Source organism: Dermacentor silvarum, chromosome 4 (genome assembly GCF_013339745.2).
Source record: "Dermacentor silvarum isolate Dsil-2018 chromosome 4, BIME_Dsil_1.4, whole genome shotgun sequence".
In the NCBI taxonomy this organism is placed as follows: domain Eukaryota; kingdom Metazoa; phylum Arthropoda; class Arachnida; order Ixodida; family Ixodidae; genus Dermacentor; species Dermacentor silvarum.
The window spans coordinates 56,107,862-56,179,950 of NC_051157.2; the positions used below are offsets into that span (position 1 = coordinate 56,107,862).

The window sequence follows — 72,089 nt, forward strand, 5'->3', positions numbered from 1 at the left end:
TATCCTAACGTGTATACCTGTATCATGGGTGGCCGTCTTCGGCGATCGATTTCCGCGACAAACATAAGACGTAACGTAAAAGGTTAGTAACAGCAGGCGCAAGTGTTAATGGTTATGGTAGACAGTGTACCACTAAGTAATAAACGGAAATGAGTATAAGCCGTTCTTACTATAGTGTTTCTTTAAAAAAACTGCTGTGTTCGCGTGCGTAAGTTGTCTTACTTTGTTGTTAATTGTTTATACAGTTTTCGCGTTCTTTATCTCTCGTCGAAATAAGTAAGCTTCTTTAGACACTACGAAGCACGTACTGAGTTTCGGATAACGTTTTCATGGCGCCTCGTCGAAATTCATTCGGAACTTGTCCAGCGCTGAAAATGGCGTAGGACAAAAACCAGAAAACAAAAAGAGAGTAATGAATTTTACCAAAGAGCGAACTCAAATGGAGGTTTTTTGCCTTGACAGATTCATTTCTCTAAACGATTTCGCTACATTTTCAAAGCATTTTATGTCGTAGTGTCTCCATGTAACTACATCAATCATCGCCGATCCCATTTAGAAAACTAGTGCTACTTTGCATCGGACCAACCGAAACTAAGTGACCAAATCCCAGAAGAGTGCCCGTGCTATGAAAAAGGAAGCCTAAAACAAGAATAATTAGATCACTATTTTTATGACAACTACTTTCAGAAATTCCGCTTGCCAAACTAGGGTTAATCTTACCATCCGAAATAATACTAACTCTTGGTTCGTCAGTTCTGGGTTTTAGCCACAGGGACGTATTTTATGCCGTTTGTGGATTCATACAATCAACTAAACAAATAAGCTTTAGGATTTTTTTCTGTTCTTTCCCTTTTTTGTTTTAATCGAATAGGTAATACTTCAAGACATTAAGTACAAGTTCAGGCACACAATTCTTGGCCAATCCCTCACTGTGGGTACGAGCCATAGTATCAGGCCACCACCACCACCATCATCATCATCAAAATAAGAAAGAAGAAAGAAGAACGCAGCCATGGCGGTTAGGCAGGCTAGCTGTAGGGCCTCGGTTATCTGCTGCAGTGGTGATTCAGCGTCTGCCACGGCATTTGTTTTCCTGGCGATCCTGGCACCCCATTTGGTGTGCTCCCACTCGCAGCTGCAACGCAAGAAAGCGCATTTTCGGCTAGCCGCGACTACGGCACAAGACGGAGCAGTGCCCGGCGTGGTGATGCCCCAAGGTGATCCAGCGGCTCTCCCAAACACCCAGAAAAGACACGCAGAGGACGAAGGAAGCTGCTCACCCTCCAAAAAAGCGCTGGGCGATTGTTACATGGAAAAGGCTGCAATTCGCGCACAGGTAAGGTGTGCTGTAATCCTCCACCGCGTGAGAGAAACCAGTTTAGAACCTTCCATTCTTAAAAAAAAATGGCGGAGCTTTCTTTTGCAGAGTATTGGTGACGGTAATGCCATTAGCCATCTTTCTTATCATGGGGGTCTAATTGGTGATTGATATGTTTTATGCGTTATGATTATTATTATCATCTCTTTTCTTAGCGGCTTTGGTTGTTAGGCCCCCGCTATTGCCCCAAGCGATTGGCGTGGGTCGGGATGTGGCGCTATCACTTTAATATATTTAGGGCTACATACAGTTTGTGTGACCTTGACATTTCTATTCTGGGGGATTGACCAAGAATGGGCGTATACCAACATGACATGCCCAGTGACCCAAGTTGCCGGCTCGGCAAGATGGTGGCCCAAGATTAGTGGCCACAGCCATAGTAGCCGCTCTGTAGCCGGTTTTATGGAGTAGTCCAAAGTGTTTGCTTTCGAGTCTGAACGAGGCAACGCTTCCGAATGCAGGCGAACCTAAAAACCGAACAAAGCACTGGAGATGTTATTGCCTTGTTCGCGTTTAAACGTATGCTGAGAGTAGATATACAATGTTTCCCATGCAGCCAACGTTAGCCAAGCTCTTAAAAATAAAATATAAAATATTCGACGACGCAACCAATTGTATTCATTCAGCAGTGACGTGCCGCACCAGGAAGACTTCTTTTTCATAATTGACCTACGAATAATTAGATGAAATAAATAACAAACTTATTAATTATTGAACTTAGTGTGCGAATTTTGATAGAAAAGTAACAAATGTGTTTTAAAACACCCGATTCAGTTGTTTTCAGTGTGATTTGTCTCGCGTAATTATTTTTTCCTCCTTAAGATACACTAGTGAGCAAAAGTATACGGACCAGGGATTGCGCGATAAAGGCCATTTTTTCAGCTACCTGGGAATGCAACTTGAAATTGAGGAATGCAATTCAAACTTGGCATCGTGAACTTTTCAAAAAGCTCATGCGTGTCAATTGCAAAGAAAGTCAGTTTTTTCGGTGACCCTGTGCTCCGTATACTTTTTCTCACGGGTGGGCATCCGCAATAGCGATAAAAACGCGCGCTAAACGCCGCGCACGGCGAGCGGAGCTGTCGATGCATTGGTTCCGCGTGAAGCGCGAAGCCAATGATCGCAATTCAGCTCGCACTTCGCGGTAACCAACGCCCATACCGATACCTCGCCACTTTCACGTGGCCGTCGAGCCAGGCACTGAGCAGTGTTCATTCTTCCGAGTAACGCCTGGGACCGCTGGTGTCGCGGCGCGCGGACGCGTAACCACGCGGCCTTTTTTTATATTTTGCGCGTTTTCTTTTTAATGCGGAAAAATTATTACGTGAGACATAGCACACTGAAAAGAACTGAATCCGGTGTTCTGAAACACATTTACTTTTCAATCAAAATTCGCGCCTCAATCCAATAATTGAAAAGTTCGTTAAATAATATAAATAATTATCGAAAGTTCAATTATGAAAATAGAACCTATGGGTGAGGTACGTCACTGCTGACAGAATACCATTGGTTGAGTCATCGTGTATAATATATATTATTTTTCAGAGCTTGGCTAACGTTAGGTGGGCCACCCTGTATAGGGAAAAGAGGTTGAATTACTGAAACGCATTCTGAAATGTTTAATACGGATAGCTAGAGCGGCTTGGCATGGCGGCAATGCGGTTCACAATAGTAAATACGCAGCTCGTTCCTGGCACTTCTGTTACGCTGTCTTTTTTTCCAACTGCCGCACCTGGAGTCCTTGCCTCCGCTGCAGGAAGCCAATCTCCCCACAACCGTCCGGGTGCAGCCACCGGTTGCTCCCGGCCCATCGGATACCGGGACGCTGAGCGTGGTCCACTCGGGAGAGCTGCTGAGCCACTTCCTAGAAGTCGATAAGGACGACGAAGATTGCTCGAGTTCTAAAAAGACATTGGGAGACTGCTTCGGAGGGGCCGCCCGAATCAGTTACCAGGTTATCTTCCACACCCTCGCTTATCGAGCACCGTTAACACCGCAAAGCTGAGCAAACTGATTCCGTTAAAATCTTCGCACACTTGCAATATGCGTGAGAATTTGGCACGCATAGCAAACATGCTTCTCAAATGTGAAATATGCATTGCGGAACATGCCCTAGGCTTGATTGCACGTGACTTTTTACACGTGTAGTTATACGCGTGCGTACTGACCTAGCACGCCTGCAAAGCGTCATCACAGTTGCGATGTCCCCGTTGATTTCTACGCTGCGCTTGTAGACAGCCGAGTTGTTCGCTCATCAGCCAAAGAGAGCATCGGCGGAAAGCCCGCTTTTCTGCAAAATTGCCATTCGTCTGTAGGTGTCATAGCTTCGAATTTTAAGTCGTGCTCGTAAACCACCGACCGAAGGTATCTCTTATCTATTATACAAATACAACAGTTTTCAGTTGTAAAGCCACTTTTAGAACCTAATAACAAGGCGGGGATGGAGACTTATGCCTCCATGGCCTTCCTTGGCCAGTGAATGGCCAGGGCTGAAGATATTAAGTATGAATTTAAGATGGCAGCTAGTCGGTGCCCGTACAACTGAAGCTTAAAATGGCAATTGTAAGAGAGATATATATGTGCTGCCTGAAAGATATATTATATAGGATTTGCGTTTTTGTGAGCTCTTCCACTTCACATATCTTTAATTGTTTTTCGTGTTTCCACGCTATATCACGCACACGGGGATCGCATGTGAATATACTTACCTAGTATAACAGGCTAGGCATATTGTCTTCGGCTTTATTTGTAGTAAAGTGGGAAAAAATTATAAATCTAATTCCTTGTCATTTCCTTCTTTCATTCGCGGTGTATCTTGACAAGGCTTATTTCAGTGTGCACAGACAACCAACTCTCGTCCATTTTTGCAACACGTGAAGCTCTTTCTTGAAGGTGTTTGCCGGCTTCACGCAACTTGATTGCGAGATCGCAACACCTATTTTATTAGCCAAGGCGTACGCGAAAAGTTAGCTGCATTTCCATGTTTGTGCTATAGGTGACTGAATGTTTGACCAGAAATCCCAAAATATGTAAAATATCGCGTGCATGAGCTATGACAGTTTTCATATTTCATAGAATTTTTTTCGCCAGAATGATAATTTACACTTGTGGGTACCTCGCTAGAAACGGCTGATATTCAAATATTTTATGGTTCTTTGCCACTCCGTAACTGCACGTCTTGACACTTGCGCCCCACAGATGACGTCAAATGCGAAAGTGCCCAACTCAATCTTCTGGGGACTAGTAATGCCAGTTGTAAGCAACATATACGAGTCAAGAAGTGTATTAGCAATCATAGTGATAATTTTAGAGCGCGGCTTTTAGGCGAGCGTCAACGTTTTCCCTCGTAACCGAGCGAATGATCACAGCGAAGGATGAAAGCGAACATGAATCGCAGCGGGAGATGAAAGACGGCGATGGCGAAGAGAGCGCGAGGTGGACAGCGGAGGAGGCGGGTATGGAGAAAGCCTGAGAAGAAAAGCGTAGTGCTGCGCACGACGGGCTTTGTGGCGACGATGGCTACCAGATGGCGCAAGAGTAGCGCGTGTCGTCTGTATGGAAACCAATGGCTGCATGAGCGGAGGTTGGTCTGCAGCAGCTGCTGTGAATCGCGCCCACGCGTCACCCACGCGCTGCCTCTCGCGATATCCCGATTAACAAGGCAGTCGCGCCACACTTCGCTCCGTTTGCAACGCATCGCAAAGAGACAGATTGTCCGCGCCAGCAAATATATCGTGAAATAAAAACACGTATGCAGCTGCGCTTAAATTTCGCATTAGGGTGTATCGCAATCCTTGGTGAACTTCTTATGGGGGGCATCATCATATTGAGGCGACATCGGAAAGCGCCATATTCACCAGCGCCACGTATAGTTCAGGTTCATTGTGAATATCGGGGTAACTTAATTAGGTTTTGTACATTTTCTGATATTGAGCAGCACTACAATAGAATCATGATGTTATTCTTCGGTAACAACGAAATGTCTATTTCTAACGGCCTGCATTGTTGAAATACACAAAGTACCCATGCTCCACCTAACCCATGCGCTTCGGCGAGCGGTAGGTGTCGGTTCTTTTATTTTTAACAAGCTCCCGATATGTAATTACACAGCGAATAGTTGGCAATGTCACAATTGCGTGTGCGTGTGTGTGTGTGTGCATGGGCAAACGTTTCACACTTGTAGCGATCAAGGCCCGACTACCAGTAATCCACCTGTATTTTCTACTAACGTTCGTTGTGTTCCTGAACGTGTGCCCGGGGAGATGGCGCCACCATTGGCGAAGTGCGGAATCCTCCTGTCATTCATATTGAACTTCCGTTCGAACATAATTGCATGTCTACACTTGCAGCTATATACATATGAAGTAAGTACTTTGAGAGACGAACACAGTGGTGTGAATTACAGAGCAAACTGAGGTATACACCATATTATTGTTGACATTAAGAGTAAGAAATGGAACTGGGCAGGCCATGTAATGCACAGGGCAGATAAACGGTGCTCTTTTATAGTTACATAATGGGTGTCAAGGGAAGAAAAGCGCATTCGAGTATGGCAGAGAACTAAGTGCTCTGATAAGGTTAGGAGATTCACAGGCATAAGACAGGATGAGCTCGCACAAGACAGGTGTAATTGGAGATTGTTAGGAGTGGCTTTCGTCCTGTAGAGGACATAAAAATGGGCTGATGATGATGAGAACAGTCTAGCTTAATGTTACCTCCTTATTTACAGATCTTAGTCAACAAACCAGGGATATCGCTTTTCACTGGCAACATTTACGGTGGCCACGTCTGGTTCCGAATAGCGGGGATAGAGATGGTTGTCGACATGCTCAATGCGATGGCCTTCGATGTGCTGGTGAGTACTCACAGCTGGTGTAATGAAACACTTTTGAGTGCTATTGTCGACGGCACGCCCAACAGAGGAAGGAAAAATTGGATCAGTGTGGATTCTTGGAGCACGGCCGCTACCTAAGAAAAAAGGTGCGGCCTGCTGCGTGGCGCCGAAACAGCGTCTCGGGCCTAATTCTCCTCGGGCCCGCTTTGGCGCCACTACTCTGGTACAGCTAGGGAGCCTACATGCAAGCGCTGTTTTAAAACAACGCTTGCGTGTAGGTGCGCTCCTTAGGTACAGCCGTTCACAGAGAAGCGCTTCCACAGACGCGTTGGTACGCGCGACAGTGACTCTGATGAGGCCGTAAATATAGCGTTTTATATTTGCACATTACCGGTAGAATATTGAAGTCGTTATTAGAAGTTCTGATTACCCTACATATGTGAAAAGTCTGCCCTAGGAGTGCCAATCTTTTGTAGAGTAGGTCTGAATGCTCCCCATGAAGGCTGCCCACTCGACTCACCTGAAATGCAAAGAAGTGCTCTATGACGAATAATCGGGTGTGGATTTACGTGTTTCTTCAAGACGAAGCAGTGAGTCATGCAGGCACTGAGGAGGGTGGCCAAAGGGCCCTGACGCCTTTTATCCTGAAATATAACTTTTCCTCTATCTCTCTGTTCTCTGCAATCTGACGAGTGCGGCAGGTTGGGCAGGTTAGTAAAGATGCATGACTTGAAATCAGTAGCGCGTAAAGAAACGGCGGCAAAATAAAATGCGCAGAAATGACAAATGCTTGTTCTGTGTAGGTTTCTTCCTTCTGCCTCTGTTTTTTTTTTATTTTACGCGCTGCTCATTTTACATCTTGCCCGTGTTTCTGATATTCTTTTTTTGCATGTACTGCAAATAACCGAGAAACACAGTCGGGACCGAAGTCGGAAGCAAAAGCCTAATCTTCGTGTTCTTTTTATATTAATTTTCAGTAAAATGTAATGAACATATCAGCGACCGGTCGCTTCGCTCCCACTTGCTTCCGTTCCCTGACGGCCCTTGGCGAGAAATATTCTTCTGCCACGCTTCCCGACGCTGTAGATCGCAGGGGAATTCGTGGTACTTCACAGTAGCGTCTCTGTCCAGCTCAATGCCCGCACTGCGGTGACCGCCCCACCCTACTGCATATGGTCTGGCTTTGCAAAGACATTCCCGACGTCCTTCCCGTTCCAAACCCCACCCTCACCTCCTGGCAGGAGCGGATGATCGACTCGACGGCGACTGGCCAGTAATGGCTGGTCGACCGTGCCGAGGCGGTGGCTGCTACCTATGGGGCCCCGGACTAAGGGCTCCACCTTCGAGGCACAACTGGTCTCCTCGATATTCTAATAAAGTTTATTCTCTCTCTCTCTCGTCTCAGGTTCGAGTTGCACAGCGGCACACAAGAGCTTCGCGGCATCACACCGCTAGAAAAAAAAAAACCGTCTGCCACACACGCGCACACCAGAGAACCGTACTCAAGCACAGTAGACATAAGGCAAGCTGCTCACACACACGATCACACACAAAAAAAGCACACGAGAATGCGCACGAAAAAGCACACCAACACGCATAAATGCTGAGGCAACCACATTGTAGCACGAACCGGCGTCTGCCTTGCGTACCGCAGCAGTGGCGTCCTCACCAAAAACAGCGGCCGCAACTGTCAACTTAGCCGAGACGCGCTCGCCAATTGACGGCGATGCGACGCAGCAGGCCGCACCTTTTTTGTACTGTAGCGGCCGTGGTTGGAGAATATTTACAATATTTTATGTAGCTTTTCCTGTCTCTCAGATAAAAAAATAAGATGAAAAGTTGGCCAGTTCCTTCTGCGGGATTTAACGACTTGTCCCTCATTCGGCTACAGTTTAGTCAGTCCTTGCAATATCAAATCAATCAGGTTTATTTAGCCTGCGTCAAGTCAGAATAGACGTTTTCTATTCTTGTGCTTGATGATACTGCTATAAAGATTTATGGAACTAGCAGTTGCTCCAGCAAAATGACCTAAGGGAGCTTTCGTTATTTAGAGTGGAGTGGAGAAAATGCATAGAGCAGATATTTCTCGCCGAATTTTCACCATATACCTCCGCCCCGATGACGTCCTGCGATGCTGTTGCATTTCATAGTTTATTTCTATCGCAATAAATATTGAGCGTTAATTACCTCCGAACAGATAGCGGCAAAATTTATGACATCAAAGGGTGCGTGAGGTTTATATTGACTTGCTTTTATGCTTATAATTATATGGCATATCGGTAAAAAAATTCCATGTGAAGCTAGGAAACTCCTTTCCAAATATAGGGCGAAAATGTGCAATTTACGCCCATTGTGTCTGCGGTTGATAGCTGTCAGCCAGAGGACAGTGACAAACGACCAATAAATGCGTCATCTCACGCAGTAGTTACAGTTATGAGCCGCACAGGTGACTATGCTATTCTCATCCAATTTTTAAGTTTGGCAAACACCAATCAGAAAAATGCACACTCTAAGGTGTGTCACCAGCTATGTCATGAGGAAGAACGCTATTTATGAGGCTTGTTGATAGAACAATGGTGATGGCAGGTGTATGCAGTGCCTACCTGTTTGTGTTACAGCGGCTCGTACCGATTGTGAAGGATGGAACAAGAATGTTCTTAGTGAAGCGTAGTAAGTTTGCCTGCGAAACAAATATAAACGAAGCGGACGAACTTGATAACGGAGCCAGGGCATACCGTGTGGCCGGTATGACCGTTGTGCTCCTGCCCACTAGCGTTCCTGAATAGAGATTGTGTGACACACAATCAGAACATAACGTGCGGTAAAACGACCGCTAAATATGCCTAATTAGAGCAGTCGCAAAAATCTAATGCATCCTTGCGTTAATTCATCATATGTGCGACTGCTTAGGAGGTAGAGACATGGTGTAAGATACTATTAGTGTCTTATGCCATACAGGTGTTAGTATCTAACGTCATTAGGATACTCCTTATAGCTTACACCATGGGGAGATTAAAGTTCATCGCATGCCATGGCGAGTCAGACACCATCACGCAGAATGCAAAACACGAAGAGGACATGAGAGGAGATACCTTTATTTCTGAGCCTACAGTCGAAGACGATGAACTTGGTTTGATTACTACAGTTACGCGGAGAAACATTGTTTTCTGAATTCTTATTTTGGCGGCTTTAACAGCTTAAATACTTTCCCCCACACGCACCTCTGTCGCAGACTTTGGGAATTTCGGAATTTGCCATTGGTCCCCGTGGCCTGGTACCCATGTTCCGCCAGCTCGATACGAAGACGAAAATAGTTATCTGCAACGTTGACTTCAGCCGGGACCCGACACTGTCCAAGCTACCGAACAAGCCGACCCGCTCTGTCATACTCACCGTGGACAACCTCAAAGTTGGCATCACAGGCTACGTATCCTCAGCACTGCGCAATCGAGGCCAAGCCCGTGAGTACAGTCGACACGTTGGCCATACGGCAAGCCATTATTCAGCGTGTAGAGGGTCAAGCGAGGCAACGTGGGAGCGGGAGACGAACCAAGAACTGCATGGTGTCGAATAATTTGTTGATACAGTATAGCGGGTAATCTGGGAAGTGCTTACTTCATCGACGTTCGCTGAAACAGGTCCTGCGGGAAACATTAAGGAAGGAGAACCGTGGAAGAAACTATCATTCATTTCGTAAGCTACAGAGCCGGCGTGCTGCATGCTGCTCAAACGCTTGAAATAAGAGACTGAGAATCGAGGTAGCAGCTCATAAAAACAAATAATTGGGCATGCTTGAATTCCACAGCGATTATTACAGTCTTGAATGCGGCAGTTGACCTTTTTGTCGTGGACGATGCATTCTGCTTAGGTTTTCGCCACTCGGAACCCTTAAAAAGCAATTAGCGAAAAAAAAAGAAAAAGAAATGAAAAACACCTCCATTCCACCGTGTGAAAGTGGATGTACAACGAAGGTGTTTCCTACGTTAGATGACGCTAAAGAAGCACGACCACCACAAGCGCCGTATGTCGCGTGCGCACGCTCGTGTGCGGATGTGCAGCATACGACGGTCTCATTCTCCTAGGCCCTCCGCCAAGCGCAAGTGCCTTATTGAACTAATTGACTTGCTCAAAGTGAATTGCGTCAGAAAGTTTGTAAAGCATGACTTATACATAAGCTGCAGACATGATAGCTCCGGATTGTAATTATAATGCACGATAAAACACAATTCTGTTACGCGGAAACTCGACGGCAAAGGCATTTGACAGCTGGTGTTTGAGGTATGGCTGAGTGGCCGCGGCCGCTGCGGCGGTACTGTTTTAAAGCGAAGCTTTCTATGTCTCACGGTTTCGCCCGGGAGTGCCGGAAATGCACTGCAGGAAAGCCAACTTACACAATGGAACTACCTGCGCACACAATAGAACAACGCCTCCTAACTTCAGACGCAGCAGTGACCTGTAAAGTAGCAGTTTTAGGGATGATGGTGGCTTGAAAAGACTGTGAAGTAAGTAACATAGCATGCTATTAGCGTTGTTGATTGTGCACTCACTGTCAAATGTCCAGGTTAGATTTTCAGTTATACATATGAACACATAAGCATGTGTATGAGTTAACCACCCAGGTGGCACGCGCGCTTGCCCCGTAATTGCGGCGCATGCGCAGACAGCCTCATAATTTCCCGCACACTGCGCAAACTATAGGGTTACTGTGTATGCTCCCGTAACGTATATAAAATACTACAGCATACCGTCTCTATCTTATACGCTTATGGCTCCATAAGGGAGCTCCTGGCAAGGTGTATGTCCATCGTAGACACGGTGTCGCTCTGACAAGAGCAGGTTACGTCTAACAGAGCATTGACAATGGGCTTGCGGAAAATTATCGGCTTCACTTGAATACAGCGATCAGCACGATCACGATTCACATTACTTACCATCAGGCTTAGTGTAAACCAACTAGCTCAATTTATCGTTTTATTAAGATTCACATGGCGACGACATGTAACATGTGTATGGCTAGCAGATGGATTATGCAACTGATCACTATACTGACGCGCTCCAAATCAGCTGCGATCGCAGGTGTGTACTTAGCCCTCGGCTAGACGTCATTTGACACTAGTTGCTATAGAAAACGGTGGGAGCAGTCATAATAATAAAATATTCATCATTGCTTGTTCATCGTGTTGAAGCGTTCGTGGGTTCCCGCCGCAACTATTTATCAAAACAGAAAAATTGGAACACAAACATTATCAATGATAACGTGAATTCATGACCAAACTATCACAAATAATAGCCTTTCTGTAATTGAAACATAACCAATGAGATGCATAGCACAGGAGTCGGCTGAAATGGAAATTTCATACCGCGGTAGCTGCGCGTATATGGCTTTCTGCTGCTAAGTGCCAGACTGCGCGTTCTGCACTGGCTTGGTCGGCTGCATGTTGATAAGGTCTGAAAATAAAAAAAAATAAAATCAAAAGAACACAACAAAAAAGAAGAGCAGAGCGCTTGCTTGGGAAAGAGAAACATTCCTTAGTCAATTCTCGAATCACACATTCATATATAGTGCCACACGCACACAACATATTCACACGTATACTTGTTTATCTTTCTCGGGCGACCTCTTTTCACCAGCTAACAAATGTTAAACGTTATCGCTCAGTGCAGAACGCACCTGCATGTATCGGAAGTTTCTTGAAACGTTATCGATGGTTCTATTGGTTGTCTGGGGCGCGATCTTGTACGCGTTCCAAAATGGAACGGAGGCGGTCCGTTCCATCGAGCCGCACACGATTGGTCAATTTGAACCGGGACGATCAAATTAACCAATCGTGTGCTGCTCGATGGAACGGACCGCCACCGTTCCATTTTGGAACGCGTACAAGATCGCACCCCTGATGTCACCGAACCTTGTGTAATATGATTGTATGCGTGACGCGAATTGTGTTGTACTTTCTGGAAGACACATGGGCACCAGCGATTACGCTGGAACCTTCGACGAGTCATGTATAAAAGCCGACGCCCTTGACCCGCAGATCCGGTTTCGACGATTGCCGACTGTGCTCGCCGTTATCTTCGTGCTTCGAGTGCCACTTACGCTTGAGGGCACAAGTTGGCCCAATAAAAGTCAGTTTAGTGATTCACAGTTATACTACCGCGTTCTTCAACGTCACTAGAACGTGACGATACCCTGTCACAGACAGTAACCAATGCCTAAAGTATCTCGGCAATGACAGTGTCTCCGAGGAAAGCTAAAAGCGCCTTCTTTGCCAACAAAGTACTATCATTACTGCCCCAAAGTCCAGGTGGATGATTCAGCTTGAAGGGACTGCCACGTAAACTAATAACATTTCGGAAGGCGTGTGCTGGTCTGGGCTGGTTGGTACACCATTGGGAAGGGAACAAACAGCGCTGGGACGGGACGAAGTGAGTAAACAGACGAGGCTCTAAGCTGGGAAAGCAATGTACGTACAATACACTGGTTCAGCGCAGAAGGCCAGAAGAAACACGGTTTCGGCGCCGCGAAGGGAAGGAAATATTTGTTTGACCCAGGCTGCCAGGTAAGGGTAAGTCACGCCCCAAAACCCATCGCGCCGCCGTGAACCGTCACGTCGTTCGTGCTGCAGCTCACTGCGACTGCGCTAGAATGAAGTTGAGTCACCTCTGTGCACTAGACCTTGCAAAGCCTTTGCACAGATGACGCGCGTCGTCACAGAAGGTTATCATGTTTCTGACAAGTAGTTAATCTCGCAGCTATGCAGAGGCCTCGAGAATTGCAGATGTCCTATGCAGCAATCTCTATTGCAGCAATGCAGAGGTCCTATGCGGAAGACATTACAGAGGTCTCGAGAATTCAAAACGCCTGCAGGTAAATAAAACACGATCCAGCTCATCGCATTCATTATTGACCTCGCTATCTCCAAACTGCGGTTATAATAAAATCAAAAGGTGCATAACATAAAATTAAATTCTGGCGCTTATGCATGCGAAAACAACCATATGTTTATGAGGAATGCCGTACCGGTCAATGCCGTCAAAATGCAGCCACCGCGGCCGGGATCGAAACCATGTCAAAATGTATTTGCTTCCAAGAGTCATAAAAAAGTTCTCAGGACCTCACGGAGAATGCGAGAGGCGCATATAATGAATAAACGCACGAGGCACGTCTTAGACGATAGCGGGATTTTGGTGAGTTGGATGTAGGCACTCAGCCCTATGTTGTTTTCGCACAGTCACCATCACTGTCAGCGAACCAGCGGAAAGCCTCCGGAACGAGTCCAAGAAGCTGCGAGATCTGGGCTGCCACATCGTGCTCGCTATCGGTGGGGGCGACACCACCGAAGACCGCAGTCTGGCTGACAACCTGCCCGATATCACGGCGTTCGTGGTGAAATACCGTGGCCGCTTCGCATACCCTTCTACGGGGGCCAAGAAACACACGCTGGACTTCGACCAGGACCTGGAGTACCCGATAAACTTCACGCGGACGGTTGACGGCAAACAGGCGTACATATTCGCCTCTACAAATCATTACCAACTGCTTAGCAAGTTCTTTATCACTGTGAACACTGACCACTCGAGCGTGCTCAGTGCCAAGGGCGATCCCGTGATGCTAGACATCAACGCTACAGAAGGTACGCTCTTAGCTGTTCCTACGCGCAGTGCTCATAAAGAGAGGCAGAGAGCTGAGAGAGAGAGCGAAAGCGAAAACGATTAGGCGTCTTTTTTCCAAAGCGAGCTTCAAGAGAAAAAAAAAACAAAAGATAGCGAGCGAACACTACGCGCATAAGTTTGTTTAGTAGCGCTGTGTTATCGCTGCTTTAGGTGTTTATAATGGCTGGTAGTTCGAGTCATACATTTATTCTTCACTTGACCCTAATCCCATAAGTGGTAGCTTTTGCTGCTGCAGTGTAATTCTTGCATTTATCGAGAGCACAGAAACTGACGTTTATATAGTAAACTTATCGTTCCTTGACACATTAGAGCAAGGCTACACAACTGAATAATAGCAAGAGCCAGAACAAACTTCCTGGGAGCCACATGGACCACACTTTAATGAGCAACATTACATATTTTGTTTGCTGAAAGTTATAAGATGTTTGGTGAAAGCGCACACGCTGTCGTCTTCAGCACGTCTTGTATGTTGTATCGGTCTTTGACGACTAAAGGCGACGTTTGTTATCAGTCATGAAAGTGAATATCTGCTCACAGACGTACGTACTTCCGAAGAGAGGCGCTAGTTGCATGACGTTGTTAACTATGTGTCCGTATTTGTTCTTATTAAGTTCCTTATAAAACTGAAGGACGGGCCACTGCTGGTGCAATTCTACTAACTCCGGTGCAGGTCGATGAGCTCGAGCTGCACTGTCGAGTCGTACTCTTCCGGCGTGACCCTGAACTGGTCGCGAAACAAGTGGTAGCACTGATACTCGTATTCGAATGATTTGAAGCGCTGTTGGAAGTCTGCCAGAAGGATTTCGACATGTTGCGCGTAGGTGGCGCTTAGTGAACTTCTTTTGCCAACATGAGTCCCCGGCAGGTAGGAAAATTCACCATGTTCCCGCAGGTGACCTGCGACGTGAACAAGCACAGTTTCTCATGGAACGAAAATATGGCGTTCGCCATGTCCGTAATGAAATGCTTCTTTCCCTGCAGGGTTGTGCTGTGCGCATTAAGATGGTCTGTTGTATCCCTGAGGAATATCGAATAACCACTCGTAGTCTTCGAACTCCGGAATGCTTTTCTCTTCGTCGCTTAGGATACTAATGATGTTTCAGCGATGCAAAAAATTCAGAGCGATTCAAGACATTCCTTTTATCGACGTTGGGGACACGAACTATAAAACGGCAAACGTTGACACAGACAAGAGCGTCCCCACTGCTTAACCAACGGACTTCAGCGTAATACGGGACATCCGCGTGCTCACTTTCTAATTCTTGCAAGTAATCTTGAAACCTTGCATGCTTCAACCCGTGATGACATATCAGGTTGACGACTAGCGTCAAAGTCCTCGACACATGCTCAAATTGCATAACCATGGCACGGGTCACTTCGTGGTGCGGCAAACAGTGGTACTTTTGAAATTCCACGCCGCCGCATGACTCGAGCAACGCGACGGCTCCGTTTCTCTCCGAAACCGTACCCGGGGTTCCACCAGCGCGCACACCGGCGAGCTTTTGCCATGGCAGGTGTACTTTCTCCAACGACGTTATTAACTTATTTTCTCATCTCTTCTCCTGTTTTTTGTCCGCGTATTGAACGCAGCTCTGCAAGTTCCCGGATAGCATCAAAGTTTTTATCGAAACATATAATGAAAACAAGTACCTGAGCTGTGTCCTTGATTATTTGTGCACTGGTACAAATTTTGGGAGTAGTGGGCGCACTTGCTGCAGCACACCTGGAGTTGTTTTGTTAAGTAGCCTGCAATATCATGCGGATGTCTACAGAACGTCATTCTTGAGAAGCTCAGATCTTCAAAGGTCAGCTTCGTGTCCGGGCACATTCCTTCGCACAACATGATAAGGCACTCCTTTATGATGTCGCCATCAATGAACGGGTGACCTTAACGTGGGATAAGCTGGAATATTCGGAAGGAAATCCATGTGGCTGCATCAGTTGCATTCTTGAATTTTGTAAAATTACCTTGCTGTGCAAAAAACTTCTGTCTTAAATCCACAACCTTCCTTTCTGTCAGCGTCGGAAAACGCGCCGAATTCACGAGGGTGCTTTGCGTCCTAGTGGCGCCTAACGACGCGCTCCTTCGGTAGGAAAAGGGATTCTCAACACGTCAGAGAAACGCAATTTGACGCATTAAAGAGCAGACGTGCGTTCAGTCCTCGCTGAATTCTCGGCATTCCTTGTCGATTTTTCTTTTCTTTGAACACGTACGCATCCTTGAGGATGGCGATCGTAAACCTACAAGCGCTGCAAGATTGCCCACGCCGGCTGTTGTATAATAAGGAACTCGTCCCTATATAAGAAAATGTCGCAGTTTCGCCCGAAAGTCGAAGCATCAGAATAGTTGAGAGCTATAAGGAGTAAGCATAGTAGTTTTATCGGCTGCATAAACTTGACACATTCGCTTACTAACTGAATTAACCAGCATGATGTCAGCGCACAAAAGCAAACATGAATAGATCACACTCGATGACCGCGGACAACCACTCTAAAACACTGGCGTGGGGAAGCGCGGCCGCCGCAGCGAGCGGAGGTTCGTGCGGTCTATCGCTTCAACGGCAACTGAGCGGCGAATGCACAGCGCATACAAAGGTCAGAACCGTGTGGAGATTGCTTGCAAGAGACGGTGCGCGCGACGACCCGGAGAGCACGTACCGGCGCAAAGTACAAGAACGCATTTGTTGGCAGCGTAGAAGCCGCCCCCCCCCCCCCCTCCCGCCCGCGCTGCCTTCCCGCTTTGCTCCTTTCGCGTAGGAGATTGCGTCGCCAGTTCCCCTTGCGCTCGGTTGCAAGATACGCATTTCGTGTCGCAGCACAGCGTCGCGCCCCTCCCTCCCATGCCCCCACGGCCTTTCGCGCTACGACTGTCGCGTGTGCTCTCCGCCGTGCGTTCGCTCTCTGTGATAGCGCGCGTCCCTCACGCGCCTTCACTCGTACATGCGGCGCGCGGCGACGATTTCATCGCCCTTGGACTTTATACGGAACCTCACGGCGAGGGCGAAGCCGACAGAAGAAATCTGCTTGAAGTGTCCATATAATTGCTATGGCAATAAAATCGAAACCAAAACCGGCACTCTACGTGCCGAAACGTTTACCTTCAATATGAGCAGGCCTCCGGCGACAAGTGTCGTTGCCTGTTGTGTTTCGTTGCCGCCGTTCGCTAATATATTAGGTGCGTTCTAGAGATCACATTTCTTGTCGGCAAACTGACAGCTTCCTTCTGGCGGAACGCGGCCGCGGGCCGCTCAAAGACGTCTGACAGGCCGCATGCGGCCCTTGCACCGTATTTGGTGCATCCCTGCATTAGAGCCTAAATATTTGTTTGACTCAGGCTGCCAGGTAAGGGTAAGTCACGCCCCAAAACCCATCGCGCCGCCATGAACCGTCACGTGGTTCGTGCTGCAGCTCACTGCGACTGCCCTAGAATGAAGTTGAGTCGCCTCTGTGCACTAGACCTTGCAAAGCCTTTGCACATACGACTTTATGGAGTACCGTGGGCATACTCTCGAACTAGGAGCACTGCGTGCACTGCGCGATATTCCACTGCCAGCTAATCCACTGCGTGCACTGCGCGCTAATCAATTTTCCAGTGCCGTTCACAGCACCTGCATCGTTCGGTCCCCACTGTGTCGTAGGTTGTGGCAACAACCAGCGAAAACAAGAAAAAATATCGCCGATAGCGTGTGCGGGAAACACGTTACGACGAAGGCTCAAAGTGGAAGCAGTACGTTTTTGCTGCACCGTTTTCCCACGAACATCGACTTGTGTCGTGAGTAGACATCACTGGTAAATGGGAAATTCTGCGCCAAACAGAAATTCAGGTTTCTGTCCCACCCACCACACGACCGATAGGCCGATCGATGACCGCGACGCTGCATGGCGTCAGCGTGAGCTCATTGCCGGGCCGGGCAGATCGAGCGCATCCCCGCCACCATGCAGCTACCCAAACATCGCCTACAGCTTGAATTCCAGGCATAAAGTAATGTCGGATAGAATAAAATGATACGACAATGGCACATTTTATGAAGAGTTATGCCCACTATCAAACACTTAGCACCAACGTAAAGTTCAGCTTCAGTACACGGCTACCTTAGGCACGCCAGCTCGGCCGTATACTCTAATCGCAGCCGATGGTGCAGCGAATATGGCCGTGTTTTCATCCTTGTAAGAAATTAACGCTAAGAGAGGTTAAAGTGACAAAAAACTGTAATAAAAGATAGCAGCTTGGCCGTTCGTTTTGAAGCACCGTGATCTCCATCTAGGAAGCAAACAGGAAAAATGCATAATAAGGCCATCGACACCGAGCGATCAGCGACGGTCAGACTGCCAACGACGCCAAAATGTAGCCTTAGGGACCACTCCTCTGCATCTGATTGGGCACGTCACCGTCCGGCTGCCGAAAAAAATCAGTCTCGGACACATTTTCTGTGGCTGCGATAATTGTCCGTTCCCGAGCAAAACCACTGGCGCACCTTACAACGCACCTCATCGTTCATCGACGCACCTTACAAACACTTCCGTTCAGAGTGAAACTTACGGACATATATGTATGTCATTGCCGGCTGCACGATCGCAGCCTATGTTCACGATTAAATGAAGTATGCAGGATGTATTCTACGCAATACTGGCGAGCAAAGCGCGCCAGTATTCGTGTGCGGGCAACCATGTCAATCGTATACCCATGCGACAATGTGTGGGGCCTGCTGGCTCCTGGCTGCACGTGGCTGTTGGTTGAAGCTGTTGCAGCAACATCCTAAAAGCGATGTAGGTTTACAAATACAAACCGCGTCTGCAACTTTCTGTTAAGGTTTGAGCACAACGAGATCACAGTTTCAATCGTCACAACTCCTCACACACTTTGCCCAATGGTACTAACGAGGCAATTAACAGCTCAATGTGGCGTGGCATTGATGTTTGCAGTGAGAACCTCTGCACCACGCTAATGCGTAGCCAATGAAAGCACACGACAGGGCACAGGTACCTTATATAAAATAGTATATATGGAAGAGCTCAACCTGTTACAGCGGAGATGGGCCGCTGAAGTCAAATGAAGGCAGATCACTAATATTCCCACCATGGTCAGCAGTTCGAGGCTCCCTTTGAAACTACAGACACGCGATGTTCCCAATAATGGACGCGTCTTTTGGTTCAAGCACCGGGGATGGTTTAGTACTTCTGCTAGTAGCAATAAAGCACAGGGCAGAGTGGTTGCCTTCATGAAGGTCCAGTTGTATATCGCTCGCCTCAAGGAGGCGGTTGACGAAAAAAAAAAACCCAAGTGCGTGTGACCACGCGGCAGAGCGTATAAACAAACCCGTCGAACAAAACTTAAGTTCGCGCTTATTGTGTCGGCCATTTCACATACCTTGTCGAGCGTTGTGTGCAATACCCATTACACCCTTGCTCCTACCCATCTTTTCTAGCTCAAGGATAATGCATTAACATGTACCTTTTAATGGCCACATGTTTCTTTTTTTTTCATAGACCAAAAGACCCGAGACCTAATGAACCACTACATAAGCATTGTCGGCCCGAAAGCCACTGAGGTCGTCGGGACCACAAAGGTTAGTAATATACGTAACTACCTACGTGGTTAATGATTCCTCGAAGCCGCGTAAGAGCGGAATGCATTTCTTAATGGCAACATGGGCACTCTAACGTAAATCTATTCTAATCTGCTTCTATTCTGTTTTTGTCATCAGCCCTCCCTTATTGATAAAAAAAATCGGGCAACACCCACTTCGTCTGTCGTTGACGCGACGTCTCATAACCGCGGTAATACGCACGTCAAGGTGACGTGTAGGCACTAAAGACGAGGGGCCAGATTCACAAAGCTTTTCTTTCGTAAGTGCTCTTTGCCATTGGCCAGCCGCCTTAGATAATAATAGGTCTTGCATACGGATTGGCTGCCATTCTTTCATACGCTACAGTGTTTCGTAAGAAAAAACATTTTAGCCAATCCGGATGCCAGTCATATCATTAGCGAAGGCGGTCAGCCAATGGCAAAGCGAACTTACAAAAGAAAAGCTTTGTGAATCTGGCGTCGCAAATGGAAACATTTGAAAAAGTGCAGACAATGCCATTAGAATAGGACAATGTGAAGTGCGCGAGTGGCGATGCATGCTGAGGTATGCCGATATTTTATTATCATATGTAACACTGTAATGCCAAAACTGTTATGCGTTTATGCGTTGCCATGAAAAGCAATGACCTTGTATATATATATATATATATAAGGTCATTGCTTATATATATATATATATATATATATATATATATATATATATATATGATAATATCTATAATATATAATATATCTTATAATCTAATCTTGTAATATTTGACCAATACCTTCAAATTATAACTGCCTTTTCTCTAACGAATATATTTTACCTATGTCTTCAGTACCAGGGAAAAACTGCATGTAGCACGCGTGCCGTGTTGGTGATGGTTAAACTGTGGTGTTTGTTAATTATTTCAATGTGATGTTCATTTTATCTTCGCACCAAAATAACCAATGAGTGTTGGTACTAAGGACATATACATGTGGCACTTAGTTCAAGATCTGTGCAACCCACTGCTCCGAATTCTTGCAAAACTCTCGAGGGTCCCCGGTGTAATGCCTGTCGTCATGGAAAGAGGGCTATAAACACTGGTGAAAGTATTCACAATGGATTGGGGCGCGATGTTGCGGCGAATGTTCTCACGCTTCATTTGTACTGTTGTTTGCTCTTTGTAGGCGATGTGATGCGAGTTGGCGCAGTGGACGACTTGAATGCAAGACGTTATTAAAACGCTCGTGTACTTATATTTAGGCGCATGCTGGGAAACCAATGTGGTCAAAATTATTCACAAGTCCCTCAACAGGGCATGACTCAGAATTAGATCTTTGTTTTGGGCACGTAACAAAGCCAGATTTTAGCCAATTCCTGTTATTACCTGGTGCTGTGGGATTTCTGCAGCGAAGCACCGCCTCCACCGCATCGCGAAAGCATGCCCCCGCGTGTTTATTGTTAGAAGGCCAGCCGAGGAGCTCCTGTGAACACGAATCACCCTGAAGCAAGGTGGGCCCGCATACGCGTCAAGACCTCTCTGTTGGTACATATGCAGAAACAATGTGTTGTGGCGTGTGCGGTGCACGCTACGCCTATATTTTTATGTGTCGTGTAAACTTGTAAACATTCGCTTACTGACTAAATTAACAAGCATAGTGTCACGCGTGCACGGAGAAACATGAATACATCTCACTCGATGACCACGGACACTCACGGCGAAAACCCTGACGTGAGGAAGAGCGGCAGCAGCTGCGCGCAAATTGTCCTATGTGCTGCCTCTCGCTTCAACGCGAACTACGCGGTGAGATCACAGTGCACACTAAGCTATCAGCCATCGGCATGCCTTTACTACCCACCGCAGACCACTTTCGAGTTAGGGCCCGCGCGGCCACGCTCGAGTAGAATTTCGTCAGGGAAACGGACCCCGGCCGAAACGCTGGAAAAATAAAATGTTTTCGTTTCGTGCGTCCTATTACACAAACACTTCAGATCACTGCAATCAGTTTACGTTGAAGGAGGAGGACAACGCCTGCCGGCTTGGACACGTCTGTGTACAGAAAGCCTATGGACACAGGCACATACCTCAGCTTCGACTCGCAACACCCCAAGAACCATAAGCGCTCCGTCGCAGCGTCTTCAATCAGGCATTTTGACTGTGCTGAGGAGAACATTCTTGGAAAAAAAAAGAATTGCGGAAAATAAGGAACAATCTCGCAGGACACCGTTAGCCCCGTCAACTTCTGCGGAAACAAGTACGCCGATCAGCCTTGGGCGTCTAAAGACAAGACACCGGAAAAATAAAAAAAGCAAAACATGTGCCCATCTCATACGCGCCTGGAACAAGCGAAATGCTGGCATGAATATTTAAAGATTACAGCGTTGAAACTGCGCATGTGCCTTCAAATAAATTGAGGGGCGGTCGTGTTCACGCACAAATATGATTAGGAACGGGCATGTTTCCCGGAAATTGTTTGCAAGATGGAGTGCGGAGACTGTGAGGCATCATACATCGTTGAATTCGTAAAATCTATACAACGTTTCAGACAACACCAGAAGGACGTGGCCAAGGGGCACATAGTTTCTAACGCATTGGCTGAACGCGTTGCTAACACGGGCAACTGGAAATCTGCGCAAATCAGCGCCAACCAAAAATCGCTATCATCCTGCCTTTTACTAGAGTTCATCTACATACAATCTACTGATAATACACTAAACCGGGCACGTAACATATGCCGAAGTTTACGCAAGAATCATGCCCAATCGTGTCACTACTTAATGAACGACATTCTGTACTTCACTCTATTGTCAACAAGAGACCTGTAGGGATACCGAATTTTTTTAAATATTTTGTTTCTGCTTTTGGCGAGTGCTTATTCTTATGACAAAAGATTTATTTTGTAGCAGATTGGGTGGAGGTTGTTGTACAGCAGTTAACTCGGGTGTGTGTAGATTTGGCGTGAACAACCATTTGTATGACCTTATACAACCGCGGATTTTCCTTACAGGTATACATTGATAATAGCAGGGAAAGCTGCCAGTGGCGCGAGTGCAACGGTGGGAACCTGCTCGCAGACGCGGCGTTTGACTACTTTTCCGAGGTGGCCGTCGCCGGCGCCTGGAGCCAAATTAATGCCGTGGTCGTCAATGCGGGCGCCTTGAGCAGCAGCTTCGATGAGCGAACCAAAAGTGGTGCGTAGAGGCAGTTTGGTTTCAAGTGGAAGGCAATTCAGCCTTAAAAACGTTGGTAGACTCAATCGTTATGCGTTCTCTTGCTCTGTGTAAAAATATTGGCGCGCTAATGCAAAAGTGCCTCTCTGAGACATTCTTCTGCCGGTAGCGAATTGTAGCCAGGCGACGTGTTGACATACTTTATTTTGTAGGAGCGAGCTCCTGAAATAGCTGTAAGGAGGGGCTCCCATGCTCTTCACCTCGGTAATTTTGCACTGCAGGTAAACTAAGAGATACAATCAGATAATAAAAATAACAGGCTACAAAACGTCACGGAAAACATGTGACTAGTTCATATCTGGAATATACCCAAGCGGTTTGACAGCCAGCGGTTGGCAAAATAAACCGGATATGCTCGGACGCATTCACAAAATACATTGGTTTAGTACTAACAAAGATCCCTGATTCTCGCCTTAATAAGTTATTCAGGCTTACCAGGACTCTGACTCAATAAAATCAGGCGCATACTTGATCACTCGAACTCGGACTGCAGGGAAATGAGACCAGCACAGGCCAACTTGGTCTGGCTCACTCAGGCAGGCTTAGGCATACTCACGGTAGCGCGGACTCATGCTCAGTCCCACTCATTGTTCTATGGCCTCGGACTGACTCGCGGTCTCGCACACACTCGTGGAACTCTGAGTTTATACTCATACTCACGGAATCTGACCGAATTGACAAGAGACCTGTAGGGATACCGAAGTTTTTAAAATATTTTTTTGTGCTTTTGGCGAGTGCTTATTCTTATCACAAAAGATTTATAACCGCAAGAGTTATAACAGCTGTTAGACTCACAGCTGCATCACTCGACCGTTCTCAAAATCGAGATCTCGCTGTAAGTGTTCATAGATTCAAAGTCAGATCTATACGTAACAGAGTCAGAAATGGAAGTCCGGCTTAGTGAACTCAGTCGTGAGCCTTCTCTCGATTCACGCGCAAGCACACCAATTAATACTGAGTCACTCGATGTTAGTCCGAGGGGGCGTGAGTCTGCGTGAGTCGAAGTGACTTAGCGTGGACGTGATCCTGAGTCTCAGTGAATGTCAGTGAATCAGATTTGATATGGGACAAGTGAGTTCCTTGGCTTCCGGTCCGTCTTAATCGTAAGCCATTCTGTGTTTTTTAGAGTGCGAAACTAGATGCGAGCATCACTGCACCACAGGATCTCAAATAAATTGAACTGTGTCTGAGAGCGGTTCCCTTTAGAACCAGTAAGCCTGAGTGGATATTTGGCGAACTATGCACTTACGTGCATAAAATGAAATTTTAGAACAGTTGGGTGTCTGGACATACAGCAAATCGTGCAAACCTCCATATTGAAAATGAGGATCTTAGCAGAGTTCTATAGCGTGTACGCTAGCTACCATGCATTGCTGGGGGCCGTTGGCATTGAAGCACGCGCGTTTACGCGATTACACGACTAAGTATTTGTGCGCTTAAGAGAACAATCTTCGCATAACCGAATAACATACACACGCAGAGACACAAACACAGACACCCACATTAGTAAGAAATAAAGGGGCTAAACAATCTTGCAGAGGAAGGCAGAACGTCGCAATGAACGCCATTCAATATGATGATTTCATGATTCGGGAAAGGCATGCTTTGCAGGAAAATGTTTCCTAATTAGTTCAGCGATACTGACCTTCCCTCGGCCCCCTTTATTTTGGTTCAAGTATCATGGCCCATAAGAGGTGTTCACATATTTATATAAACTGGTCTCCTTGCGAAATATCAGGAAAACATTGCGAGCAATTTCATGCATGTTCTAGGCATTCGTCTTTCCATTCAGCTTTGCAGTTGTGACATGGTGCCGCGACATAAGCTATCCTGGCCACTTGTGCAATTGTTTGCGCGTATTGGCACTCCTCTATGGCTCATTCTCATTAGGCAGCTGGTGCGATTACACCCTTGTTGCTGCCTGTAACGTTCCTCTTGGAACAACAATACCACATGCACTATTTTATTCAAATTTAGCGATAAAACCACCTGGATTAGGAAACTTACCTAGGTCTTTTGTTTTTGAGGGTCCCTTCAACTTGTCTTAATTTCAGTAGGTATCTTTAGCATGCACACAGGGCCCGTTTATTTGAATTTCGAAGGTAATAATTTTTTTTTCAGAAGTGGAGAGGAAATTCGGAGAGTGCGATACCTCCCATGACTTCACTGATGCTAGTTGCGTACTAATTCCTTAAGTTGTAAACATCGCTTTTAGCACGTGTGATTTATGACAGAATGAAAGAACGAGTCGTCCAGGGGGACGATTAGTTGAGTTAGACAGGTTTCGTGAGGTGCCTTACCACAATACGTTGTTTTCTCGCCTGGCAAAAGAAATAGCACTCTGTGATATGTTCTTCGCAACTAAGTACATATTTCATGCTTTATATGCACTTAGTTCATCATCCACTATAACCATCATCCACTATAACAATCATCCACTGTAAGCAAATCTTGCTTAGGCGGTGAGAAAACTGCACACGAAATCGAAATTAGGCGAGAGCTCAAAAATGGGTTGCAGGCAAGCGCCAGTTAGTCGCATTTCCTTATTTGGCGTTTGTAAGGTAATATGTCCAACAAAAATTGGGAGGACGCTTAAGCTTCGCTTTAAGAGTGGAATGCGATAGCGTTGAAAGATCCCTAAGTGCTACTCATGGTTCCCGTCGAATGCAGCTTATGCAACCGTATTGGTTACTGGCAAACACTGGCGGCGAACGCTATGCATGTAGGTGAGCTTTCTGGTGAAAAGGCGGCCTCTTGCGTGGGCCGATCCCGGAGATTGTGCACAACCGCGCCAAAAAATTACATCACTTTCAGGTTTCCGCATTTGTTTCACACTTTTAATATTTCAGTTTGAGAAGATTTAGCATAAAAGACATGCGCAGTGGGTGTTTTGTTTCATGACATTTGTTAGTGGATTGTCATTCTCAAAATGTCTATGGATAGCTTTGCCAAGAATACAAGACAAGGTATGATCAACATTAATGATAGCATGGTGGGGCATACCTAAACGTGGTTTGGGATGATTTTCTCGGCCGCGGATGCCAATGCCAACACCGACGCCGGCACCGGATTTTCTGCGACACGGGACCCTAAACGCTATCGCGTCAAGATAAATATACCTGGTAGCGAAGCTTCTATAGAAGCCCATACGTTCAAAACATGGCGGTTCATTGGCTGTTCATGGGGCTTGGCGCCATCTGTGTGAGGAGGGAACACTTCCAACGGGGAAAAAATAATTTGACGTCATATCCGTAAAAAACACAAGTGACGTCATTTTGTTCTCAAAGGCGCGAAATTTGTTTTCGGAGGCCTGCCATTGTAGCTGTATATTCAAATGCCCCGCCATTCGACTTGATGGTCGTTTCGAGATTTCAGTGCGGAAAGCGATGCAGGAAAAGATCAGCCATAGGGTTGTCGAAATCGCATCGCTGCACAGAAGATACTTTCCTTGGAGGCCGACGAGCGCTTTGAGCTAAGAGTGCTCGTCCTTTCGTCGGACGCCAAGCCCATCGATCAGCGCTGTCCCACGAAAACAAATAAAGTAAACAATTATCTGGTGGTCGCAACTCAGTACTCTTGACTGAACAGGTTAAGAAACAATGAAACTGTTCGCGTCACCAAATTCAGACAAACGTCGACGATCAAAGCAACACGAGGGTGGGGGCGTATTGTAACAGTGAACTTTACGAGCGCGCGTTTCTGCCCCCTTCAAGAGTTAGATTGCATTGCAAGTGATAGCGGCGTCAACGCCCGCCGCTATCGGTAGGCGCTCTAACGGTGGGCGCCGAAAAGTATTTATTGATAATGATCAAGTAAAATAGAGTTGTTCTTTTGTCGCCATGCGTATATAAAATTGATTAGGAATTTTATTTTCGTTGAATGAATTTAACTGTGTCTCGCTTTAATTAAAAACCCTTTTTTCTTTGCCAATCTTTGTTCCTTCCAAACATAGTCGCGCTTCAATCGCTGCTCCCATAACCACCCTTGCTGATGTCCGGGACAATTCGTTCTGAACCGCTTTTCACCCGAAGCTTCGCGACCTATGTGGATCGACCTTGATCGCGTTAAAGGTATGCCATTGTTACAGTTTGAGGAAAAGCGCCTCGGTCCCGCGGTCCGGGGCCACAGCTCCAGTCTCGGCCGGCCGCGCCCAAGGGCGCCCAGCCGCAGGTCGTGCATCCTTCGCACCACTGCTCGCGCGTCCATCCTCTTCTTTGTCCATGGTTGCCTCCTATCCACTATTCACGTCAGCGTTCCCACACTGCCCCTCCCTCTGCGAGGGCGTTGACGGCACTGGCTGGCAACACGGCATTCGAACCCGGCGGCACGGACGACGCGAGATGCCGAGTCGCCATGGCGACTCGGCATCTGCCACGATGACAACAAAAGAAACGCAACAACGAAAGACACACACACACCGCTCCTCCGCGTTGCAAAATCACTCGCTCACTCCGCCATGTCGTCACAGCGAGCGCACCGCAAGGCACAAAACGAGAAGAAGCGACGAGTTGGCGGCGGCTGGTGTAGTTAATCGTCGGCACAACGGGTGCAAGTATTCACTAGCGCCATTCTTTCCTCCATGGCCAGCGGTTTTACCCGCAGCTGCGCTGCGAGGGCGTTGACGGCACTGGCCCACGGTGGCTGGCAGCGACGGCATGACTCTCCCACCGGCGGGAGAACCATGGAGACTGATCCAATGTCCGAGGCACCGAGGTCTTCCAGGAACCCGCAGGCCCTAAACCTGACTGGCTTCCATGACGGACTCCTCGCAAAGATTGAGCAGAACCATGTGGTGCAGCCTCGGAGTTGAGGTCTTGCAGGAACCAAAGGCCCTAAACCATCTTGAGGTCTTGCAGGAACCGAAAGGCCCTAAACCGTCCCCAGGCGCACACCTGGTCTGGTTTTCTTCTCCGACCTTGTTCTGGACGCAGCAGGTCGCCGCACGCAGCAGGTCGCCGGAGGGAGCCGCTGCCCACTCAAGGCCTTGCCGCCAGAGACCACACCGCACCGCAGCAGAGAACTAAAGAACCACGCACCGAGGGACGGAGCCGCTCTTGAGGTGGTGTTGGCGCGATTGCGCGCATGATGTCACCTGCGCTGGCGATGCCCTTCTCGAACAGCGGCGCCGGGGGCTTCAGCAGCGTGTAGAAGAACACGCCACCACCAGGACCCATGCCAGACTAGATCATGGCGATGAAGGAGGAACCGGCGGAATCGCACGTCATCAAACACGGGAGGTGCAGCTCCCATCGCGGAAATGGTCACGCACCTTGGCCGGGCAGAAGTCGCTACTAGCCGTGGAACGGGTACCTCCAGCCTTCCCCACGACCATGGTCCGTCCCGGAACGCAGCCGGGGCCCCACGTTACGGGCACCAATGTGGGAAAACGCCTCAGTCCCACGGCCTACGGCCACAGCTCCACGTTACGGACGCCAATGTGGGAAAACGCCTCGGTCCCACTGTCTAAGGCCACAGCTCCAGTCTCGGCCGGCCGCGCCCAAGGGCGCCCAGCTGCAACTCGCGCGTCCCTCGCACCACTGCTCGCGCGCCCGTCCTCTTCTTTGTCCACGGTTGGCTCCTATTCACTATTCACGTCAGCGTTCCCACTAGTTATAAAGCCAGGAATTAAGTTATTTAAGATAGACGATTCAGAAAAATGCAAGTGGCTGCGGTAAGGGAAGACGCTTTCAGTATAGAATTGGCGACATTATATAATGTAAAACTAGATATAAGACAAAGGGGCAATTAATTGCGCGCCGTTCATAAGAGAGTGTGATGATAGAGCGTGTTCATAAGAGAGCGTTCATAAGATCTTGTAAGGACATGTTTGGCCAGACATGTTGTTAAGATGCTGGGGTCTCCACAAAAAATTTACATCAGAAGCTTATACTTCACACTGTTCCGAAGCAGCCAAGAGCACGGCAGCGCTTCTGTTTTCCTGAGATAACTCAAGCAAGCTTTATGGTCATGACGAGAAATACAATTTGCCTAACTTCGAGTTTCAGGCATAACGTCGTATGTTGTGCGCCTTGTGCATACTATGATGCCTGAATTATAGTTATCCCAAAGTCACCGACACTTCTGTCGCTTCTACGGAACAAGGGCTGTGGAGTTTAGCGATTCTAACTCGATCTTTTCAAATTACACCTATTGTTTAGCCCATATCCTTCTAATAAATTGCGGTGATAACGCCATCTACGCACTGCTTGAATTAGCATTTGGAGTTTCTAAAATATGATCCAATTTTTGGTGCAGGAGAGGTGCGGCTTGAGGACGTGTTCCAAATGTTCCCGTTTAACGACCAGTATGTCTTCGTCACTATGCGGGGAACCACACTTCAAAACATGATGGAGCACTCGGGCAGATCTTCTGCACCCTACACGAAGTTTCTGCAAGTCTCTGGTCAGTTCTGGTTCGCGCAAGATGGTTCGTGAGTGACATAAAAAGTGGTCATCTTACCTCCTACCACCCACACGCACGCACACACGAAAAAAAAGGTATAATTAAACAGCATGATCTATGTTTTACCGCATGTCTGTTCATGAAATTCTGAAACTGCAACTGCCATCTGTGAATCGTAACTTGTGACACCTCTCAAATGATACTTAGTAATACCACTATTGTGAACAGTTTATAAACTTGAATCTGCCGATCCAGCTGCGTTACAGGATTCATTGTCATCAAAAAAAAAAAGGCTCTGCCAACATCCTGAGAAAATCCCAAACTAGTGTGTTGAAGCATTCAATAGGACAACATAGGTTCACTGTGTGTAGATATTTTACGGTATAACGGTTGTTTCATAAAGGAACATTACAGCAAAGGAATGATGAGGCCTAAAATCAAGATCGCCCAATATGATGCAGTAATTCTCTTACTGTATTGTAGTACGAAAAACTCTTTGTTATGCCTATAGGTTGAGAAAATAATAAAGGAAACTTCATGTTTTTAAATTTGCCACAAAAGCGCGCTTCTTTTATGAATCCTTGTTGGCAATAGCAACGATTACATTTCTAGCTTTCAGTTGCTCGGAGTAGTCAATATGCCGACGCCATAAGGAGGCGGTTGTCAATCTCAAATTTAGAAAGGACACTCACTTCTGCATTCTCAATCTTCAACTGGAATTTGTCTCAATGGCAGTATACTATGCGTGACCTTCGAGACCTGCATGTTTGTAGAAAACGACCATCTCATATGCATTGAGGTAGTGCTCTGGGCCAATAGCGTGCAAAGGTTTATTTGTGTATGCTGGGCCACACAGCGTACGTCGTGATCTCCGTGAGCAGAAAAAAAAAGCGCGATTCCATGTGCGCCCTGTCTGTCGCACGTGAACTTTTTTTTCGTTTTCTGCCGAGTGTCGCGGCGTGCGAATAGTTTTGCGTACAGTCATGTTAAAGCTCTTTTTGTCAGTCATGTTAGACATCACAGTCACAAATATAACATGTACAGACATAACATGTACAGTCATGTTAAAGGCAGCATGGATTCTTGCCCGGATTCTGTGATGTAGAAGATGCGAAACAAATCTAGGTCAGGTCAGTATTAGATTAAAAAAAAGAAATTTTAACCACCATCCAAGGCGCGAATGATGACAACGGAAGAATGCCTCACACACGCAACTATTAAATAATTATAGAACAGCGCCACAAGTTTCGAGAACGATGTTCCAACATTGTTTTTCTAAGTCGACACTATTTTTTTGTGTTTTCTCTGTCTCTGATTTGCTGTCGTCCATGTCGGTAACATGAGCAGGCATCCGTGTGCGGTACAAGTCCAAGGCAGTTGTCAACGAGACCATCGTATACAGCCTGGTCATCTTATGCACGTCTTGCCGGACGCCCACATACGAGCGCGTCATTTCGATACAGTGGTACACGGTGGCCATGTCCCGGTACCTCGCTCACGGCGGCGACGGCTACGACTTCACGCGAGTGCCCCGGGGATACAAAGTTCCAAGCAGTTGAGTGAATCACTAACTTAGTGTTTCACCACCAGGTGACCTTCGCATGGCTAAATCGGCACTTTATTGGAAGGTGCCATCCTTTTCTTGGACTCCGCCAGGTGACAAATGAAGCAAATTACAGTACAGAGTAGTACTGGAAGTCGTAATGGAGACAGTGCATGGACGAACGGGACAACGAGTTTCATCTCATTATTTCTGATTTTTTGCGCTGTTTTCACTTTGGATATTAACCAACTTGCTGAAGCCAATGTTAGCACAGGGAGCAGGTGATGATCAGCATCTTATGCGTGTCATGGGTTTAAAATGTACGGAGTTGAAAGTGATATTCTGATCTTTGAAAGATAGAAAGACTGTCGCCCATATATGTGATAGTATATGCGTTTACGAGATCTGGACTACCAAACCGGAAATAGAATATAGCTTCAGTCAAACACTCAGTGTGCAAATCAACGTTAAACAACTATCGGCTGTGTTATTGTGTTATTGTCATAGTAATTTTCACATATATAAATATAGATATATATTTTTTAGGAAGTTTTGGTCGGGGTCCTGCCTTCATCAAGGGATGGGATTCGAGCAGAAACGCCGGAAAGAGAAATGTTTTATCTATGTGCGTCACATCATTCAAGCACTTGAAATCATTGGATCTGAGGGCACGAGGACACAGCTGATTATACAGGGTGTGCCAAATATCATGCACCACACATTAAATATGTTCAAATGCCACGTAACTGGACCGAATCAAGTTAATGTTGTTTGACGTTGCTTGGAGATACTCAGATTATTTTTTAATTAGTCCTAAATAATTATTCAACTTCTCAATTATTATAATTAGATGAAAAGTGTTAGTGAGAAATTGTAGAGCAACATGAAAAACTCCCTCTGCAGCTTTGTGTTGATCAATACGTGCTACATAAGTATTTTTCCGAGCTTGAATGAAGCTCGCGCATACACGCTATGTAATTATAGGTGCCTCGAGCAGCCAGTCACGCGGAAATTTTGAGTTTACCTGTATTCAAGGGCTTCTTCCACGCTCGGTAAAACACTTTCGTTTGTCACATATTGAGCAACAAAAAGCTGTATCGCGAGTTTTTGTGTTGCTTTGTAATTATCTAGTTATTACTTTTAATCTAATTATAATTGAGAAGTTGAATAAATAATTAAGAGTAATTATGTAATTACGTTGAATGCAAAAAATAACCCGAGAATCTTTGAGCGACGGCAAACAACATTACCTTGGTTCTGCCCAGCGACGTGCCATTAGCATATTTTTAAATATTGGTGCATGATAGTTGGGACACTGTATACCGGGTGTTCAAAATTAACCTTTAAGGAATTTTGAAAAATCATCTGTGGCAGGTAGCATAATTCTTATCGTTGAGCTTGGTTATTCGAAGAGGCGGACATAAGTAGCACGAGAAATCGAAACACATATTCAACTAGTTAACAATTTACTAATGAACTCTTAGTTAATTGCTTTACGACACGTTGCAAGACGCATCCACTTGAAATGAATTTTCAGAATGACACCAGTTTCGAGATATAATTTCCCAAAGCATTGGACGAAATACATGGCGTTGCAGTTACTTTTCTGCGTCAATGTATAAAACAGTATTTTGGTAAGAAAGTAAGTGGCACAACAGTGCATTTTTACGGCGAGTTTGATGGCGCATATCTCCAAACTGTTGTCATTCTGGAAATTCATTCCAAGTGGATACGCCTGACAAGCTCACCGGCTACAATTCGTAAATTGCAGTATGTGTCGTTAGTGAGTTTTTGTTAATTAGTTGAATATGTGTTTCGATTTCTCATGCTACTAGTGTCCACCTCATCGAATAACCCAGTTCAATGATAACGATTATGCTACCTGCCACAAGCGATTGCTAAAAATTCTGTATAACTTAATAATTATAACACCCTGTATAGTTAATCGCGCAGTATTGCGTATGCGACCGAGGCTGTACATTCAGTTATATCGCTCACCGGGGGTTATAGTTTCAAAGTTCTACATCAACCAGTGTATTCAACGCTCTGTTTTTCTTTGGCGTCATTATGTTTCTCGATGCAGACATAACCGACGACATCATAATGCGCCAGTACCTGAAGAAGCACTCACCCATCATGCCAATGCTGGATGGCCGTATCAGCTTTCAGAGTGGTGCGCAAGAGCTCCGCGCCCCCTACTGGACACGGATGGCAGTGCCGAGCCTATGCGCTGCCGTGGCAGTGGCTCTAGCGGCCTCCACATGAGCAAGCCTCCGCAGTACCTGTAGATGTACACCGGCGCGGCTGAGTACATCATGCCTTGCTCCATAGGAGCGCGTCTGCAAGCGCTTCATTTTCACGTTCCGCGTTCTGCGCACACTTACACGCGGTTGCCATGACCTTGCGTGAACAACACGATATAAAAAATCCCATTCAAATCTTCATGTCTGCCATTGAACATGTGATGCGTCTTTTCGTTTTCAAGTGACTCATTTTTTTTTTCTTTGTTGAAATTAAAGTATGCTGCGTATTCACTGTTCCTGTACTCTCGTGTACGATGAGATATGTTTGACGATAACAAAAACTTCAGAGTGAGCAACACTGCTTTGGCAGACATTGATGTATCGGGAAAAAAAGGGTTCAAAATATAGATCAACAATACTGACTGGAAACAGCTTAAGCAATTGATGTATTCAGTGGAGAAGCGACAGTCATTCCGAGTAACCGTCGAGGTGCCAATGTAAAGGGAAGCCCAGTGGAGAACGGCCAAGAATGATATTGGAGAGGTAAGGTTACAAAATTTGGAGGGAAGCAGAATTTCGACGAAACATATTAATTCAGAGATGTTATAAGCCATACTACCGCATAAACCTTAACAGTCTAATAATGTTTATAATGTTAATCACGATGAAACACAGACTGCCGTGCAGTAGAAATTGCTCTTAAAGGGTATCATGATGCACTTATCACAGTGGCATTTCAGTGTTATAATAACGCAATCATGTAGAGCAATAACTGATATATCAAAACATACGAGTCTGGCCTCTACTATCACTTGAAATCATGCAATACATAACAATTTCGTCTACCAAGTGAGGTCCTGCTTTGTAGATGGCCCTCTACGCACGGTGCTTCTCTAATAAGTGATTTATTATTCTCTGTGCATGCGTGTTATAAGATATTAGGTGAAAGTGCATTTTTGTGATAACGCTAATAAGTGTCCATTTGCTGGCTGTGGTAGGAGGACGACCTGTGATCGGTGTGCGGGGCTGATATTCGAAATCCGCGGTCGTTTCGATGCTTGTGTTCGGCGTGCGGGGCCAAAAGCGCCGGAGTGCGCGTGGCTAGTGCCGCGAGAGACGATCTGGAACGACGGGGCAGCCAAGCTGACAGAACGGGCAGTGCAGCGAGGTGGAGCAGGCCGAACTCCGGCCCACGTCCCGGCATCCCGGTCCTGTACTGCAAACCGGGCGCCGCCCCGGCTTCTACCACCGTCGCGGGTCCTGATGAGCTGTGCCTCGTCCCCACTCACACGACCACTGCCGTGCTGCCGGGCTCGGGGTATACGTCTCAGAGCCCTGGTCCTGTTCTGCAAACCGGTCGTCATCCCGGCTTTCACCCCACTGCTGTGCTGGGCTTCGTCCTGGCTCTCATCCCACCGTTACGATGCCGAGCTCGTGCTACGTCCCAGAGCTAACGCTCCGGAACCGGGCTGCGTCCTGGTGCCACCCTGAACTTCAACCGCCGCCCGTACTCACCGCCGTCAGAGGCAAGTCCGCCGAGCCATCGCCACGAGGCTGGAACTCCTGATTAGCATTGTGAGTGCTCGAGCGTGACAGTTACCCAGCTCATGTGTATGGTCCATGTGTTTCGGTATTAGTCCCACGTGCCGTTTCATGTTATAAAGACGTCTCTTTGTGTCTCTGGTTGCCTTCTTGTGCGTCTGGCTGACCTGCGCCCACACAGTTGCCCACACTGGCATACATGTAATACAGTGTGTACCTCTTTAATGGTACATTGCGTTCCATGATAGGCGATTCTCATCGGTAGCGTACGGGCCCATCCCAAAGGGAATCACTTTTTACCACAGGTGTTCACCATACAGAGGCCGGATAAATAGTTACCAGCAATAAAATGGATGCCACAGCAAGAAACGCGTGGCATTTCTTGTTAACCAAGAGCACTGTTCTTGTGAGTTACACAAGTGCTTTAGTCTAGTATGAAGGGTGATTTGAAACAGGGCAGCTGTTTTGAATATTTATGGATATATATATATATATATATATATATATATATATATATATATATATATATGTGTGTGTGTGTGCGTGTATATAAGTGCGCTTGGGGGGGGAGGGTGGGGGGCAGGAGAGAAGAGAGGCACAAGAAAACTGGGAAGGACGAGTGCACTAACCTTAAATGACTTGCAAACCACGAGTAGCCGGATTCTACGACGCTACTTGAAAGATTCACGAATCCGCGCCTGCTGCTACCACGATATATTGCTTGCCAAGGTTTTAAGGGTGATGGCCATTAGACCGCATGCTGTCGCCGAGTATGATTTGATATGCGCTTGAACTGCGTGCGCTTGTAGTGGGAATTCTGTGTATGTTCTTGTAGCGGGATATGGTTGCGTGTATGTTCTCAGCTCTGGTCCTTCTAAATTTGCTGTTTTTTATTGAGCAGATGTTCATGCACAGAACACAACAGAATATATGTTTTATATTTTATCACAAGTCTGAGCACGTTTCGCCCACGAGATTATTCATTTACGAGGCGACACAAACACTAGTGCACGAAACCAGTAACGTCAACGATATATCAAGGGCAGATAAAGTTTATTAACTGTATTTTACTGCAGGGTGTAGTAATAATGTTTAAGCTGTAAGCGAAGCCTGAAGTTTGCGGCTTGCTACATTAGCGCATCGGACACCAAGAAGGGAAGGTTTAGCGTTTCATGACGGAGGACCATGTAGCGACGCCAGTTGTTGTGAAGAAGCCTATAGAAAAACTTCGCGCGCTGCTGAGGTTAAACGTAGACGCGTCGCTCCTAAAACTGGTGCTCCAGAGCAAGTCTACAAGTTAGGAGAGAGAGATGAACTCTGTTTTACAAATGTCTGCTTATTATATATGAACCGTCATCGCTCTTGGCACCTCGTGGGAGACTTCGCTGTTGATAATGCGTAGCGCAATCACAACGAGGAACATGACCGCATAAAGTGCCGGAGCTATAGAGTCTTATAAAAGGCGTGTGCCGACGGAGACAGAAGGATAGCGAGATACATCACCTAGTGTATATTTCAGTAAATATTTTATTTTTGCCTCGTTAAGGATGAGAAAGCTGTCGGAGACATTGCTTACTTGCCTACTAGCCTAACAGCCTACCAGAGGCAATATTTTATCCAAGTATTTACGTGTACATAAAATGGAACAGTCATCTGCACAGATTAGAAAAAAATGCGCATGTTGCTGATTTTTGCAATGTAGTGAAGACGATACATTGCTGGTCGAAGAATCCTTCATTGTAAACAACGAATGTTAAGGGTATCTATCTGCTCCCTGCGTTTGTTAACTTCAAATCTCATGTCACATCCCTGAATACGATCAGAGAACTTGAAGTGTTACTATTCCAACATCCTATTTTTTTTACATTGGGAACAATAAGTTGTGTGTAACTCGGGCAAATATTAGCTGAAATCTAGGTGTAGTCCCATGTTCCCAAGTGGCCCGCCCCGCTCCCCAATTTTCTCTATAATGAGGTGTTATCGTATACTCTGAGCAACTCCCACCGAGCCAATTCTGAAGTCACACTACCCCATAATTTCTCAGACCAAACGTTGATACCTTAAAGTATCCACTGACGAGCAACTACAGATTCTGATAAGTGTTGGTACGAAATGCGGGCAATTGATTAAGCTGACGCATTTCAAAGCTCACTTTTAGAAATAGTAAGTGAACATTTTCGTTTTATTTCAAGGGGTCAAAGCAGTTGGAACCTCTAAAAGTGCATCTGGAACAGACGCGTGCGTCTCCGACAGGAAGACTTGGGATGCTTAACATTGGTGACGCACCGCACCCACTTGTTTAGGAATAAGTAGTAACAGCTTTCCGCCTAAAATATCAATTTTCAACCCCGTGATCACGATCAGACAATATTTTATTTTGTTATTTTTCGGAGCTGTAAGAAGCACTCCACGAGCTTTTGCATCAACAATTTGCCGACTTAGCCAAAAGACGAAGTGCTTTTTCATCGATGGGCACTTAGTACAGCGGAGGATCCCCCCCTCCTGGTTCGAAACTTGCTTGGTTGTGGAGTCATAGTCGTAGCACCAGCCTCCGTTACCCATGACAATCTTTGAAACAAGGTTTGAAACAAGGTCTGCGCCTATTCAGGCGTAATTTTTCAAATCCTGGCACAAACTCAAACAAATATGTTTGTCTTGCTTTTTGTCCTCTGTGAGCAGGCGGAAAGATACATCGCGACAACACGTTTCTTGCCTCATTCCAGTATTATAATCCACTCACAAAAGCTCCAACTTATGCCAGCAGCTGCTAAAATCGTTTAAGTTGTGTGGAGGTGACTCTCGTTGGTCTTTTGTCGAACCTTTTCAACAGTCTCCGAGATTCGACTGGTTGAAGGTTAGCCATACTGAGCTTGGACTTTAACGATCAATTCTCCTGATGAAACAACTCGAGTCACTTACAAACTTGTATACCACTCAATGTCTTGACCATAAACATAATTTGAAGCATTTCAAGTATTTCTTTGGTGGTATTTCTTGAGGAGGCAACATCTTAAGGAGATTCGCTGTTCGTTATGAACAGACGTCAATATTTCTCAAGAGTAGTACGATGACAGTTGGGAAAACTGTCACCGCAAACCCATAGGCCTACCACATTTTACGGTGACGTCGTCTTGGCTATTAACTTGTGAAGTGTCCACCTACAGCTACCCAGCGGGAGAACACAGCAATACAATTCAATACAATAAATGTTCTATGGAGCCAGTTCATTGTCACAGCGAAAGCTGTATATGGCTAGGCAAAACGAAAAACTGTTGGTTCCATGTTTTTCTAAACGTCTCTTTCTAATACGTCGTTCTATACGTCGCACCCAAGCGCGCGCGCAATTTGCAGCGCCGTTAGTGAAGTCGTTAGCGAACGCGTTTAATTCCCGCCATTGCCACGTTGACGCTGCTCTGCCCGCAACGCCGCCTCCTCGGCTCGCCGTTGTCGCATGCGTTCGATATCTCGAGTTAGCTCGGCGTCGTGGTTAGCAGCATCCGCCCGCCATTGGCGCTTGCGTTACACTAGAAACACGAACATGTAACCAATAATTGAGAAACGCTTCAATACAGTGTCGGGATTACCCACTGCTAAACACCGGGGCCGCACGTTACAGCTTCGCTAGTGAACCATCTGTACGGAGTGCTTAGGCGGTGTCTTTTTTTATATTCACCCTCATATTTTGTACGTTTGGTGCTCTGTGAAGATGTATAAAAACCAACAATGAGCTGAACTTTGTAGGAACGAGAAAATTTGAACGTGAAAAGTCGAATTCGCCTTGGGTGAAGTGAGTCGCATTTGTCCCGACTGTAGCACAGCCATTATTTCACATTGAAAGCTCAGAAAGCCCACCGTTTTATAGAAAGCAGGGGATTGGAAAAAAAAAGAACATACGCCCCAGAAGGCGAAGTTGCTAGCAATTTCTTTTTCGTTATGCCTTTAAGACTGGGAATGCACTTGTTTGCGAACAAAAATTGCTTGAGTAAAACATCGGAAAAGTGCCCGCGTCCGTAAGCAGCGAGATAATGTCAGACATTACTCAAGCTTGACTGGCAGGCACTACGCCAACACTACTTTAGAAGATGAGAGCACTGCAGCAAAGGCATAGAAGCCCAGCACGTCCGTCGAGCCTTTCAGAATGCGCCACTTTGTTTTAGCGCTTTCCCTGTGAGTTTTCGGATTTAGGGGTGCTCTAAGTGACAAATTGGCAGGTCTTGTATAGTAATGAAAGCAAAGCGCGCGTCCAGACACTAAACCTAACAAAACGGCGCTCAACGCTGCCTTTTTTTTTAGCTCTTCTGTTATTGATGTCGTGCTCACTGTCTGGGCGTGGTCTATCATCGCTTAGCTGAAGCCTGCTGCTCTATACGTCCTGCTGCTCTGTCTGCGTGCACTGCAACCACGCGTTGTCATCCCACACGTCAGCGCCTCATTGTAGGGCCCGCAAAAAAATAAAGAAATAGAAGTCGCATAATGCAGTTTAACATTCCTTGATCTCAGAATCGCGATCACAGGAATAATAAAGCGATGTTGTGATTTAAATAAAACCTGTCAATTATTGCGAAAGAAGCCAATGCATTACACCATCAAGCGGGGTGTGCCGAAGAGTACTATCCAACTGATCTTCCAGATTCGCGATACCCCTATATTGGTCAACACAGCTAAAGTTGACCGAGTTGAGCGAGGACACTTACATACTCGCCCTGCTCTGTTGGGTGCTGGGATTCTCGCCGCCGAGCTCTAGCGTGCCTGACGCGTACACACACCATATACCCAGTCGAAGTCCCAGCTACCGAAATATTTTGTTGCAAAAAGCAGCTACTGTCACAATCCGTCCTGTATATTCTGTTGCGGAAGTGTGCATCCTTGGAATAGTTGTTCCTGGCTCACGCATGTGACAGAACCAAGAGCTACAAAATTGTCACCGTATCACCGATAACCCGAACGGCAGTGCACAGTGGCTTCAAAGTGGAGATAAATCTTCAGCATTGCTTATGTTAGCAGTTGCTTAGCTGCATGACTAGTGTTGCTAGGTCATGTGAAAAGACGGAAAATGCGGGAGATGAAAATTAAAGACGATGATCAACACGAGAACAAGGTGAAAGCAAGAGCCAACGTTACGTTTCTTCTGAACGGGAGAGAGGGTAAGGCGGGTGGGCGAAGTAACGAGCGAGGATCTGTTAGCGGCGAGGGTGTAGAATCGAAAAGAAAGATAATGCGCTAGTGAACGTCGGTGGAGGAGTGTGAGCCAGCTCGGTGTGTGAGCCAGTTGGCGTGTGATTGTAGGTTCCTCTTTTCATTGAAGGGGCCTGGACAACAGGGAGGAAGGGGGGGGGGGAGATGTATGCTCCGCTGGAGGTCAGTGAACTACCGCAAAAAAAATGGTGCTTGCGGGAAACAAACACAAGAAATATGTAACTAAAACAACGAAAGGAATAAATGAAAGAAAAGTGAGGTTGAAATTTTATTCACAAGCCAATCACAAAGAGAAAAAAATAGAGAAAGAAAACTGAGCAACTCAATGAAAAATTACAAAGTGCTGTTGCCTATAGTTTGAAGTTTAGCAGAGCGCATAGCTTCTAAACTTCCCTTTGAAACGTTATGCCTATTGCTTGCAATGTCTTGACCTTATGGATGAGGTATGATCCTCCGTAGGTTCTGTCTGGCGCAGATAAGATAAGAGAGATAAACGAAGAGGGAAAGGTAGGGAGGTTAACCAAGGACGTGCCCGGTTTGCTACCCTACACTTGGGGAGGGGGAAAGGGGAAGAATAGAAAGGAGAGAAAGGAAAAAAATTGGAGTCAGCCATTCGACTCCAACTTCATAAGCCCTGTCGAGTCTGGCGCAGAACGGAAATTAGACTGTAGCATGTAGATATGCAAATCTTTCATCATATCTTTCATCAAAGATATGACCTGGTTGGTTGAAATGCTCGGCGACGGCTTTGGGAAGCTTTTTAGCTGTGTTCGCGCGATGTCCGTTTAACCTGACGTTGATTGACTGTCCGGCTTCACCAATACATTGTTTCTTACAGATTGATCTCTAAAGCATATAAATTACATTGGAACTAGTGCAGGTAAAGCAAGTTTTCACTTCGTGTGTATAGCTATTTGCGGTGCTTTTCATTTTAACGTCACTTTGAAGGTGCTTGCATGTTTTGCACCTGGGGCTAGAACATGCTTTCATTACGGGGGAATGATGTTGGCTGACTTTTGCATGCACTAACTTGTCTTTAAGGAGGAATAGATGGAAAGACAGGCAGGCATGTCTTTAAGGTTTCTGTTGCGGCGATAGGTAAGCCTAGGTACATCCGGGAACGTTTTTCTCAGGCGCTCGTTAACTGATAATATTGGGTGGTATTTTCGTAGGATGTTGTTTATGTTTGGGAGGGCATTACAATATTTTGTTAGCTGGTTGTCTCTCAGATTCTGGTGTAGGTTGTTTCTTAACTAATGCGTACTGCCCCTCTAATCTTGACGCGACTTCATAAGACCTGTCGAGAAGAATTTGCGGATAGTTTCGTTCCGCTAGCGTTACTTTAAGGTCGATTAGGTGGTGGATATAATCGATGTCTGCGCTACAGATTCTTCTTATTCGTTTCACTTGTCCAACAAAAATTCCTCGCTTGCGGTGTCGCGGGGGATGACTGGTGTAGTCTAAACACTTCTGGTTATTCGTAGGCTTCCAGTAAAGTGTCCTTCTCAGTTTCCTATTTTATTTGTAAGCCGTCGTGTGGAGGAAGTTGATTGACTAGGAGAGTGGTGAGCAGTAAACTTAATACTCGAGTGAAAGCGGTTGAAATGTCTATTAGGTCGGTTAGCGCGTTGGTGCTGTGTTCCCATAACATGAATATGTCGTCAATGTAACGCAGGTAGGTGGGGGGTTTTAAAGGGCATGATTTTATCAGGTTTGCTTCAATCTGTCCCATGAAAATGTTGGCATACGTGGGAGCGAATGGTGTTCCCATGCTTGTGCCAAAAGTTTGTAGGTAGTGAATAGAATCGACTTAGAAATAGTTGGCCGTGAGAACTACCTCAAAAAGTGACAGGTAAATTTCAGGAGCGTGCGCTTGAGGACTGACAGCGAGGGACTGCGACACGGCTTCAATTCCTTGGCTCGTGGGTATGTCAGTGTAAAGAACAGAAACATCTAAAGTTGCTAGAATAGCGCAGCCGGAGAGGATTTGGTTGGCGTTAATCGAGTCGATAGTTCGATGAAAGTGGGGTGTAACTTGAACAAAAAATGGTAGGGTTGTCAGGATGTTTGACAGAAGTTGATTTAAGAATTTAGATAGTGACTCGGTAGGTCTGTTATTACTAAACACTAAAGGCCCGCCTGGAATTTCTGCTCGAAATACTTCTTCTGCGGGAACCCTATTTATTTTAGGAAGAAGGTAAGCCTTCTTCCAAAAATGTGTGCCATTATATGAATTTTTTCTGCTGTTCCTCAATTCGAATCGCCCGCGCCAAGTGGACGAGCTGACGGAAGTTCTTCCGATGACTTCCCTCCGTGCCGCTTTCTGTCAATAAGCCAGTGCTGACGTCTTATGAGAGGTACCATAGTTCACAACAAGTTGTGCCACTGAAATTTTTTATTTTCAATTTCTCGCTTACAAAAAGTACTGTTCTCACTACGAACGACCAAATCACTGTTACAGAAGCCTAATGTCTCAGTCTAGCCCGACTTAACTTTTTTATTTATTATCCCTCTAACATACAGCAGACGAATAATTTAGTCCACTTAACTGCTCTCGACACACAGGAAAGTGTAGCGCAATTCGTAGCTGAGAAAGACTGGATCTGAATACTAGGGGTTTTTTTGAGGAGGAAACACTTTATTAAAGACCCGAAATGAATGCGCAAAACACTGTTTGGACCGATAGCTTAATAGCTAGTAGCCGGTCCAAAATTGACTTTGCATACAGGTTATCTACAAGGAGAAAAACAAGCAACGCTCACATGTAAGCATAAAGTGTTACTTAAAAACACGCTATACCAAAGTCTAACAACCACAGATTCATACTTATGCAATTGAACAATTCTCTGAAGAAAAACAAACATTTCACAACCCAAATCAAAGGGGAAAAACAAAGAAAAACAAATACGAAAAAGAAAGAACAATCACGCAACAGTAACAAGACATTTCACCGTTCTGTTTCGTTAGATAAGTATACAGTTTGCAACTCATCTCAAAATATCTAGCTACTTTTATTTCTATTGGTAGCTCATTCCAAACTTTGGCGCCGGCAAACTGAATTAGCCGTTCACCGTACAAGTTACTACATTTTGGTAGGTGAAAATTGAGATTAAAAGCATGCCTAGTATCACGGTTTGGGAAAAAGAAAATGCTCGACGGTAATGGAGAATTAGTTTGAATAATGTTGTTTATCGTGATGCAGATCTTATAACTTCGCAATGACATAAAAGATAAAATACGAAGCTCTCCAAAAAAATTTGTGCTTGATAGGCAGAATGCGCTGGAGCTAATAATCCGTAATGCCCGTTTTTGAAGACGCAGTAAAGGCGATAAGTATGTCACATATGTAAGTCCCCAAGATTCAATGCAATAGCAAATGTGAGAGTGACAGAACGAAAAGTATAGAGATCTAAGCACGGAAGATGGAAAATACTGCTTGGCTTTTATCAGAGTGTAGCACCCGAACGCTAATTTCTTACATACATTGTTGACGTGGTCCTTCCAATGTAAATGATTACCGAAAAGAACCCCTAAGTATTTAAACGAGAATACTTAGGGGTTCTTAAGCGAGAATACTTAGAGAATGAGAAACGATGACGAGGCGCAAGTTGGAATACGCTAGCGCAAGACAGGGGTAATTGGAGATCGCAGGGAGAGGCCTTCGTCCTGCAGTGGACATAAATATAGGCTGATGATGATGATGATGACTTGCTCAATTAAAGTGACGTCTAACGAGAGAGAAATTAAACTGTAGTCTAGTGTCTTTTGTCTAGAATGAAAAATTACATATTTTGTTTTTGCTACATTCAGCGTCAATCGATTATCTGAAAACCAGGAAGACAGAGCTGACAATTCCAACATTATACGGTTCTGCAGCGTTATAAGCGATTTACCAGTAAATGTAAGTGCCGTGTCATCTGCATACATCAGAATTACTGAGAAGTGCAGTGCCTGAGGAAGATCATTTATGTAAAGAGAAAATAATAAAGGACCCAGAACGGATCCCTGTGGAACGCCGCATGATATATATTTAACTTCAGATATAAAATCATTATTTACCACATATTGTTTACGAAATGATAAATAACTGGAAAAAAATTTCAGTACGTTATTAGTAAAGCCATGGCCTTCTAATTTGCGCAATAGTATAGTGTGGCAAACTGTGTCGAATGCCTTCTTGATGTCTAAAAACAGCACAACTGCAATTTCATCTTGGTGCATGGCAGAATAAATGTGCTGTGAAAGGCTTAATACGGCTGTAGATGTTGATTTGTTTGAAACAAATTCATGTTGTTGTGGAACTATAATATTATTCTCGGTAATAAATTCCTTTAATTGTTTCCTTGTAAGAGAGACGAGAGGAGGAAGGGAATGGCATTGACAGTTTCAGCCCAAGTGCCTTGATTTCCTCCACCTCATCACAAAAATGTGGAACCAATTCTGACGGGCCCCTATTAAAGTCGGCAGCATCCTGGTACAGGCCATTCTAGTGTCGCGGGTGAAGTATGGTGCCTTGTGCGTCGAGTTTACAAAGAGGCAAACAGCGCAGCTTGAAGCTACTTTATTAGCGGCACTACGAGTAGTGGACGGTCTTATCCGACATACAAAAGTGAAAGAGTTATATCGCTATGCGGGCATGGAAACCCCTGAAGCGATGATAAAGAGCCGAGCAAATAGCATAGATGAACGCCGTAGAGTTCTAGCCAAGCTCAATCCCTGCTCAATAATGACGGCTACAAGAAGTGTTGTGACCTGAAAAGCCTGCCCCGTCCGGTCCGATCCTGGGAAGCCGAGCTCGTAGTAGACACGAAACCTTTTCCAGGTAAGACGAACCAATGAATGCACATGCACCAACGCCAAGCCATTACACAGGTGACCTCATATGCACAAGATAAGGCACTCTGCATGTACATTGACGGTTGTTCAATGGCTTGCAACTCAACGGCGTTGGTCGCGGCATGCTGCGAAAGCACACAAACGTACTGCACTCACGTGATGGATTCAAAATTTCAACCAGCGACGACAGAACTGGAACGTCACGCTATTTTGGACGATACTCATCTGGCTCCATCAATCATCGACAGTAGCCAAGAGCGCCTGTGAAGACAAGAAATAATAATCCTTTAATCGGAGAGCACCATGGCTCTGCTTGATCTAAGGGGACTACAAAAAGGCGCAGTGCCATCGCCTACCGCATCATGATTGCATGTGGGCGCATTTTGAGAGACACGACTGGGTCATAAGGCTAACCATCAAGTAGGTGTCAGGTGACATTGGAAATCTTGGCAACGAGCTTGCCCATGAGCTGGCGAGCGAGGCACACTCAATATTCGCTGTCAACCCATTGACTTGTCCCCGGGTGTACTGAAGCAAGGCCGTGAAGTGGAACGACAGTGTCTCCAGAAACATCACAAAGAAAGACCTCCTGGCAGCGATCCCTGACTCAGGCGATTCTCTTTCCAGAAGGCTATTCGACGGGCACAAGTCCTTTTAACCAAAGCGATTGCACGGTACGCAATGACAGGAGGACATCATCACAAAATGTTTGTTAGCCGGGATTGTTGTTTTGACGACGTATGCGGCAAACAGCGCAAAACTCAAAATTTCATGTAGTCGGTTCCCCTAATATTTCGTCGCGTTTTTTCGCTGCTTTCTGTATTATGACGTCATCACCTTATGACAGTGGCGACTGTAACGCAATGACCCCGACCACCCGCAACCGCCTCCACAAGTGAAATGCTATGCATGCTTGAATAGAGGAGACTTCAGATGTTCATCCCCTTGTGTGGGAATGCGCTGGGCTCAAGACATCCGGAAAATGGGCCCGCCTATGCAGGTGACATCGCTTGAGGACTGAGTCCGACCACGAGCTAGTAGTCAAAGAGAAAATAAACTTACTATGGAACTTCGCATTCAAAGTTAACATCGTGAGTAGCACTTAGATCCCTTCCCATTACTCACTGCACCAAACAGGCCTATAGAACCATCATCTAAGTATTTTGCCCTCTGTCGATATTTACTATTTTTTTATTAGAAACATAGTGAACACACTATTAACATTTTATTATCGTGTTTGGACATTAAAGGGTTATTTGCATAGATCAATCCAGTATTCGCATATACCCAGACGTCAAATGCATTCTATCCCTCCAAAAATGTACAGTGCTTGGATTGAATGATATAGCCTATCAGCGAGGTATTGTTTCTACGATGCCGGAATTAAACAGCAAGCTCATGCATTCCACCAATCCACCATTACGAAACTTGCCGAGCATTTGCACGTGCACGCACATCCTACAACACTATCACCTGTCACGAAGAAGACTACCGCCGCCTCACAATGCTCTGACGCGATAGGAAGCCGTAACATGGCGAAAACTCCAAACAAACACATGTCTACATATGAGTCTCTACCATGCCATACACCCTGCGCTGTATTCCTATATATGCCCACATTGCTATCAATGCGCAATGCTTTGCCACATGGTATGGGCTTGTGCAAACACACGGCAGCTCACACCCATAACGCACCCCACCCAACGGCAATGGGAGGCAGCGCTGTCCTGCTCCGACTCGACGGACCAGTTCAACCTGGTTAACCGGGCGAGAAGGGCAGCTAAGGCCGCTAGACTCCCGGACTTAGGGGACAACCAACTGTAGAGCGGAGGAGCTACCTACACTCGTGTGCTCCTTTGCATAATCTTTATTCTCTCTCTCTTTATATCTTACCCCGTATAAGTTACGTCTGGTGCTGGGAGCCATAAGTCTTTGCTTCTTAACTTCCGAGTGCGGTTCTGTGAAAATAACGCTAGGTCACGGTGTATGAGAACGACTTCCGCATACCGTGCTTAAAAAAAGAGAAAAAGAACGAGACATGCGATAGAGAGTGGAAAACGTTCTCGCTGTATTGTAATCATCAGGCACGCCGCAACCGTCTAGCGACTTTAAATTTCAAGATGCGCTTTGTCACGTAACTGTCAAGTGAATATGGCATTCAGCCGTGCGTTCGTTGCTTTGGAATCGCCCAGAAACTGCGAATTAAGATATATGGGGTGGAGGAAGTTTTGAATGGAGACAAATGGCCACTCCAGATGTTGTGAAGAAAGAGCTCGCGGGAAACTCATGACAATGGAGCTACGACTGCATCACTGGAGCATATACAGTCGATTCAGACTGACTCCTAGAGCTATAACCACTTCTTATGGCGAAAAGAAACCTCGATCATAGGCTGCTTCTTTTTCTTTGTTCATACGTAAGGACTGACCAAACAGAAAAGTTTCCTCAGCAGCATATTTCAATGCCTTTACTTAGCATTAGTGCGTGACTCGGTATCGCTGCAGTATTGACACGTCACTGCGGTGGCGCTGTCTTCGCGAATAGTTTCATTTCTTCTATTTTAAGTCTATCGTATGGAGGTAGTTCGTTTTATTAGTTCTCAAGCCGGTCTTAGATGCGATTTTCTGACAGTTTGGAGATTGCGTGCGCTCTTCGGGCAGCCTTCTGGTTGAAGAAGCGAAACAAATGGTCTTAAATTTAGAGAGCGCAAGGAAAGAAAAGGGAATCCAGCTGAGAACAAAAGGGCGTATCTTTTGGATTTTAAGGTACTACGTCATAATACGAGACGGTGCACTTCACATCATCCATGCGAGCACGCAAGATCATTGCGTAAAGAAATTCACTGGACTTGTCCACATTCTCACGGACAGAATAGTCAAGAAAACAAACGCAAAGTGAATGCTATGAGAAATAATTCCGGTGTGTCTGGCGAACTTCTATCTCCACTGCGGAGCTTCCCCATAACTTTTTGTTATTTAGCATGGCTTTACTGATAAAGAAAAGAAGTGACAATATACAAGCCTAAGTACTATTCGCCGGTAAAGTAAGAAACAATGGGGCTTATAGAATGAATTAAAAATTGATAGTGAAAATAATGCAAAAGAAGTTTTCAGCTACAGACAACGTAAAAAAAAATGTCTGAACTGAGGGGGGACAAGCTCACTAATTTCAATAAGTGGACAACTGAATTCACTTGCTTGCCGTATTTACTTATTAGTTTAATGTGGTTGTCAAGGCAAAAAAATGTTGTCTGGTGTTCCCTGCGTCGCTGCGACTGCCGATCATCATGAATCAGTCAGCCCCGCAACACGCTTCCTTAAAACATAGTCACGACTATGTTTGCATCGTACTAGCAATAAGCCTGTGGTTCTCAAACTCGAATCAATCACCGTAAGCTTTTATTTGTAACTAAAAAAAGTTTCTTCTGCTAAAAACTGTTAGGCAAAGAAGATTATATCCCTTCAAATCCATATATAATGTTTATTAAAAAGACATGACGGATGCAGAAACCGAGAGAAAATATATTCGAAAATGCAAGGAAACAACTTGTGTTGTATATTATGTATAGACCTAATTTACTCGTATAATATAGTAGGTACAACATTGCACACGCTTGCAGTCGAAGACCAGTTTTTTTGAAAATATATGATAGCGATTTTGTACGTAACTGGTCGATGTTCGTGGCTGGTCATTCTTGGCAGAACATTTTTAAAAAAACCTATAAGTATGACATATGATTTACCAGAAGGCCTTGGATTACAAAGTAAACACTACTGGTTACATCAAAATTAACTGAAAAATTATAAATTCTAGCGGCATTTCTTTTTATACCCGACCACGCGAAGTCTTTCGTGAAGAAATGGCTACATGCACGACATTGCAAACAATGCTGAATTTTGTACGGTCACATTCTTGTCATAAGCCTACAGTCTTGAAAGTGGTTGTCACAAAACGTAGCGCGCACCCGTGAGCAAGAGCATTTGGACCAAAGTCTCTAGGAAAGAATGAATTTCTTCCTAATTCAGACGCACAAGCAAATATCGATGAGGGGACCCGAAACTTTACAATTCTAAGTTTGAACTGCAGTTCTCAATTTCAAGTTACATTCTTAGAGACAGACGAAAACCCACTCTATCGTAGAATACCTGGTTCCAATGCAGTGTTTTTAAATTTTGATTTCGGACATTTTAACAAGAAGTTTATATATTTATTTGAATTATGTCAATACAAAATTAACTGCCCGGGATGACTTCATCTGCAAAAAAGAAAGCTTGCAGCAACCATTCACAAATTAAACTAATTACACTACTTTACGTCTTAGACACAAGCGGACCACCTGCGTAATCAAGCAAATTCAGCGAATAATTTGACACACGTTGTTTAAGTCTAGATGCTCATTTTGAAATCTATAAACACACAAGTAGACTTTTAAGCCAGTTCCCTTCAATTTTTCAACATCAACATGGCCCCTAAGGGTTGTAATTCAGAAGTTAATTGCTGTAATTACAATCTTTGGCACTCTAGGTACTTTTGCTCAGATTAGAAGGCTTGAAAGAAAGCTACTTCTGATACCTGCAATTGCGTCTTATTTAGATCGTTATCGCAGATCGACCTTCTGTCAAGCTTTGCGCTGAAGAAGTAATAAAATTCATGCCCTGTTATGCTGCATAAAAGAACTTTGAGTTCACAAGCATGAAAAAGCATGAAGCATGAAACACACACAAGCATGAGAAAAAAATGGCCGCCATCCCGCCCTGCGAACGTGAATGTCCAGCGAAGCTGTATCAAACACCATAGATGGTCGAGCATTGTATTCACGCTGGTGTCTTTAATGTCCGTGGTCTACCCATGGCAGTCTCAGAATGAACTGAATCAGTTGCCAGGCGGGACTACCTTTTCTATATAAAAGCGTGGTGACGTCACTAAGTATATATATATATATATATATATATATATATATATATATATATATATATATGCTGTATGAATGATTGCAAAGAACGATATGGCTGTGTGCCTTCAATTGTTGACCTGGCGTTTTGTGTTTACGCCACTAAATTTTCCGACCAACGAGAGGTATACAGCTTCGCTGTAAAAGAGATGTTCCTTGCGACGCTGCTTTTCTGAGGGTGACGAACAGTTAATGGTCAACATTTCAGACGCTGAGATCACATTACAGAACGTTGAGAACTGTAAATGATTCTTCACGCCCCAGTCGCTCTAATGTGCGATAACTAACAATATTTATTCCCTTGAATGGCCCTACGCCGCACTTCAATCAGGTCGGGGCATCTATTCTATAGAGCGGGGCATCTATTCAATACGGGTGGTGCACTGTGAAATGTGCTGGACCCAGATGAATGGGGAGGGGGGGGGGGGGTGGCTTATTCGATCAGCCGAAGTCGCGTTAAGCCTGAAAGCGGCTTATGACGACCGACTCTGATATCTTCATGCGCACGTGCCTGGATAACTCGCGATAGGACGCACGAGGCAAAATATGGCATTCCTGCCGCCTCAGATTTCAGCTTCAAGTCTTGCTCCTCCTATACAGGGTCAAATACGTGAAAGGGATATTTTTTATGTCCATTTCTTTCTGGCTTAAATCGCGTGTACCTTGCAACCTCGTAGACAGCAGTGGTGCAGCCAATGTGAGGAGTAGCAGTTTCTCATATGCCAAAATGATGCTGCTATATGCATTGTTAGAATCATTACTAGGAAATCATAGGGGAGCGCTTAGTCACTGGGACAAGCAAGGTAGCATAACATTGACTCTCGCATGGTTGAGGCACCAGCTGCGGGAAAAAGTATGAAATAAAAGGATACTCAGCGTAAATATTAATGATTAGGAACTGCGGTTTCTCAATTTCCATCTCTGATGCGTATTTATTGTTTGATTACATATGCCTGCTCATGTTAAAGTCGGTTCCACGATACTAAAATGAAATACATGGAAGTCAGCGTCCATTCACGGGTCGTTTGTGTTTCTTTTTATTCTGTCCAGGTGCGCTTTACAAACTCAGTTTTCAAGAACAATGAACCAACTAGCCATGAACAAGTTTCTAGGTCTTCGTGCTTTTTCACATGGAGTAAATTTCCTGCAATAATTACTACAGGCAGCTCTGGCGCTGCGATTGTTCAGTCACAATGCATGGGATGGTAAGTACATGGATTTGTCTTAACTTCGGGCTTGCGGCTTCGGACATTCTTGTGGCTTGGTTTATTACGTTTTACCTCCTTTCGTTTGTCTAAATTTCAAAGCAGTGTATATTTATTTGAATGAAAAATGCAATTAGACTCTGCGAACACGCTTGATCGCTGCTAACTGCAGTTGTTGCAATTGTCCATGCGTTCGTGGGGTAATGGTTCCATAATCGGCCTGCTGTGCTAGAGGTCCTGCGTTCAAATCTGCAGTCGGACGTTTTTAATAATGTTTACTTAATGAAATATAATGCAATACTTTCTTAAAAATGATGTGTTTTCAAAGTCAGGAAGTCGTTTAAAGCCACGCAGAAGGACAAAATTTAGCTAAATTCATGCGCTAATCACCATTGCAATGTTGGCTTCACCACCCTGGTTCAAGCTCCCGTACATACTAATGCCACAGTTCTCTCTAGTAAATGCAACTCTTTTCTTTCTCTCTCTGCGCTGTAGCTGTGTGGAAGACGCCTCCCTCCCCTCGCCTGCTGCCGTCTACACAGCAAGACATGGACGCCAAACCTAAATTAAAAAAAAAAAACAACACCCAAGCTCTCCGTACAGATGCTGAAGCAGCGAAGCTGAAACGTGCGGCCCCGGTGTTTAGCAGTGGGTTAATCTCAACGCTGTATTGAAGCGTTTCTAAATTATTGGTTACATGTCTGTGTTTCTAGTGGAAAGCAAGCGCCGATGGCGGGCGGAGGCTGCTAACGACGGCGCCGAGATAACTCGTGATATGGAGCGCCTGTAACAACGGCGAGCCGAGGAGGAGACGTTGCGGGCAGAGCAGCATCAACGTGGCAATGGCGGGAACGCGTTCGCCGGGGCCAACGCCCGCGTTCGGCGGGAGATTCTCGAGCGGCACTTCGGCTTCGGCTGCGGCGAAAGGTCTACGTCGAAATCGTGAAGTGGAACGCAAGTGCCAATTAATGGCGGGCGGACACTGCTAACCACGACGCCGAGCTAACTCAAGATATCGAACGCATGTGGCAACGGCGAACCGAGGAGCCGGTGTTGCGGGCAGAGCAGGTACGACGCAGAGAACGACTTCACTAACGGCGCTGCCAATGGCGCGCGCGCTTTGGTGTGACGTAAAGAACGACGTAACTGACGGCGCAGCCAATGGAGACGTTTACAGAAACATGGGACGAAAGGTGTTTCGTTTCGCCTAGCCATATACAGCTTTCGCTGTAAATGGCAAGGAAGCTAAGGTTCACAGTCCTCGCCTAAGCGATTGTAATGCAATTGCCTGATCAGGTACCACGCCTCTTATTGCACTGCAGGACATGATTGGCTAGCGCTAGAATCCTATAATAAAGCTTTTCTGCATACACGTGTGCTGCAGTGTTGTCAGGATGGCCAAGTAGCCACTTTTAAACCTTAGGTTTGACAGTCTCCGTGATCTGCCCAGTTTACTAATACAGTGCCTCCGGGATCGGTTGAACTTACTTGATGAGAAAGTCAGTCATGCCAAACCCTAGCGAGGAAGGTAAAGAAAGGTTCGCATTAATATGAGAAAGGAAAAGCTTCCACCACGCATTTTCTTTTTCACTCTGTCATTAAGTTAAGAATTCTAAACTACAGCCAGCTGCATGTCATGTTTATAAGTTTTACGACGCCCAGTATAAATCCGTAAAAAGTTGTTGTTGCCAGCGATGCTCACACAACGAATAAGTCAAGAATAAAAGCGAGATTCGACGAGCTTCTTGTTTGCGATACCATTCTTCCAGTGCTTTCGCTTTGAAAGACTAAAAGCGTATTTGTCATTTAGGAAAATACGATAAAGAACTGGTCCTCCCTAATTGTTTCGCCAATTCGCCTCCACAGCTTTGCCATGCCATTGACGGTGACTGTTTCCTCCAGCTAAAGCTTGAATTTCCAGAAGACGCTGAAGTTGTATCGTGTTTTTCATTATGAAGTAACCTGGCGCGCCGTTTTTTATTCCCATGGCGTGCTTTGCACATCTAATTTCGCTTCTCGAGTGTCAGTGTAGCATCCACGAAAATTTCAGAATAATTTGGTTCCAAATATTGCAGCGTTGGAAACCTAATACCGCTGTGCCTACCAAGAGAAGGAGAGCACGGTCTGAAAATTGGAACCTGGATCCCGACTCGCATCTCCGAGAATGTTGCAAAAGTGTGTCTTCATTGAGCGATAACGCGAGGCCGTTACCTGATGCCGGCAAAGTAGAAAAAAAAAGAATAAAAATAAAATAACCAATAATGTTAGAATGCGTACCTATTTCAGTTTGTAATCATTACAGAAACAAAGTGGATAATGTAAAAAAAAACCAAGGCCAGGAAAGAAGATAGCGGAGTGTTAGGCCAACTTAGAAAACAAGTTATTTCAGAGCATCACAGAACTCCAGCCTCACCCCCATCCCCCCACCCGGTTGAGAGAGAACTGGAGCTGCGTTTTTACAATACATTATTCAAATATATTTGAATATGGCAATGCTCGCCTTGGAAGCAAGATAATCTGCGCAATTACCTGAAATGCATTTTGTGTTTATATAGCGCATAAATGTAGCTCGTCATCTCGCAGTCACGTGAAACAAGGTCTGTCAATATTTCGAGCTTCCTGAAAGCAAGAATTAAATGCTAATAGAAATAATGGGAACCATCGTTCCATTTGTATTTGTACGAGTATTAGCTACATTTGAAAATGTTTTATATGACGCAGTGAGCAAGAACAGTCTAATCCCGTTCCACTTGAAAGCTATTCTGCCCCATGTACGTATGTCCTTGCTTGCTTGATATAGAATGTTTTAAATGTTGCCTCCGCAAGATAGACTCGATACACCTCCTTTTATGAGCTACTCGAAGAGGCATACATCATTTGTCCGACAGCATGTTTTTTCCTTAGACAATTTAGGACGTTTGTTAAGTAGCGGGATTGCTGCCGAGCTGTACCAAACCAATCGCAATTCCTGAGTTACGATGATTAACACTATTTTTGGAGCTATTCACTGTGAAAATCTGCTGCGACATAAACTGGCGTAGCACTTATTTTCCCAAAACGCTCCCGTGGCACAATGCTTTCGAACAATATACGAGAGCAGTAGTTGTTTTCCGGAAAATTGTTTCAGAGCAGCTGTATTAGTAATGGCAGTACCGCAGGAAAATGACACGTGCTGCTTTGGCTGTAATCATAGGTTATAAAGCCAAGTAAATCGTGCATACCTGAAAGAAAAATCAAGTCACCGATGACCCGAATGCACTGTTTAACGTCGTTATAGCAAATTATTCCGAGATGGAAATTATTAAAGCCTGCTTTATTAGTTTTGCCTTCGATAGTAGCAAAACACGCTAAAAAAGAATAGTGCGCTACATAGCGAATGTCGTTTCAAATATTCAAGGAAGGGAGTTTGTTCGCGATAAGTTTGTTCTCAATGTTTTTCCCCATTCCTCTCTTCGCATTCCATAGCGCCAAAACTAAACCGCTTTTCTAGCCAACGCATGTTGCCGCGTCTGATCAATTTTTATTCTTTTCGCACTTGACGCAATCCTTATGTAGCGGCATCTATTTTCTGCACTATAAAAAGAAAGTATAAGAGCCCTTAAGAGTCCGAAAAGACGTAAACGTCAAATCAGAGAAAGGATCCCATAAAAAACCACTATACGTTTAGTGGTGCGTCGTAATCTGTATTCCTTTTACAGATTTTGTCACTGTGTAACCTCAGCTTTTCGCTGCAAGTAATGGAAACACCGAGGAAATGATCCAGATTGGGGAAATGAGGCGAGCATTTGGAGACAAAAAAAATAAAAATATATTCGCCAAAGTGAATCAGCGCTATGTTCCCAAGCAAAGCCTGCAAAGGGCTTTGTGTGACCGCCTTGGAGTAAGGAGATTACGGTGTAATCTTCCTTCATTTCCGCATTTAGGTTTCTTCCTGAAAGACAACAGCTATAAGATAAAGAACATGATACGAAACCTCTATTAGAAAACGACGGCTCTCTCTATCTCTCTCTCTCTCTCTCTCTCTATATATATATATATATATATATATATATATATATATATATATATTGGGCTCCAGCCCAGTGCAATTATGCAACGAATAAGTTTTTTTCGCGGAAGACATTTAATGAGGAGGTAATATCCCATGAACTACCTCACGCAAGCTTCTTTGTTTCAGCCAAGAAAAGGGAGCTACAAGAATCAATGCTTCAAGTTGAATAGTATGTAAGCTATATCATGTTTCACTTATAAAGACATTAATTGAGCTTTTTAAGGACAGAGTGCCTTAAAAATGAGAGGGCATAAAATATGGGACGGAATGAGTTCATTTTCTGAGACGAAGTTGAAAAAGTCATTTGCTGGTCATGTGTACTGACAGCAAGATACAGGAATGCTGTCATGCCAGGATTTGAATATTCTACATAATCAGCGCGTCTCTTTATATACGTTATTGTTGTGAGCTGCTGACAGCAGTAACGAATGTTCTCCCTTCAAATGAAATGAATAAATGAAAAATGAAAGTTATACATATCCCACGCACTGTTAAAAAGCAATGTTACGTGAAGCATTTTTCAAGTAGCTGGTTATGCAAGAATTGGTGGACCGACGTGTTTGTGTAGAGCGAGTAATTGTGTTTGAGTGACGCGAGTATGTCACTAAGGCGAATAAGCGTTACAAGCTGTTCCGTTACGGTCTGGGGCAATCGTGAAGGCGGTACCGCAAAGCGTCTTCGTAGCGTTATTGGCTACCAGGAAAGAACTCACGAATGCTGGCCGATTACGAGGGTGGCACAGTTTAACATAGCCTGTCAAAGCGTACGCTGCCAGGAGGCAAGACTGCTAGAAAATGCCACACGTTCGCTCTTGACGCACGGGAAATACATTGATTAGTGTATGGCCAAATGTAGACTCACGCGCTCGCACGTCCTCTCGCACGGGCTATGTGACATGACACAGGCACTAGTCGTTCACAAAGAGCTAGTCGGCGTGCGCATGCGTGCGATCATTGGCTAACGTTTAAAGCATTGGGCTGTCGTTCGAGGAGGCCTATGTCCTATCACACCATCGGACAGTTGAACCTCCTTTTTATTGAAGAAGCCCCGAAACGAGGCAAGACAGGAATCTACCTGCCGCAAAGTGCTTTGGATGAGCGAAAGAATGCTCCGCTCTAAAGGTGCATGCGTACAGCTCCCTAAGGGGCGTTATCATATCACATGTAATAAGTACGGAATTCATGGGAACCAACCACACGAGTGGCCCACTGTTTATGCGTGAGGACTAAAAGTATACGCTAGAAAAAAAGTCACGTGAAGGCTCGATAGTCTGGTGACGTCACCTCGTATGAAAAATATTCGGGCAGAACTCACTTAACGATGAATGCCGGCGTTAATGCGATACGCATTGGACCAATGTTGCGACAGACCGTATTATCAACGCCGAAACGCGTCATGTACGAGGCGTTTATATGCAACCGGACTCCTCCATCATGCTTCTCACTGGACACGTGGTGCCACGTAGTGGCACCGCCGCTTCGCGGGTTTGGAATATATCGCCACATGCATTACCATACGGGTATAACGAGAAAAGATTGTATGTATATATATATATATATATATATATATATATGACGAGGGTTCAATGCCGTTCACCTTCAGAGAAATTTTAATAAATTATTTTGACATTGAGGATCGATACATACCCAGTGTCGCATACCAAGTGACCCAAGTTGGTCCGAAGGTTGGTTTCGAACCGGGTTCCCTCAGCACAGCAGCCCATTAGACCCTGATGTACCCAGTGACCCCAATTGGAGGGAAAACGGTTAGACACACCAATAGACAGACACTGGAAAGATCGAGAAGTATCCTAAGAATACCAATCGTAGTAAAGTTCTCACAGATCTCATGTCACGATAAATGTCGGCGTGAGTGAGACTGGCCTTGAAGCAGGGCAGCTACACACCACTTACCTGCACCGAAACGTGTGTGCATCCGCGCTCCTTTCTCGCGCTTCGCACTGCGGAAGCTGAGCCATCTAGCGACACCACCGCGAAGTCCGAGCGTATAGCACGGCTTTGATTCCCCCGCTCATGGGAGAAATCTTAAAGAATGTCTTTTTGTCACTGAAGAGCAACAAATACGCAGTGGTGGGGACCCAGTCACCAAAGTTGGCGTCAAATAGGTTTACTGAAGTGCGGCACATATCTAGTGGAGCCTACCGAGTAACCAAAATTGTAGTCAAAGAGGTTGGTTGAAGATCGGCACAAACCGACTATCACATACCTATAGTGGTTTAAGTTGGCATAACCAGGTTCATTGAATAGTGAAACATACCCAGTGCTACCTACGCAGTGACCGAAGTCGACGTTGGTTCTTTCACCCACCCTATTCAACGTGGCCATGGCAAAGGTACCACTGCACCTTGACAAACTTCTGAACACGCATCACACCCTGTACGCCGACTAGGTAACAATCTGGGTGACCACAGGGTTGGAGACGCACTTGAGGAAGCCGTGCACATGGTACCAGAGTATGCTACAGCAGGCGGACTCCCATGTGAAGCTGTGAAGTCGGATCTCCTGCATGTCTTAAAAAAAAAACTCAATTGGCCGATATACCACAGACGTCCTATTGCATCTGAATGGTAACCGCATCCCAAGGGTTGACAGATTCCGTTTACTAGGCCTTCACATACAACACAAAGTGAAGGCCGCAATACTCTACACCTATTGCGCCAATAAATCACCCAAGTAACGCGCATAATAAAGCGCATTACAAACCGCCGACAAGAACTCGTAGGAGCAGATGTACTCCGAATCGTGCAAGCTCTCGTAATTAGCACATTAACGTACCACCTCGCTTACCATACCCTGAATCAGATAGATACGAACCAGATCGACACCCTCCTCCGTACGCTAGTGAAGGGAGCACGCGGAATGCCCCAACATGTGTCTACGCAGCTCTTACTACAACTCGGGGTGCACAACACCACCCGACAACTAGTGGAAGGTCACCTCAACAGACAATTTCAATGTCTCCAACAGACAAGGCAGGGGTGCCTCATTCTATCTCGTCTGGTATACCCGACGCCGAGAAAACCCCAACAGGAAAAGAGCGCTTAGCATTCTAAACAAAATTCAGGTGGCTCCGATTCCCCGGAATATGCAGCCTGACTATCATAAAGGCCGGAGACAGGCTAGAGCAAATGATCTGGGCCAAGTCCTCGGCACTGGCACACTGGACACACCAGTTCTAGACACCAACGTGTCCCGGTGCTGAGAGACGTGCCCTGTGTCTAGTGGCACTAGATAGCACAGACACTCTGAGGGCTTCGACCAACTTCAACACTGTGGATATCGGTACGGTAGAAGAGGCTGCAATCCTCCTGACCATCATACACGCTTCAAACATACTGGCAACGGAGGGACCCATCACAGTGGTCACTGACTCGCAAACCGCCTACAGGGGTTTGGCACAAGGAATGGTGACACCATACACACACCATATCCCAACATTATTACACCTTATAGCGTTGCACAGAGTGTGTAAGCCTGGATACCTGGACATGCCACCTCCATGATAATGAATGCGCTAATAAGGTAGACCAACAGCTAGTTAACCAGGTGCCATTGGAAGAGCTGTCTAACTCAGGCGACGCACCGACAGAACTACCGAACTACACTGAAACGCTAGAACATTACAGACCATAGCAGGATACACTTCCCTCCACCACACCATCCCCGCAACGGATAAGCTGCCGTCGCGTGTCGACCGCTACAAATTCAGCTGGCTCTTTCTCCTTCAACACTTCCACCCCTCACAATATCCCTCATACTGTCCCTACTGAGAGCAACACCCACAGTATATCACGACACTTGGGAATTCCCGCATATTTTTGGCTATCCCACTATACCGTCACACTCACCTTCCTCCCAGGAGACTGCGCTGACCAGCTCAGACCTGCACGAGCAGCGACGGCTGATCCAAAGGGCACTCGGAGTGGCGCGAGCCAAGGGGGCGCTGAACTAAGGGCTCCACCCTGCGAGTAAAACACCCCACGTCATTTAGAATAAATGTATTTTTTCTCTGTCTTACTCCATCAAAGTGGTTTATTAACCGTTTACTTGCCACTTACTTACTTACCAGTACTTACGTACCACTTACTTACAAACCAGTAAGCGGCATATCCCCAGCGCCACATACCCACTGACCCAAGTTGGCCCAACGGTTGGTTTCGAAGCCTGCTTCTTCAGCACAGCAGCCCAATGCATTACTCCTTAGACTATTCACTAACGCGATAGCCAAGTTGGAGAGAGAGAGAGAGAGAAAAACACTTAATTTGCACTCGTCAGAGAGTATGGGTGATCGGACGCAGCTCCCCCTTTCAGCATCTACCTCCCCCCTAGACGTCGGCCGGAATCAGTTGGCTTCCGGTGGCGGCCTGGGCTTGACAGATGACTTCTTTTTTGGGGAGAAAATGGTTAGAGACACATACAGAGGGATATACAAACACATAGGCAGACACACAACCAGTCCCGGGAAAGTGAGTCAAGTACGCTAAGAATGCTAATCGCATTAAAGCCCATGCACACAAGGGAAGTACCAGACAAATATTTTGCAGAAAACTTGAAGAGTCAACTACTAGGCCAGCTACATGGTGCCTTCACGGTACATTGTTTTAAAGCAAGAGCAAGAAACAAAGATTGTTTCATAAACGTTCATTTTTTAATTTTTTATACTCGGAGTAATCAAATGTCCGTGCAGTAATGAAAATCCGAAGATTTCAATGTACGAATAAAATCATTTGGTTTACACGATCTGTTGCTGTTTATTCCGCAGTCTAGCGAATAATACGCCATACGAAAGTGTACGCAGTTATTCCTATTAATTTGTTGACAAATTACCACCAAGAGAGTGGTAAAAGGCGAACTAAACCGACTTGCGCTCAGGAGGTTAGCAGCAGAGGAGATCAAGCTTTCCAACGTTGACGTGCTGTCATATAAGGAGCCGAAGGCATGTACACATATACGCCTCCGAAATGCTCGTATTGACAGCAGTTCCAGTCCGGTATGGTCGGAGTTGAAGAACATTTGGTACAAAAATTTATTGGATCAATAGTTCCCGTATAAATAATCCCCTTCACCCAAACCAAAAATAAAAAAGGAAAGATCATGGAAGCATCAAACATAATTTGTGCCACGTATTCTAACCATTAGAAGTGTAAAATTTTGGGGCTTGGTGATATTTGGATCGAGAAGTTTCCAATAAATATTCACAGTTAGTAGCGCTTGTCCGGTCTCTCTTGCCTTCCTTTGGTCCCGTCTATTGCGCTTCACCATTGACTAATCTAACCGTTATTGGTGCTCGAGCTTCCGCATATAGGTTGCTTTTCATCGGAAAACAACATTATACTCCTGGACATACTACACTGATGCTGTAATCAATCAATCAATCAATCAGCTGCTGTAATACCAAAACTTTCGCATAGGCGCTTTCAGTATTTGTATAGAAGTCTTGCGTTCCATAAAGAACATGGAACAGAATTGGTCAAGCCCACAGAAGTTGAGCTTTTCCTTCGATAGCGAGGACTATGGCAGCCGGCAATAACGCTCCCGCAGCGCCCCACTCGCGGCATATGGGCATGCATTCTCTAAGGCGTCAACGAAGATGCTAGGGCAACTCATTCTCGAAAAAGCGCTTTGGGTGCAAGATACAGGAGTAGAGGGGCTGGAAAAAAATGGTAATTTTGCGCAGCGCCAAACTTATTCTACGTCAAACTCTGTTTCCGGAGCATATCTTATCTCTACAGCCTCCTACTAGGAGAAACTTTCAGTAAACGAGCCGAGGAAAATAAGCATAACGCCGCTAGCAAGGGCGGCCTGGTGCCACATAAGTCGCCATTGCATGTGAAAACAGCTTTCCTGTGCTGCCTACGAAAGTGCGCGTGCATCAAGCTGTTGGAGCGATGTCGGCGTCGTTACTCCTTGCCTTTGCTTGTCTTCGGTGTCGTACATTGTGGCCTCTGCTTCTAGCTGCCAAGAATCATTGCAGCGTTCTGCATGCGCGTTTCCTTATGTTGGCTTGTTATGCTTTGGGGAAACTCTAAGATGGTTTAATGAGGTTCGTGATAGTGGACGCTTCGCGTTATGTACACTTCCTCTTGCGTATAAGGCGTGAACGCGCTTTAAGGAAAGCGCCAAAGTGCAGTTGTAATTATTTCGATCGGGATGCAATCACAAATAATTTGATAAGCCTACTTTTTATATTATAATCACGCCTAATGTTGTTTTTAGACTGCACTCTACTTTCAATTCACCCTCAGTTTTGCCAGAAATATATATTAGCGCACTGGAGGGCGATCACAATTTTTCTGTGCCGGCAAATAGTACTTTTCAACACACCTTCCATAGATCACACCGGAACATGAAACGTATACTGCCGCCAAGGACAACATGGGGTTTAGAAAGCGCTATTTATAGGAACAGAAGCGCAATTTTATTACAGAATGTTTTATTGCAGTCATATCTCTGGCAGTCGGTCAGTGCCTGCGGTGAGATCGTTTGAATGGAACGTTAAGTTCATACTGTAGGATTTGGAATTATGGGCGAAGCAAACTCTGTGGAACATACGCATGCGGAAAGACAATAGGTGAACTGTTTTTCAATGAAACACAAACTGTCACCTACTCTATCGTTATGCCAGCCCCAATCTCTCTAGCAAATAACGCTGGCACAGAGGAGTGGAATTACTATGCTACCGTATGTACAAGGAAACGCGAAATGCATCATGAATGTCTTGTCCATTAATAATTTATAAGTAAACGGATGGATAGTCCTGCATATACAAGGGAATCTTTGGCCGCGCAGTCACGTTTTTTTTGTGTGTGTTTCATATTCTTGTTATATCTGGTTGGAAGTGGAAACATGGGTAAGCTAAATCATGCCAAAAATAGTCTCACGTCTGTTTAGGGTTTTTACGACGCGTCACAAAGCTGTACTCATCGTTCAAGTGAACCGCACTTACAATGCCTAAACAAGGTTTTCTTGCCGGAGCGTAATAAGTAAGATATGATATGCATACGAAAGCTGCAAGCTTATTCGAGGCACGTCCAGCCTTGTCTGTCATTATGCATGAAGTGAGGACACTGACATATAACGACGCTGCAAGCAAAGTATATATGATGGAGAGGAAGGCTTGAAAAAGATTAATGGAACCCAAGGTTTCTGATTGGATTCTCGGCAGTCCCACTCCGAGATAGAGAATTGCAAAATTAATGAATTGATGCAAGATCGGAAGATTACAGCTACCGTGCAGATATAAGCTTCACCGTCTTATTGGTAAGCCTCAATCTGACCCTGCATGCGAGTCTTTCCCGCTTGCCCTGTGGACATTCACGTGTTATGTTTTATTTGCGACTACCTGAAGACGCATTTGTAAGGTCTGTCTTAACCTGTCATGTAGTGTATCCCCCCTTCATAAGAATATCGATTCCCTTCAATACAGCAGTGATTTCCTCACCACTCACATTACCCAGGAAATTGACACTGCTTCCTCGGTAAGCCCACCTACCTAATTATCAGCGCTGCGCATGCTAAAGTAACTTCATCAGTGTAGACATTTGGGCTTGTTGGTGTAACATGTTTGCAGATTTCCTTCTTGTAGCTCGAAAAAACACACGGACTTAGAAGAAGAAAGGAGACACAAACAGGCGCTAACTTCCAACAACGATTTATTTCCGGGACGGACACCACTTTTGTACCCTCAATTTTTCCTTTCTTTCCCCACTTGCCTCACAGGCACGTGTCTGCTCAAACGGTACATGATAGTCAAATATTCTAAGATACTTGCAGGCTAAGGCAAGATAACAAAGCACATGGCAAAATGATATAATGACACTTGCAGTATAGGCATGGAGAACTATTATGTTTAACGCGCGCGCGGGAATTCCAACTCCTTCGTGGATAGTGACAAAGACGATTTGTGTCGTTTTTAGGACTGGATGCCTTTGAAGTTTCTTTGCATGCGCAAAAGTTTTGTAATACGTAGACATATTGTACTACACTGCGTGGGCAGAAAGCTTGCAGCGGTGACGCCTTACTCCCAAGAACAAATGAACACAGTTTTTGAGGTTTTGCATAGCTAGTTTTAAGGCCGTTTTAAATTGTCGCAGTCATTATGATACAAAGCTTTTATATAGTCATTGCATACCTAGACTACGGTGCGAAAGAGCGAGTAATTTATACCTTTAGTAGCGCTTGATACAAACACACTTTTATTTCATTTCTTCGCGAAATGAAATCACTGCAACTGATAAACTAGACATAATATCGTGCAGTGCAGAAGGGTCATACGCAGAAAGACCGACCAAATATTCTGTGGCATCAACTCTGGCAAACCTGGGATGTATGTGCACCACTGTTGACAACGCTTTAAACTGTTCCTCGCGACTTCTCAATAATGCCAACCCACCGCGGTAGCTTAGTGTCTTGAGGGTGGTGCGCTGCTAAGCTCAAGGTCGCAGGTCCGATCTGGGCCATGGCGGCCGCATTCCCATGGGTACCGAATACAACAGCGTTCGTGTGCTTCGATTTAGGTGCACGTTAGAGAACCCCTGGTGATCAAAATTAATCCGGAGCCACCACTACGGCATGTTTCGTAATCAGATCGTGATGTTGGCAGGTAAAACGCCGGAACTAACTTAAATTTTAACAGGGAAGCTGTTTAAGCCCGCCGTAAAAAGTGCGCGTTCCACGAAACTATCGTCATCAGCATTGACTCGAGCATTCGTCTTCTTCCGCAGCTGGCTCGTTGGCGCCCCTTCGTTAGCGCTCGTACTCGAGCTCGGCACGCGCTCGTGCCACTGCTCCCGCGTTCGTCGTCATCATCTTCTTCCACAGCTGGCTGCGTGGCCGCTAATCACTCCAGCGTGCAATTTCACTTCTCTTCTGTGGTCGTAATGGGGAGGCAAAGCTTGCACTAGGCCGCGCAAAGCTCGAGACACAGCGAAGCTGGCCGATCGATTGCGTCTCCTGGTAGTAGCTAGGTGGAACTTGGCTATGTCGAGGTTGAACTTGGTAGCAGCTAGGTTCGGCCTTGGCTATGCCTGAGTTGAGCTTGGTTATGCCAGGTATCTCTTAAGTTATGACGCAATCGATCGGCCAGTTTCGCTGTGTCTCGAGCTTTGCGCGGTCTAGTGCAAGCTTTGCCGTTTTTTAATGAACAATACCAGAATTACGTAGAGTATGAGCCGCAAGCAAAAGGAAAACGATCACGGATCATGTCTCTTCCACTGAAACTGCAGTATCGATAACAGTTCCAGTGTGATTTTTAAATACATATGTTTAATAGAAAGATAGGCTGGGGCACTATGAAAAGACCATCTGTGCAAGTAAAATTACAAAAAAAAACTCCTGAAGAATTCTGATGAGTACCATATCGAAACTTTATTGAGAAACGCATGTCAAGCTGTCAAACGAGAGTTGCACAAAACAAAGTACAACCACATACCTCATGCTGCACTAATACAAGTGGCACTGGAGAGTGCAGCTGCGCTAGCTTCCTCATAGTCAGACTAACGAAGCAGTGCGTGGGAGTAAAGGACATCGACCGACAGTCCTCATTCCAACCCTTACCCATCCCAAACACCGGCTGTTAGGAAAACTGGGGATAAAGGTTCTCCTCGGAAATGTGGTTGTGGTTACGTCCGCTCGCCTTCATATAAGAAGTGTTGGGGAAACCCGTGCACTCAGAAGTTCTGTAGGGAATATATGTTCCGACGCTGATGCGCGGATGATTGCTTTCTCTTTACTGGGCGTTTGACGGTGGCATTCAGAAGAGCAGCCGTTAGGTGCGGCTCTGTTGGTCGCGAAGTGACTGCACTTGTAATCTCTCTTTCCTTTCTTCCTTTTTTGGCGTCGATTTTATCTGTGTTTAAAACCAACTCTGTTAGAACCACGCCTTTCTCGGAGAAGTATTGTCTGGACATATTGCGTGTGAACAATAACCTGAGTTCAAATATACAGGGTGTATATAGGCTGCCGAGGAGGCCAGAGAGTAGTATTGGTAGAAAAATTTTTATAGAGTCGTAGTATGGATGCGATTTCTTAAAGATCGTATACGGTTGCAAGATACGCCAAGCAGAAATACACGCTTTTCCTCTTCTTTCTTTTTCTTCCCGGAAGCTTTTAGCTTGAACATGTTCATTTCATGACTGGTGGCAATTTATAAAGAGCTACCTGGGAAGTGAAAAGTGGCGTTTTGCATATATAATTTCTATATACGTCTCAAAGTGTAAGCAAATCGTAGCTTTTCATGGTGGCTGTGTTTCGTTATTTGAAGAATAGGAGAAGTGAGACGTACAGGAGGTAGAAGATCAGGCTGATTGATTCGGTTGTGCCTTTTCATGTCCAGAGAGAAAACTTACTGATCATGTTCATACTTAGATAATATTTTAGTGTTAGCAAACAAGGACGTAAGGGAGACGTTGACAGTACCATATGCACTAACTTCAACAGTTTATTCCCGGAAAAATTCATACTTTTAAATACCATGCACAAAAGCGCCACTTCTGGTCAACACGTCAAACTGTTCTTTCCAAAAAGGCGATTTGTTAAGAAGAACGATGGTCGTAGTGCTGAGACAGATTTCACCATTCCGCCCAATACTCTGTGCCTCTAGAATCTCACGCACATTCTTATCTTTGTACCTCGCAAGAATAACACAATCGGTACACAAAGGAGCGCAGCCACACTCCTGACAGTGAACAGTTACATGACCGTCCCGGTAATTATTTATATGTGAGCAGTGTTTCCTTAGGTGGCCATTAAGACAACGTGCCGTTTCCGCTATGTATTTCCTACTAGGAACGATGGCAGTTCATACACCACTGCCTCTTCCCAATCAGCAAAACAGTTTTGATGCCTCTTGAAACAACAATGCAGGCGCAGTTTTATGAGAAGGGTTTGTGAACCGACACATTTTGCTAAGTTTCTCTGATGTAGAAAAAACAACCCTCGCGTTCACCCGACTACCAATCTTTTTAAGACAGTGTGCCATCATATTGAAACAGGACACAACTGCAATCTTTCCTTCATTTGACGCCTGTTCATTTATAGTATTTTGAGTGCTACTTTCCGTAATACACCTTTTCATCAAGCCCTATGCTACAAAAACCTGCAAAGTCTTCTGGAACCCTGCGGCAGACAAACGCTGGAACTGATTCTTTAGCCTTCTTTGGGATTTTTTTTTTTTGACGGTTGAATCACCCGTCGGAAGAGCATTGCAGTTCTTACACATACTAGAATGAGTTGCCTGACCAACACACGTTGGTTATATAAGTCTACAGCCAAAGAAACCACGTTACCCTGTAATTCCGCCGATTCAAAACGGCTGAACTGAGCATTACCAACTTGTTTCTGGGAAATGCCTTAAAGAAAGTGGCGCAGTTACGATATATACAAGCCTGAAGATTAAGCCAGAACGTTTGTCTACAGTAGGTATTCCGAAGACCTTGCAGATTTCTGGAGCAGAGGGTTTTCTGAAAAGCTGTCGTACGGAATGTAGCACTCAAGCTACAGCAAATGAACAGGCATCAAACAAACACGATATTGCCAGAGTCCTTCCATGGCGTTCCCGTTACTTTTTGGCTTCAATGCATAAAACGAATTGTTAAGAAAGTAACTTGGAACGCCACTAGCTGCCTTTCTCCGCAATGTTCGGTAATTAATATCTCGAAACTGTTATCATCCTGAAAATTCTTTCCAAGTGGATGCGCCTTGCGAACTCCACGGCTACAATTTTTAAATTGCAATGCGGCCCATAAGGTAATAAGTTAAAGTTTTAATTAGTGATTTCTTGTTAATTAGTCGATTATGCACTTCAACTTTTTGTGCAAGTAATGTCAGCCTCTTCGAGCATAGCAGCTGATGACCTAGAATTGTGCTATCTGACACAGGCAACCTTTAAAACTTTTGAATGTGTTCGCTGAAGCACCCGGTATCCTGTGGGACATGTTACGGACAGGGATCTCGAAAGTGATGATAGCTTTTGGACTTTTGGTAAGCACCAATGATTTGAGCACTGCTTGTCTTCATTTCCGCAAGCGCAACGTGTGTCCTAAATTGAATACTTAAGATAGTTAATTACTGAATCGTTTTGTTTGAATTTAAGGTTTCAAATCCGCTGTCATGACATGATGTCATGACGCCGAGCTTTGTTAACTTTCTAGAACATTTCCGAAGGAAGGAAAAAAAAAACGTAAAAACAGTTTTGACGTCTAGGGTTTGACGAAAACTCGTCTGACGAGGAAATTATCATCCCGATTTCTTCTCGAATCATTTTGCATACAATCTACGACTAGCACAATAAACCGGACACGGGGCCCCCTCCCTGAGTTGTACGCAAACGCCTTACGTCTACCGACGCATATATAATAAAGATCACCATGCATTCGTTCAGTGTGAGCAAGACACCCGTACTGGGCGCCGAAACGTCAATCTGTTTGTTTTTGTGTTCTTCAGTTGGCGAGTGTACGTTTATACAGCCAAAAACAGTATTTGTGCCCCCACTAGCATATTTCTAAACATACTGTGGTTATATTCCCCGCAAACGTTTTTCGCTAAGTACAGTTTTCAAAGACCTGATTGGCTTGTTCTCGCTCCATGCGTTTCGACGTTCATCTATTTGGGAAGTTAGATCACTTTAATGTTTTCAGGCTTGCTTCGCGGTAGCCCATAAACGTTGCTTCGCTGCACGAAATGTTAGTCTTGGACGCGAGGACGTGCAAATGCTTTACAAAACAGGTAAGGATCTGCGCCCTTGCGGTGGACGCGTGCACGGAAGCGTGTGAGCTCAGCGCCTGTTCAGCCGTCGACCCTAATCGCTCAGCGGGGCATCGCCATCATCACGGTGCTATCGATCACTGTCAGAAAAGGGCGCAGGCTTGATTACTGTTCTTCCGGAAGAGAGCTGTTGCAGGTGAAATGCTGCCGCGGTGCCGAGATGAGCTTCAAGATTAGCTCTTTGAAGAACTTGTAACATTGCATGCGCGCTATGACCCTGCGTGCAAATGAGATACGGAGGGTGCTGTTTACTTCCGGCTACGCAAATGTCGTAAGTACAGAAAAAAAAAGAAATTCCGCAGTGTACCGGTAAACCATATAGGGGAAGAATAAAAATCGGTAAAACAGGGCTTGTGTTGTAAACCTTTCTGTTGTAACGTTGGAAATGCAAGTCTTACTTTATCGGGAGCCTTTATATAATGACTGGGTGCTTGTTTTCACGCTGTACGTTTTGTCCTTTTTTATATGGTCGCAAATATGCAAATTGATCATGTTCATTGCTACTTGTACTGAAGAGAAAACAGCGAGTATATGCACACGTAAGGAAGGGCGACAGAGAACATTCCTGATATATGACATGTGCGCCAAGTATTTTTCTTTTGTTTTTGGTGACATGGGATAGAGCACTGCACGGGCCGATTTTTCAGCCTGGCCCGGGCCCGTTTTTACGTTGGGCTGCCCGCCCGAGCCCGACCAGAGGTTTTATGGCAAAACCCGGGCCCGGCCCGGGCTCGGAAAATAATCTACGTTACGCGCCCGGCCCGGCCCGCCACAACTTTACCTTAGGTCCGAGCCCGGCCCGAGCCCGACTCGATACCGGCCCGAACCCGGCCCGAGACCGAAAAAGACATGTTTTTCGGAGTCGAGACGCGCGAGAATAACTCGTTGCACGTTACATCACACCACCAGAAAGTCAGAGCCCGGCCCAGGCCCGGGTCAAAAAGCACATGCCGTGCCCGTGCCTGGCCCGAGCCCGTGAAAAAGCTGCCCTACCCGGCCCGGGCTTTCGGGTAAGCCCGAGCAGTGCTCTAACATGGGATATACTTAGTGTCAACGCTAATGCAAAGTGTTATTGGGAATTTCGGCAGGTCGAGGACAATCAGTCATTGTGACTAAACTTGGTGTGACACGAATAATTCTCAACAATTAAAAAGATATATTAACAGCGAAGCTGTTTAACATGGGCGTTGGCCGTCAGTTGTACGCTGGAAACCCTCGCCGAGCAATGTCATCACGTGCGTCGCCTAGAAACGCCTCGCACCAGCTGTGCAAGGCGTTGCTAGGCGACGCACATGACGTCTTCACTCCACCCTCTCCCAGGTTACCCTCGCCACAGGCAAGCACTGCGCAGCCTCCCAGCGGCCGCACCACCCTCGCCACATGAGCGCGTCACAACAGCCGCACCGCAGCTGTGGATACGACGTCACTGCACAGGATAAAAGCTCCGTGTCGCCACGGCGAGGCGACAGTATGCCTCGCACCACCGCGCTGAGAACATCGCCGTGATTATGAGGCGGTCGAAGAAGATCGTTACACCCAAGGAAGAGGAAGCGCGGCGCAAAAGGCGCCGTGCCACTACCCGAGAGAATGTTAGAAGACTGCGCGCCGACCCCGAGGGGTTGGCGCTGAAGGTAAAGTTAAGCAAAGTTAAAGCTAAGAACCAGCTAAGCCAAACCAAGTTAAGCAAGGGAAAGCAAAGTTAAAGTTAGGGAAGGGCCACCAGCTTCGCTGTTTGTCCTGTCTTGGCACCACTTAGTGGGAAGCTGCCGCTAATTTGTTAAAGCTGGAGGAGAAATGTCTGAAGTCCGCAGAAAACTCCGCGCCGTTGCCTAACAACAACCAAGCCACAGCTGCGCACCACCTGGCCCTACGTCGCCTAGCCGCGCATGCGCCGAAGCAGTAGCAATGACGTCACTTGGCGTTGCCTAGTAACCGCCGGCGAAGCTGCTCGCTCGCTTCACCCGACACAGACACGGCTCCGCCGAGCTCCCGCCAGCTGCGTGCTACTGCGCATGCGCCGTGACGTCATCCCGGCGAGTCGTCTGCTGCGCGCCGCCCCTAAACTTTGCATAGATCACTTTGCCTACGTGTGCTCGGACTGCAAGTGCTTGGCGAGGCGTTCCCCGATGCCACGGACCACGAGGAAATGCTTATACACTTCGTATACTTAGCATCACTTGGCACAACCTCGTATAACTTAGCATCACTTCGTATAGCCAAAACCAGCTAGGCGCCGATAAGATCCGCTGTGTTCTTAGCCTTGCGCCACTAGTGCAAGCTACTCCGAGTTTCTTTTTTTTTTTTTACATCACAGAGTTTGAAATATATAGAAGTTAAATTCTGCATCGGTACACAATTTGCGGGTCGAACATGGATATCATAACATAGAAAGATGAAGCGCGCATTCATTTCCTAGGCGCTCAGTGATCCAATGATTAGAATACTGAAGACCAATGCTAACGAAGGGAAATGTCACATATGAAATAAACATTCATGTATTGTTATTACTTCGTTTAGTTATTTACGTTTCCTCCAACCAATCCACTCTTGGTCCACCTTCCAATGTGGTTAGATGCAGTGCTTAGCGATAGTGATGATCATCGTCACCGTCTGGTCCGAACTGCGCTTACATCTGTAACAAAGCAGCAGGAGCATTTTATGGGAAAGTTGAAAATCGCGATCCAGGGCTCAAAGAAAAAGTTCAGGAGCTTGTGCAAGAAGACCAATTTGATGGAGAGTGGACCTCTCCTGTGTGAGATAGAATTTTACGAATATTCTTGCAATCAGGGAGAAGGTCGCGCTAATAACTTGCCAATGTACCCGGAAGGAAACGGGCTGAAATATAACGAGCTGCAAATCGTTACAATGCAAGCCATTCTTTAAGTACGTGGCGCACAGCTTATGGGTTGGTGCCTGAGATGAAGTAAGCAGAGAACTGAAACAAGGTGCTTTTTTGCTGTTTTTCTACAAGCGCCGATCAGGAATATGCTAGACAATTTTAAATCAAGATAATGCTATGACATGTAAGATATTTCTTATATATATATATATATATATATATATATATATATAGTTGAAGAAACAAAGGGGCACACTTACGAACATTGCATGTGTCATGGTTTACACCATTAAACATGCAATTTTCGTAAGTCTGCCCCTTCGTGTCTTGCACCACCTATGCAGCGGACCTACCGAACGGATATATATATATATATATATATATATATATATATATATATATATATATAAAGAGAGATTATTCCGGGATCCGGTGGTTGAACAGGCACTTGTAGGCTGAGGACGCACGTGCGAATGACACGACACTTTATGTCGGCTGAGGTCCGGCCTTCGTCAGGGAATATATATATATATATAGGGTGTCCCAACTATCTTGCACGAAGATTTAAAAACATGCGAATGCCGCGTAGCTGGGCAGAACCAAGGTAATGTTGTTTGCGGTCACTTGGTGATACTCAGATTATCTTTTGCATTCCGCCTAATTACACAATTAGTCTTAAATATTTCATCAACTGATCATATAATATATTTAACTGAAAATTGTCACTGAGAAAATTGTAGAGCAACGTGAAAAACTCTTGATACAGCCTTCGGTTGCTCAATACGTGCTACATAAAACTGTTTTTCCGAGAGTGAAAGAAGTTCGCAAATAGACGCGAAATTGCCGCGCGACTGGCCACTCGAGGCACTTTGCGTGTATTCGCGGGCTTCTTTCACGCTCGGAAAAACAGTTTTAGGTAGCACATATTGAGCAACCAAAAGCTGTATCGGGAGTTTATAGCGTTAAGGGCCCCGTGTCGCCGAAAATCCGGCATCGGCGTCGGTGTTGGTGTCGGTGTAAGCGCTGTCGTCCGTGGCGGAGAAAATCCTCCCGAATCACACCGACCACGCACGCCCTCCACGTGGCGCAGGGGCGTTAGTGAAGAAAACTGAATTTCTCAAAGTAAAATCCGTCAGAAAAATTGTAAAGTATGATTTAACTACAACCTGCAGACATGATAGCGTCGGATTGTAATTTGAATGTGCGAAAAAACATAATTCTCTTACGAGGAAACTCAACACAATCCCCTTTTCTAGCATTTCTAACAGCGGCATGCCCTCGTAGATGACTTATACAAAAACCCCATCCGGATGGCGTTCGCCTCCTCGGCAGGTTAGGGAGCCCACATGCGGCAGGTGAAACTGGGACTTAGCCGGCCTAATGCGTTTTGGACACGCGCACGCCTTGGGGCAACAGCAAACAATTATTATATTATAAAAAAAGGTCCTAGGGCCTCCACATTTTGCTAACGGACGGCTTATGTTGCCCGTCTAAAAATGTCTTCCCAGCAGTGCATTTGTGTTTAAAAGTGAAGCCGACTATAAGGGAATTGGTGTAAGCTTCGTCTTTGTAAGCTGGCTTTCCCACGTTGTGTGTTGCAATGAAGCTTACTCATAAAGCAAATGCGACACGAACGGGGCCCGATAACGTTATCGCGTTCCACTGTTAAAATCGAATAATAAGCGTCCTCCAATTTTTTTACGTTGCTCTATAATTTTCTCATTGACATTTTTCATCTAATTATATTATTTGAGAATCTGCCGAACTACGTGGCATTTGCCTATTTTTAAATCTTCGTGTATGATCGTTGGGACACTCTGTTTATGAGAG

General features: G+C 45.5%; 1 protein-coding gene across 1 annotated transcript; it reads left to right on the forward strand.

Moving 5' to 3' along the window:
• Positions 1-1,012: 1,012 nt before the first annotated feature.
• LOC119448625 (protein 5NUC) lies at positions 1,013-33,003 on the forward strand. The gene is made up of 10 exons (XM_037711857.2): positions 1,013-1,336; positions 3,135-3,332; positions 6,108-6,233; positions 9,445-9,673; positions 13,442-13,843; positions 19,371-19,450; positions 22,447-22,630; positions 28,925-29,071; positions 30,419-30,625; positions 32,698-33,003. The coding sequence occupies exons 1-10, from the start codon at positions 1,013-1,015 to the stop codon at positions 32,877-32,879; spliced, it is 2,079 nt and encodes a 692-aa protein (XP_037567785.1). The 3' UTR covers positions 32,880-33,003.
• The last annotated feature ends 39,086 nt before the right edge of the window (positions 33,004-72,089 follow it).

Excerpts from the sequence above, each read along its gene's own strand:
- LOC119448625 (XM_037711857.2), top strand. The coding sequence starts at position 1,013 with ATGGCGGTTAGGCAGGCTAGCTGTAGGGCCTCGGTTATCTGCTGCAGT. Across the intron at positions 22,631-28,924 it reads CGATGAGCGAACCAAAAGTG|GAGAGGTGCGGCTTGAGGAC; the intron begins GTGCGTAGAGGC and ends TTTTTGGTGCAG. Across the intron at positions 30,626-32,697 it reads GGGATACAAAGTTCCAAGCA|ACATAACCGACGACATCATA; the intron begins GTTGAGTGAATC and ends TTCTCGATGCAG.